The 60333-nt window shown below is 35.2% G+C and overlaps 4 protein-coding genes across 22 annotated transcripts; 2 read left to right on the forward strand and 2 right to left on the reverse strand.

The window, feature by feature from the left end:
* The first annotated feature begins 15679 nt into the window (after positions 1-15679).
* LOC132273856 (F-box protein At5g03970-like) lies at positions 15680-18517 on the forward strand. The gene is made up of 2 exons (XM_059774941.1): positions 15680-15827; positions 17246-18517. The coding sequence occupies exon 2, from the start codon at positions 17250-17252 to the stop codon at positions 18447-18449; it is 1200 nt and encodes a 399-aa protein (XP_059630924.1). The 5' UTR covers positions 15680-15827; positions 17246-17249; the 3' UTR covers positions 18450-18517.
* A 600-nt stretch (positions 18518-19117) lies between these two features.
* On the reverse strand, positions 19118-21072 carry LOC132272586 (uncharacterized). Its single transcript, XM_059773706.1, has 4 exons — positions 21061-21072; positions 20805-20971; positions 20061-20142; positions 19118-19463 (listed from the first exon to the last, which is right to left on the reverse strand). Exons 1-4 carry the CDS (start codon positions 21070-21072, stop codon positions 19302-19304), a joined length of 423 nt encoding a protein of 140 aa, XP_059629689.1. The 3' UTR covers positions 19118-19301.
* Positions 21073-21497: 425 nt separating this feature from the next.
* Positions 21498-30808, reverse strand: LOC132273857 (putative transcription elongation factor SPT5 homolog 1). Of its 3 annotated transcripts, none has more exons than XM_059774944.1 (10): positions 30761-30808; positions 30581-30630; positions 30388-30427; positions 27661-27759; positions 24303-24379; positions 22362-22508; positions 22113-22267; positions 21919-22002; positions 21718-21788; positions 21498-21637 (listed from the first exon to the last, which is right to left on the reverse strand). In XM_059774944.1, the coding sequence occupies exons 4-8, from the start codon at positions 27683-27685 to the stop codon at positions 21963-21965; spliced, it is 444 nt and encodes a 147-aa protein (XP_059630927.1). In that variant the 5' UTR covers positions 27686-27759; positions 30388-30427; positions 30581-30630; positions 30761-30808; the 3' UTR covers positions 21498-21637; positions 21718-21788; positions 21919-21962. The 3 variants fall into 3 exon arrangements, with proteins under 3 accessions (XP_059630927.1, XP_059630926.1, XP_059630925.1); XM_059774943.1 differs by having other exon boundaries at positions 30388-30437; XM_059774942.1 differs by lacking the exons at positions 27661-27759; positions 30388-30427; positions 30581-30630; positions 30761-30808 and adding an exon at positions 26513-26688.
* Positions 30809-51362: 20554 nt separating this feature from the next.
* Positions 51363-55824, forward strand: LOC132273859 (uncharacterized). 17 transcript variants are annotated; one of them, XR_009470278.1, is made up of 6 exons: positions 51363-51776; positions 52418-52489; positions 52747-52893; positions 53365-53528; positions 54973-55061; positions 55184-55824. XR_009470278.1 is itself a non-coding variant. In XM_059774946.1 (6 exons), exons 2-5 carry the CDS (start codon positions 52002-52004, stop codon positions 55054-55056), a joined length of 366 nt encoding a protein of 121 aa, XP_059630929.1. In that variant the 5' UTR covers positions 51587-51776; positions 51846-52001; the 3' UTR covers positions 55057-55061; positions 55184-55824. The 17 variants fall into 17 exon arrangements, 8 of the variants coding, with proteins under 8 accessions (XP_059630929.1, XP_059630933.1, XP_059630930.1 ...); XM_059774946.1 differs by lacking the exon at positions 52747-52893 and adding an exon at positions 51846-52017 and having other exon boundaries at positions 51587-51776; positions 52388-52489; XM_059774950.1 differs by lacking the exon at positions 52747-52893 and adding an exon at positions 51909-52017 and having other exon boundaries at positions 51587-51776; positions 52388-52489.
* Positions 55825-60333: the final 4509 nt, after the last annotated feature.

Consider the following 60333-nt stretch of genomic DNA (forward strand, 5'->3'; position numbering starts at 1 on the left):
TCTCTAGCATTCAAAGTACTAGTTATTTGCCCGACTTGGGTTTCTAGCTTAGCAATGGATTGAGAATTTGAATAAAGCAATTGAGAATTTGCCTCTAGAGTGCCTAGAGCGGTCAACACTACTCAAAAGCGGGACTCCTAGAATTTCCTTGAAATACGATGATTGATTAGGAAAATTAGAATTAGAAAATTGAATGCCATGAAATTGAAATGATGATCTAAAACCTTAGGATCCTTGGTTTTGCATTAGAGGTGGAACATACTTTCCTTGAAGACCACCTTGGGGAGGGTTTGAGCCTTCCCCTTGGCTTTTCCAAGAAAAGTTTGGATGGTTTCCCCAACTTGAATTGTAATGGGTGCCATAGGGATTATTTCCTTGGTTGACAAATGTCGCATTGACTTGCTCATGGTTCTCGCTTTGCGCATGTCCATGGGCACAATTGGAAGTAAAATCCAAAACACTTGAACAAGTCATGCATGATTCATTAGATGCATGCTGATGAACATGATTAGGAGAGGAAGACACTTGATTTGCCGAATTGTGGTTGACCAAAAATTGATCAAACCTTTGAGATAAAGATTTCATCTCGGCGGCTATGTCATTGGAGTTGTGAACTTGGTATAAGCCAACATTCTTCCTTCCACTAGGTTTCTACCATTTTTAGAAGATAAGGATCTATGTATTGAATTCTCACTCATACTTTCATACAATTGCCACACATCATTTTCATGCTTGTCAAGATAAGAACCACCCATGGATACATCAACCATACCCTTGTGATTATCCGGTAAACTTTCAAAGAAATATTGGACTAATTGCCACTTAGGTATGTCATGATGATGGCACTTTCTAAGCAAATCATTAAACCTTTCCTATGCCTCATGAAACATTTCCCCATCCCCTTGAGAAAATTCACAAATGGAAGTTCTCATAGCATTGGTTTTTGATACCGGATAGTACTTCTTCAAGAACTCTTGTTATATTTTCACCCAAGAAGCTATCGAAAAAGGCCTAAGATTGTTAAACTAATATTTTGCTTTATCTTTAAGGGTAAAAGGAAAAAGTTTAAGTCTTAAAACCTCTTTCGGTATGTCCGTGTATTTCATGGTAGAACACACTTTAAGAAACTCATCCAAATGCTTGTAAGGTTCTTCACTTGGAAGTCTATGATAGTTTGGGAGCATTTGAATAGTTTGTGGTTTAATCTCATAATGATGTGCTCTAAATGGGGGCAATTGAATGCAAGTGGTGCATTATATTCATTAGGCACATAATGGTCTCTTAAAGCAAGAGGAGGATTCACAATTGGTGGTGCTAAACGAACACCTTGATTAGATTGAACCGTGGGAGGTTGTGGAACAAAAATTGGCCGAGGCATTCCCAATGGAATTGAGCCTTGTTATTGTGGTGGGATGAATGGTCTAGGCATGCCTAATGGTACTTGGATGTTATCATGATGCACATTAGGGTGGAGAATGCCTTGTTGGTCTATTTGACTAAGGTCCTCCACATGATCGTTATTCAAATCCTCCATTGGTGAAATGGAGTGATGAGACCTACCTCTTCCCCAAGGATTATGAACAACCGATTCAAGATGCAAATTAGGAGGGACAAAAGTAGGATTCAATGACCTACGACCATGCATGCACTAGAAAAACAAATAACAAGCAAATAACTATCACTTTGCCCCCACAACAAATCAATCAACAAACATTCTCCACATATAATGATCCCATACTCCCATGCTCGAACAATATGCAAAGAAAAAGTAAATTGCCTCCACGCGGGCTCACGATCTATCTAAGAATGTAAAAACATGCCTCTACGCGGGCCAACGATTTAACTAGAGATTGAGTTAGAAAGATCTCACAAAGGGTCTTTAACCAACTTCAATATATTTTAAATTTTCAAGCTTTGCTATGTTTTGCAATTTTTTTAGATTTTAGCCCTTTTTATGCTTAGCTTAGCTCCTTACTTTTCAATTCTCCTTTACTCAACTTCCTTGCTCAATTCACCTAGCCAAATAAGAACGAACACAATAAGTAACTAAAAATAAAATAAAATAAATAAAGACACGATCAAAAGAGTACTAATTCCTATTTGTTTCCAAAACACGGCGTTGCCAACTCAATCCCCGGTAGCGGCGCCAAAATTTGACGGTAGTAGCTTGTATACGCCAAAATAATGTAGTGAATGTGCAGTTCAAGAAAAGCCTTCTGGGTCAAGTTTAAATTTATAAAAACCACTACCACTACTACTACTAACGTAGCAAGGGTGAGTAAGGATCGTCCCAAGGGATTAGAGGCAACGTGATAAGGAAACAAAGTTGGATTAGTAGGTCGAGTGATCAAAAGTGGATTGTTTGGTTGATTAAACTATAATGCAATTGGAATTAAAGCAAGTAAAAGTAACAATTTAGAAAGTAGGGAAAAAGATATAGAGGAGAGGACTTGGGGTGCTAGAGCTCACCACTAAGCTTGACTTACTAAACATTAGCAATTGTATATCAATGGGGAAATTGAATTGTAATTTGTGAGTGTGTGTGACATTAAGTGAAACTAAGCATGGATGGCAAATAAGTATATATTGTCTAGCCAATTCAAATTGAAAGCACAACCTATCAAATAAGACCAAAATCCTTTCAATGAAACCACAATTTATGCATACACAACTATCTAGAAACATACACCCTTTGTATTCATAAGTATGGAACACCAAGGAACAAGAATAGATTGTCCACCTATCTATGAATCTAAAGCAACTACACTACATCTACACTAAAGACATGGAAATTAAACTAAGTAAGCTAAAGGTGTGGCACAATCCATCAAGAAACAAGTGTGAACCATCAAATAAATTCCAGGAGTGTCCAATTAAGCACTATGTTTCGATTATCTCTAGATTAACTTCATTCATACACATAGACATGCATAAATTCCATTAAATCTAAAGAGAAGCACATGAATCATCCATTCTAGCATACATAGACATATGATTAGAAATAGATGATCAATTGAAAGCATTAATCCATACACATCAAGTAGAAACCACAAGATATCATATTATCTAAGATCAAAACATTTATTACAAGTAAATCCCCAAAAATATACAAAGCACTAGGTCTAGGAAGCAAACTTAGGGGCTACTCTAGCCCTAAGTAGATGTCTAGCCACTTATTGAAGTAGTCATCCAACCCTCAAGGGCCTTCTCCATGGTAGGAGTGACCTCCTTTTTGATGAAAACCCTAGAAGAATGGAAGAAGTCCCAAAGATGTGTAAAGCTCCCTCTAATCTTTAGCCTCCTCTCCAAGATATGAGATGTGATGATATGAATTGTATATCTCTAATAAAAGTGGCTCAAAATCCTTATATAGGAGGCTCTAGTGTCACACCCAATGGTCTGGATTCATGCACTAGGGACCTCTCAATGATTGCACCATGAGCTAACTTTTAATGAGCTGGACTCTGTTTTAATTCAGACTTGAGGAGGGTCGATCGATTGAACTGTGTTGAAATTGATCAAACATTTGTGAGATCCATCGAATGTTGCAGAGATCGATCATCCTTGGCGGCGCCTTTTTGAATAAAGACAAATCTATGAGATATTTTGGGATATTTTGGGAAAGAGACAAGAGTGGTAGGTAGGGGGTAGGAGTGGATAAGATCGAATAATTTCGATCGATCTGAGAAAGGTTGGATCGATCAAAGATGGTGAGATCTTTTGGATAAGGACAATTGCTTGGATCCATCTAAGTGAAGTGAGATCGATCAATGTGAGATCGATCGAAAATATTCCTGATCGATCGAAGATGCTATTTTTCCACACTTTGCTTCCACTTTGCTTCTTTCTTCCATCCAACTTGAGATTGCTTCTTTTAAGCTCTAATTTAGCTGAATTAACTTATTTTTGGGATAAGTGCCTGAAAAGGGCAATAATATAAAATTAGTCTAAGACGAGAATGTAAGATAGATAAAGGTCCTAGAATACTTAAGCTTAAGGGGTTTAAATGCACACTTTTCAGCGTTCATCACATTGATTATAAAGAAACCTTCTTTCCTGTACCTAAGAAGGATTCCTTTTAAAATTATCATGGCGTTTGTACCTCATTATGATTTAGAGTTGCATCAAATGGATGTGAAAACAGCTTTCTTAAATGGGAGTTTAGAAGAAGAAGTCTATATGGATCAACCTGAAGGCTTCAGATTAAAGGGTAAAGAACGCATGGTCTGTAAACTTAAGAAGTTAATATATGGACTTAAATAAGCTTCCCGACAATGATATATTAAGTTTAATGATACTATTACTTCTTTTGGTTTTAATGAAAATATTGTTGATCGGTGTATATACCTGAAGCTTAGTGGGAGTAAGTTTATATTTCTGATTCTATATGTTGATAATATTTTGCTTGCTAGTAGTGATCTTGGTTTATTGCATGAAACTAAAAATTATCTCTCTAAGAATTTCCAGATGAAAGATATGGGTGCGGCATCCTACGTGATAGGAATAGAAATATTCCGTGACAGGTCACGTGGATTGTTAAGATTGTCTTAAAAAACATATATTGAGAGAATTCTAGAGAGATTTTGTATAGAACATTGTTCAGCTAGTATTGTTCCAATACAGAAAGGGGATAAATTTAGTTTGATGCAATGCACAGAGAATGAATTAGAATATAAAGAAATGCAAAATATTTTTTATGCATCTATTGTAGGAAGCTTGATATATGCACAGGTTTGCACTCGTCCAGATATTGGTTTTGCAGTTGGAATGCTAGGCAGATACCAAAGCAATCCATGAATGTATCTCTGGAAAGCTGTAAAGAAAGTCATGATATACTTACAAGGAACAAAGAATTATATGCTCACATTTAGAAGGATTGGTGATTTAAAGGTTATTGGTTACTCAAACTCAGATTTTGCTGGATGTGTGGATAGTAGAAGATCCACTTTTGGTTATCTGTTCCTTTTAGCTGGAGGGGCAATATAATGGAAAACCGCAAAATAGTCTATTATTGCTTCATCTACTATGGAGGCTGAGTTTGTAGCATGCTTTGAGGCTAAAAATCATGGTTTGTGGTTATGAAACTTTATTTCGGGATTTGGTGTTATGGATTCAATTTATAGACCGCTGAAAATTTATTGTGATAACTTCGTAACTGTCTTCTTTACTAAAAACGATAAGCATTCTAATGGCGTTAAGCATATGGAGCTGAAATATCTTACCATTTATAACGACCCTAAAATGATACTAATTATAAAAATTAAAAAAAATTCGGCATGACCTCTGCTAAAAAAGGGCCTACAACAACTTGCTTAGATGCATAAAAAAAATATGCAATAGCCTCACTCGAGTCTTCTAGACTTATCCAACCTGTCCCAACACACAATGCAAAATATTATATTCCAGCATCCCTTTCCTCCATTCATTATGTCTTAACTTAGTTCATCCCACGGTGGGATAACCATATACCATTTAATTCAAATATCATAATTACAGTCTCAAAATACAAGGTTAAGATCAAATGTCCATGCTTTACAACATTTAGACAACTTATATAAAAGTTACAGCCTATAGATATAATTATAATAATAAGAGTTCATAAGTCTTCGTACAAAATACATTATGTTAAGTTTTACAAAAATTGTGCGACCCAGATACAAGAAAAAAAAAAAAAATTGATCATCTAATCCATACTAGGCCTATGGTGGAACGTCATCCGCCACTTCATTCCCATTTCCTGAAAAAAATTTAAATAATAGGATGAGCATAAAGCTCAGTAGGTAGTGCTTAAGGCACACATCTTGAAACCCCGTGAATCCACACCATAAATAACAATAAAAGAATAAGTGTTAACCACTAATTGACTCTAGAGGGGGGGTGAATAGAGTCAATGGCCAATTTTCGCAATTTAAGAAATTTGTTTTACAACAACTATTATGCAATAATAAATTGAAAAATTCAAGCAATATAAAGCACAAGTATAAAAGAGATAGAGATAGGAAGATGCAAACAATGAACTCGGTGATTTAGCGAGGTTCGGAAACTCCTACTCCTCGGCTCAAGATCCCCCTTGAGACTTCCCAAATTCACTAGAGCTTCTCCTTAATGGTGGAGAGCAAACCTTCAAATTTGAAGCAAGACCTTGCTTCTTTTCCTTGCTAGGAGAACACCCTTCTCCTAGGCTTCTTTTGGGTCACACCAACCCTTACAAGATTGTAGCAAAGTTTGTAAATGAAATACAAGAATCTCTCTCAATAGATATACAAGTGCAAGCTCACAACTAGAGAATATCAGAATATTAATGAAGCTCAAGTTCTAGGATGAGAGAATATAGTGATGGTTGAAAGTGAAAGCTCAGAGAAGAATTTAAAATAGCTTATTGAATGCTCTTGAATGCTCTCTTGAATGTATTATCCAGTTATATATTACTTCAGTAAAATGAGCCTTCTTTATATAGACAACCGAGGCTTAATATGTCTGTTAGAAGTAGTTGGAAGTCTTAAATGCAGAAAAGTGCCGTTGAAGATTCAAATAATCTAGAAGAGCCGGCTCTACAAAAAATTAGAGGAGGCTCCAATAAATGGGAGGCGGCTCAAATAACTGGGAGGCGGCTCCAATTCACAAAATGCATTCTACGACACACAATTTGGCTACTGGAGTGCAAAGAGCAGGCTCCTATATTTGGGAGGCAGCTCCAATCCTTGTGTAAGACTAAGAATGAAACACATTTTGTTCTGTGCACTTCCTATTATGAGAGCATGCATAAGTAAAGTTTATGGAAAGATTTTAGGCCTTCTAAAAACTGATTTTTAGAGAAAATATGCATGAACCTAAAAACTTGAGCTCAGAAGATATTCAAATATGCTTTAACATTTAAATCTAAAGCTCTCACCATCCTATCTACCATTTTTCTCTATTTCCTGACCATGATTTTTTGAGCTTGATGAAGACTTGCTTTCTTTCTTGAAATTGTTTGATTGATCTTTGAAGTTTGAGTCTTTCTTTGATTTCTTGCAATCTTTGAGGCTTCATTGAGTCCATAGCTTGAGTACTTGAATGCTTGAAATGGCTCATCTAGCTCATCATATAAGATATGAACTATATATAACTCAATGAAAATATTAGTACATAAACATCATTAATGGTTTGTAATCATCAAAACCTTTAGATAAAAATTCTTAGGCCAACAATAAGGATCATACTATGCCGGGAAAATAATTACACAATCACACCAATAACTCAAGACATGAAAGAAGATGCCATGAAATGAAATTTCATGTCGTGCTATGTCCCTCCCCATTTTTTTTTTCAAAACCATAACCGTCATCATTTCCAAACCGTTAGTGAAACCCGTCCCACGGTGACCCCATGGCGACACGAGAGGAGGATTGGCTACTGTCCTTGACCCATGGTAATCCCGTGGCGTCATTTGGGAACCAGATAGCTCAACCGCACTAAGAAGAATTTTACTAGTCCCCTCTAGGCCTCACTAACACCATGGCCCTTCGGTAACCCCTAGGCGACCGGGTTTTTCATAAAACCATATTCGAAAACTTCTTCCCGAAATCCCCGTTTCATTTTTCTCAAAACATCATTCCCATTTCTTCCCAATAAGGTGCATGGATGCATCATGCCAACAATTATCATTTTACACAAGTTCAACAAAATTATACTACATAGCATGCTTTACAAATAATTCCAATAAAACATGGCATGCTTTCATTCAACCATAATTTAACATGTTAAGCATATAAAATATGGAATTAATTTCATGTTAAGCATGCATCATCATAATTCATCAATTAACTTTTACTTTTACAATCTCACATACAACACTTAAACAATTTTTACAAGAGTTTCCACAAAATAGGCATGCTAGATCACAACACATACTAGAAAATTCACAAAAGAACAAGATTGCATGAATTAAACACGCCTACCTCAAAGGAGGAGAAAACTCCCAAATTTTGTGCCCTAATTTCAAAATCCCTAAAGTTGGCCAAACAAGAAATTTTTTACAGCCACGTGTAGATCTCGCCGTGCTCTCCGATTTGCCGCAAACGGCATCCAAAATTTTCAAGAGATGAAATTTTTTACATCCAAATATTGGATATCCAAAAGAAAGTCCACTATTTATGAAATTGTTGTCACATTTTGGGCCGTCTAAATTTCAAGTTTAGAATTTAGTAACTTCCCAATAGGTAATTGTTTAAACTCTTTATTGATAGTGGGATATAATAATTAATGAGAGTAGAATAAGTTGTTGATAATTCAATTTAACTTTTATTTCTAAGTAAATTAAATGTAAGTGTGTTGATAACAAAATTTAGATATACATTCCAACAAAAAATAAAAATAAAAAAATTAGATAGCATTTAAAAGAAGTTGTTGCACTTTAAATTTTAACAAAGTGGGCTTACTTTTCACAGACATTAAACACTTAAAATTCAAATAAGTATAAAAAATTCTCATTATTAACACTTAATATTCAACTCCTAAAATTTTTAATACTTAATTTTATTATAAGTTACCAAATAAAATTAATATTATAAGTTACCAATTAAAATAAGTAATATTATGCTAAATTACCAATTAAAATTAAATAGGTAATCGTCTTATTGAAATTCAATCTTTCAAATCATTTATAGATATCATTAAATAAATTACCAATTTAAATTAATTAAAATAAATCCTATAAGTTACTAATTAAAATAAAATAATTTATCGAAAACTCTACCCCAAATTACCTTTTATTATAAGTTTTTTAATAAAAGGAAATTTAATTAGACAAGATATATTTAAAGAAAATAAAATAATTTCGATAAAACTCTATCACATCAGATAAGGAAATATTTAAAGAGTTTCTATAAAATTCTAACACAAATTATCTATTTATCTATTTATTATGAGTTTTTAAATAAAGAAAATCTAATTAGACAAGAATTATTAATATAAAAAATATTTATTAATTGATATAGAAAATAAAATAATTTCTCTAAAAACTCTACCACAAATTATCTTTTATTATGAGCTTTTTAATAAAATAAAATCTAATTAGACAAGGATGTATTTAAAGAAAATAAAATAATTTCTTTAAAACTCTACCACAAATTACTCATTTTATTTTCAATAAAACCCTATCACATTAGACAAGGATATATTTAAAGAGTTTCTATAAAACTCTAACACAAATTACCGATTTATCTATTTATTATTTTGAGTTTTTTAATAAAAGAAAATCTAATTAGATAGAAATTATTAATATAAAAATATTTATTAATTGATATATAAAATTAAACAATTTTTCTAAAACTCTACCACAAATTAAATAATTTCTCTAAAATTCTACCACAAATTATCTTTTATTATGAGCTTTTTAATAAAAGGAAATCTAATTAGACAAGGATGCATTGAAAGAAAATAAAATAATTTCTTTAAAACTCTACCACAAATTACTCATTTTATTTTTAATAAAACTCTATCATATTAAACAAGGATATATTTAAAGAGTTTCTAAAAAACTCTAACACAAATTACCGATTTATCTATTTATTATTTTGAGTTTTTTAATAAAAGAAAATCTAATTAGACAATAATTATTAATATATAAAATAAATAATTTTTCTAAAACTCTATCACAAATTAACTTTTATTATGAGTTTTTTAATAAAAGAAAATCTAATTAGACAATGATATATTTAAAGAAAATAAAATAATTTCTATAAAACTCTACCACAAATTAAAATTTTTTTTTTTCAATAAAACTCTATCACATTAGATAAATATATATTTAAAAAGTTTCTATAAAACTCTAACACAAATACCTATTTACCTATTTATTATGAGTTTTTTTTTTCATAAAGAGAAATCTAATCATACAAGTATTATTAATATAATAAATATTTATTAATTGATATAAAAAAGAGGTTTTAAAATAGTTTCTATAATACTTTAACATAAATTACCTATTTATTTATTTATTATGAGTTTTTTAATATAAGGAAATCTAATTAGACAAGAATTATTAATATAGAAAATATATTTATTAAATGATTTAAAAACAGTTTCTGTATAAAACTCTAACACAAATTACTTATTTATCTATTTATTATGAGTTTTAATAAAAGAAAATCTAATTAGACAAGAATTATTAATATAAAAAATAAAATAATTTTTCTAAAACCCTACCACAAATTATCTTTTATTATGAGTTTTATTAATAAAAGGTAATCTAATTATACAAGAATTATTAATATAAAAAAATATTTATTAATTGATATAAAAAGAGTTTTTAAAATATTTTCTATAAAATCTAACACATATTACCTATTTATCTATTTAATATTTGTTTTTTTAATAAAAGAAAATATAATTAAACAAGAATATATTTAAAGAAAATAAAATGATTTCTATAAAATCTACAACAAATTAGCGGTTTTATTTTCTATAAAACTCTATCACATTATATATTTATTATGTGTTTTTTAATAAAATAAAATCTAATTAGACAAAAATACATTTATTTATTTATTATGAATATATTTACAGAAAATAAAATAATTTCTATAAAACTCTACCACAAATTACCAATTTTATTTTCTTTAAAACTCTATCACATATAACCTGTATTTATTTATTTATTATGAGTTTTTTAATAAAAGGAAATCTAATTATACAAGGATAATTATATACTTAAAGAAAATAAAATAATTTCTATAAAACTTTACCACAAATTACCTATTTTATTTTCTATAAAACTCTATGACAAATTATTTTATAAAACTCTACCACAAATTACCTTATTTATATTCTATAAAACTCTATCATATTAGACAATGATATATTTAAAGAAAATATATAATAATATAAGAATACATATAAATAAAATATAAAAGTGTAAAGAGTTTCAACATTTTAGTATTTATTTTTTAATATAAAAAGAGAACTCTATCACATATAATCTCATTTATTTATTTATTATGAGTTTTTAATAAAAGAAAATTTAATTAGATGGATATATTTAAATAAAATAAAATAATTTCTATAAAATAATTAAAAAATATATGAAAAGAAAAATTCGATAAGTTACAAAACATTCATCATTTGCATCGCACGTGCCTTTTCCTAGTATTAATAAATATACATATCAATAAATATATACAGATAGATACTACTAGAAAATGCAAGCACCTAAGTTTGCATAGTGTGACTTAGCAAAGGTTTAGCCACATATAGATACCCTCAACATTTATGACTCCCAACATATGATAGAGATAAAGAAGGTTTGGGGGCGCAGAACAATCCTGGTGACTCCTTCCAAAGTCATGTATAGCAGCCACTAAACTTGTGGACGCAACTTCTTTTTTATTTTTTTTCTTCTTTTCTTTGGTGAATTTGTGGACACAAGTTCATGTACAAGTAACTAACAGAAGCTTTCTTAATTTCTGTTTGAATTTAGTTGTTTTTGTTCCTTTCATGGTGACCTATGATCTAGGTCAAGCGAAGGAGATAAAGAACTCTACACTCCTCTGATGTTAGAACTTAGAAGTAAGCCTAATAGACCAATAAATATCACCCTAAAACCAAATGAATTTACTTAATTAATTAATTATTGCAACCTACCATTGTTATTAACCCTATGGTTCATGAAAAAGAAATTCAATACTCCCTAATTTAATTACTACTATATCGTAGGGAAGAATTGAACAAGAAGTGGTGATATATATGAAGGGGTGGAGAGAAGAAAGAGTGGTGGTGTTAAGGAAGAACAAAAAGAAATTGAAAGAATTGATAAATAGGGAGATCAATGGAGGTTGGATGGGAGAGATAAAAGGACATGAGAATATGAGATTGAGAGAGAGAAGATGGAATCTTTCGGTTATTATTATTATTATTTGTTGGGATTTTGGCATAATTTTATTGGTCAAATGATACAATTGTGGTGGTCAATTGTATGGCGGTGTGGATGGCTTAATGCTCATGCTAAGGGTTTGATGAGAAAATAAGCAAACTTTAAGAAAGTAATTGATAAGGAATGAATTGTTTTGTACCAGCGACAAGTAAGATATCTAAAGACGGTAGTTTTGGGCTATAAATTAGGCATAACACGTAGCAAAAGAGGTAGATCCCGGTTTGATCCTATGGGGAGATCATACAGTGATCCAAGGTAGATCCTAGTGAGATTCTTCAGAGATCCCAAAGAGATATTTTGATCAAGAGAGGGTAGAGCCAGAATAAGTTATATTGATTTTTTGTGTGAAGTAATCCTTTTGTGTGTATAATTTTCAAGAGAGATATTTGAAGTTTGTCTTTAGATGGGTTTTCTTCTTTATGAGAGTTTTTTCTTGAGGGCGTTGGGTAAAACGTTTGATTATGAGAAGAGAGATTATCGTCTAGAAGAACCAAAACATTCTTCAATTTGTATTATTCTTCTATATAGTGATACAGATCATCAAACCTACGTTCTTCAATTTGTAATCTTCTTCTATATAGTGATACAGATCATCATCGCCTATGAACGTAAACTATGTATAAATCTTGTCTTGTGGTGTGTTATTTTTCATCTTTATTCATATCTTTCTGTTATTAGGATTTGTCGTCATTGTGTGTATATTTGTTTGGGTCGCTGTTGCCCAACAGATTAGTATCAAAAATTCACTTGTACCCAACAAGTGCTATCAGAGCTTCCGATGTGCCCAACATTATTATTACTATTCTAATGCGTTTTGTGGGAAAGGTTTCAATAGTTTTAGGTGCTTGATCACATGCAAGATTATATTCTACAAAATTTTGGTGAAAAATAGAAGTATACAGCATGCAAAATTTGAAATCTTAGGTAAAACGTTTTAGATAACAAAATGGAGCTTAATTTACCTAATGTCAATTGAGACATTCATGGGAGAAATTGTTGTTTTCTTCTTTTTCTTCAACCTCACTTTTGCATAGATGAGTTCATTGATATCACCTAGGACAAAGAATTGAAACAAAAGCATAACAACAAATAAGGAATAAAGCAATCACACAATAGAGACTAGATTTATGTGATTCACACAACATTAGATGAGAACAAAGAAGAGATTCATTATATCAATGTATATTACGACACTAAAAATTTCCAACACCAGACCTTGTACATAAACTCTTGATCGAGTTCTTCGTGAGACTCCATCTGGCCATTAGCGTTCACTCTGCCCCCACTGTAACTCACCTTTTAGTGAAAATAAGGTATTAGATAGACATGGAAAGAGCCATCGGTTGAAGTTTTTAGGTTGGCATTTTTACTTGACCGTTTGGTAGGAAGGGAGAAAATTGGATGAAAGGTAGAGAATAAGAGATAAATAAGACATTTTACATAACCACCCACCCACCCTCCCTCGGGGTTAATTAAAGACTTATTTTGTTGGTTAAGACAGAAGGTGAGAAAATAATAATTATAAAGAAAGTCTTATAATTTAAAATTTTTAATAATAGCTTTGCATTTTTTTTCTTTACATCTTCCCACCAAATTTGGAGGGATGAAAATTTGTGAAAAGGAGAAAGGATAACTCATTAGCCCTCTTTTATTTTCTCTCCTTATCTATCTACCAAACGAAAAAAATTTATTTCTTCTTTCTTACCAGATGTAACATTAATTTTGACATAGACAAAAAAAGAAAAAAATAATTTGAATTTCACTTATTGTAATACTCCCTCTCTTCCAAAATACTCACTTTGAGTCATAATTTCCAAATCAGACAACTATTTTGAGACAGGAGAAGTATGTATAAGGAAATATGAATATTGGATGGACCTACATTAATTAGTTCCATTTCCTTTTGAAAAAATGAAAAAAAGATCAAACACACAATAAGAAAACATTAATTTTACTTAATTCATCCAAAAATCAGGACTAAATCCAAATGTTGTAGGAATTTTATTATAATGATAAAAACAGTAACGCATATAGAGAATTCATAATAAATATATACCCCCGCGCCATTTTAAATCTTAATATATAATATCTTTCTAACTCCACATTATCCGTCACAAATTTGGTAACCAAATTGCTGAAAGGGATTGTTTTAATTACGTTTTGGATCATCTTGGATCATCACCAAGAAGTAATTGAAATACAGGAAAGGGATTGTGCATTCATGATCTTATCATGACAATGACAGTGTCTTAAACCCGTTCTCTAATGATATATGCATAATATGGTACCGTAGAAATATATATATCTATATATATATATATATATATCATATGTTGGTATATATATATATTTCCGGAAATTATGTCACTAGGAAATTCTTTTCCTACCACTATTAGGATTTTTAAATAGCTTATAGATATTTAAAAGGGATAATTTCACTTACCTCCCCTGAGGTTAGGCCTAATTACAGCCAATACCCTTAACGTTTCAAATATTACACCCACCACCCTTCAATGTGGCCGGCGTTAGATTCCGGTAGAAATTCAAGTGAAAGTACTAATATACCCTCTATTATTATAAAATATTATCAAATTATTTTAACAAATGACCATTTGTACCCTTGAGCTTAGATTTTTTTTTTTTTTTTTCCTAGGAAACAAAAACAAAACAATCAAACAACCTCATGCTACCTTTATGGAACAGATGATCAATCAAAGAATAAGGGATGGTTTCTGGGTTTAGAGTTGGATCTTCTGGATGCATGTGGGTTCAATTGGCCAAAGTGAGCTGAATAATCCCATAGGTAAAGTAGTTTTGGAAGGAAGACATATGGATAGAAAGAAAGAAGCAAGCAAGGACTGGGGTTTCGAGAACAAAGCACAGAAAAAAAAATTACGAAGCAAACCAGGCCACTGGATCTCTCCTTTCACTTGTTTCTCTTTCCCTTTCTCTTTCCCACCTCTCTGGCGAAGAACATATGGTCCAACCCGCTGGCCCTCTCTTCGCCGTCCTCGGTTTCCTCTTCTTCCCCTTCACCTGGTCCGCACCCGGAGGCCCTCATCACCGCCAAGATCGCCACCGCCTAACCCCAGCAACGACGGCCTGGAAATTCCTCTCCGTCTTTGAGAAATCTTCCCCGTCTTCAGTGACCCAAGTAGAGACCCAAATTGGGTTTCTTCGTTTCCTTTTTTTTTTTTGTTATCAGAAACTCCTATATATGGCCTTCCCTTTGACAAAATGTTTAATATGGTAATTACCTAAAAAAAAAAAGTTTAATATGGGTTTTCTTGAAATTTATTGTTTACTTTTTGGTATTTGTTAATAAAATAGACAAACATATGACATTAGAGAGATCTTGGATATAGAATTTTAGAGAGAAATTCTATATATAGACATGGTAGTTCAGAGAGACTCATACAGAGGAGATGATTTAGTATATCTCTATATATATATATATATATATAGACATAATAGGTCTTTTTGTCGGTATATTGAGGGCATTTAAGAGTTTTAAATGAAAAGTGAGGGTGTAAATGTCTTTGCAACCTTTTTAAGGACAAATATGATATTTCACATTGAGAAGAGGCTGACATCATCAAAAGACGGCGTTGACTACTAACGGGAGGGGCAGACTGTTATGACGGAGCTAATCTGGAGGGAGGTCGGTGTAATATTTGAAACGTTAAGGGTACTGCTTGTAATTAGGCCTAACTTGAGGGGAGGTAAGTGAAATTATCCCTATTTAAAATGGCCGCATAAAGAAATTCCAAAGTATTTTTTTTCTCTCAAAAAGCCGACGCCGCGGCCGCCTCCTCGTCTCTACCCATTGAACACCAAATCAATCCAGAAGCCAATCCACAGTTCTCTCTTAATCCAGAAGCCAACACAGTTCTCAGATCGGCTTCTTCAACATCAGGTAATTAATCTTAATTTCGATCTGTTTGGGGATCCAATTTCACTATTATTTCATGTTTTCCTTCGTTTTAAATTCTTATCATTCTGTATTGGGTTTTGGTTTAAATTCCATTTGTTAATGAATCGTGCCGATTGGGTATGCAGTTTATGGGTAAAAATATTTTCTTTTTTCCTTCTTCAAGAATAGAGTTCTATTGTGCTTTGGTTGTGGTGAAAGTTCAGAATTTTGAGTTTAGAATGAAACTTTTTTAGTTTTTCCATTTGTTTTTTTTTTTCTTAGTTTTTCTTTTTGTTACAATTATTATTATTGCTTTGTTCAGGTAATTAATCATAATTTCGATCTGTTTGGGTGAAAGATCCAATTTCACGCTTATCTGATTATTTTTATTTATTTATTTATTTTCGTTTTAAATTTGGATGATTTTGTTTTGGGTTTTGTGGTTTAAATTCAATTTGTTGATGAATCGTGCCGATTGGTTCTGCAATTTATGGATAAAAATATTTTATTTTTTCCATCTTCTCGAAGCTAAAATTAAGGATAAATAATTAAGAATAGAGTTTTGTTGTGTTTTGGTTAAGGTGAAAGTTCAGAATTTTGAGTTTAGAAAGAAACTTTCTTAGTTTTCCAATTTGTTACTGTATATTTATATTTTTATTCAGAATGTCACATTATCTTTCTTCTTGTGTGTGTTGGCAATTTATGGGTAAAAATTTGTTCTTTTTGATTTTTTTTTTTTTTTCTCTTTCTTTTTTGTTTTGTGTTGGGGTTGAGCTGATGCTTGTGCAAATCAGAGTCGGTTGGTTTTTTATGATTCTGGTAAAAGTTCAGAATTTTCAGTTTTGTTAGTAATGAAACTTTTTTACTTGTTATATTTGTTGCAATTACTTCATTTTATTTTTATTCAGAATTTTTATGTCAGTCACATTATCTTTTATTTTGTTTCTTCTTCTTTGTTTATTAATCTCCTTTTGTTGATGAATCCTGCTGATTAGGTATACAATTAATGGGTAAAAATGTGTTCTTTTTGAGGTTTTATTTTTTCTTTCTTATCTGTCAGAGTAGAGTAGAGTAGAGTTGTTTTTTGGTTTTGGTTTTGGTAAAACTTTTTTAGTTTTTCTATTTGTTACAATTACTTTCTTTTGTTATTTTTATTCAGAATTTTTATGTAGACACATTATCTTTCTTTTTGGGTGTTTGATTTTAATTTATTTTTCTTTGTTTATTAATCTCCTTTTGTTGATGAATACCAATATTTTTTTTTTTTTAGTTTTTCTACCTCTTGTCAGAAGTACTTTATGTTGTTTTTATACAGAATTTTTCTGTCTGTCACATTATCTCTCTTTTTGTGTGTTTGATTTAATTTCTATTTCATAAATTGTTTATTGATCTCCTTTTGTATCTCTCTCCTTAATTTCCAGGATAATGAAGAGGTGCCGCAGAAGGTTTAGCAGTGTGGAAGCTGTGTCACACTGCGATGAACTTGTAAATGAGATTTTGATTCGATTGCCTCTGGATGCCGTCTGCAAGTTTAAGTGTGTATCGAAGAAATGGAACAGTTTGATCTCTCATCCTCTTTTCTGCAGCAATTACCTTTCTCAAAGAAAGAATTCTCTTCTCCCATTGTTGGGATTCTTTCGGGTTTCTTGTTCTGCAGAAATTAAATTTAAATTTTCATTCCTACAAAATTGTAAGGAAAAGAAATTTACAAGTTTGGATTTGTGTGAAGACTATTTACTAGGAAGTGTTTCTCCTGAAGGCCTAATACTATGGCGTTCAAAAGGCAACATGGTCTTGAAATTCTACGTCTGTAATCCGGTTACAAACCAATGGTTAACTCTTCCTGAACCAAGACATGCTCCATCCTCACAGGCTTTCTCTTGTGAGGAATGTAGCAGCAAAGATGGTGATGGTGTAGTGCATTTCAAAGTAACTCTAGCTATTATAGAAAAGAGAGTGGGAGCCACATATGACGGATTACATTTAGAAACTTTCTCTTCTCGGACAGGCGAATGGAGCGAATCATTTATCACTTCTCCATCTGAATTTTCAGATGATCTTGACGAGTCCTGCGAATGTCATTCAGTAGGTGGGATCTTGTACTGGAAAGTCAGTAGTGGTTATTTGGCTGCTTATGATCCCAACATGGGGGAAAATCGTCTCTGGCTGATAGAGTTGCCTCCTCCTTGTCTCAAAAAGAGAAGGGGATTCTCTGTGGAATATGTCTTGGGACAGGCGTCGTCACGGGATGGTTGTCTTCTTCGGTTTGCCATAAACGTAAAAGAAAAATCGATGATCAAAGTGTTGGAGCTCAAGAAGAAGCTTTCTAGTTATAGCTTATCTCACATCATACCAAGTAGTGAATGGGTGTTGAAGGAAGAAGTGAGTCTGAAGAAGTTGGGCATCGGTAATTGTTGTCGCTTGATGGTTTTTCATCCTCGCGATGCGAAACTTGTGTATCTTAAGCAGGGAAGACTGGTGTTTTGCTATGATTTTGAGACTAGAAGATTGGAAGCAGTTGAGTATCATGGAACTGCCTTGCCAAACGAAGGCCTAATTCCATACTTCCAACCACCTTGGCGCCCTTCTTTGCCTTGTATAACTTGGACTTTACCTTCTATGTAACATTGTACAACTTTATTTGTTGAGATTTCAATTTTTATTTACCTTACTACATAAGCTAGCTTTTTGAAGTGCATTGGACTTGACATAATGTAATGCATTCTATGTATAGTCTTTGTAACCTTGTACACCTTTATTTGTTTCAGATTTCAATTTATATTACCTTACTATAACCTAGCCTTTTGAAGTGCATTGGTCTTGACATAATGTAATACATTCTTTGTAAACTTGTACAAGTTTCATATAGATGACATAAAAGTCTAACAAGATGAGTAATGCAATATGATCTCCACAACTGAGTAATGCTTAGTAATTTATTCAGAGTGATTATTGCTGTGATACTGAGAATCAAAAGAAAAGGAGAACAATTACATTATGATAAATCAAGTCTGTCAAACTAGGCTTTTTTAGAAGCAAATTCCTCCTTTCCAAAGCCTCAATAACTCTTCGCCGTGGTTTAAGCCTATTTTCAACACTGGTAGATGAGTGATGAACAAATAGGCCTATAGATAATATATTAGATGTAATCATATATGGTATTTTATAGTATATAAACTTATGTGGTAAGTAAAGGGATAAACTTGTAATCTAACAGTCCCTCAAACTCAATGTGAAAATTCAGAATTGTTGTTGGATTACAGTGTTTAAACCTGATCAGATACCAAGAAGAATTTCAGGGTTTAATATTTTTGTAATGATCTTATTCTTCTCCCAATAGAAGTATATATACTTATTTACAATTGTGGAGAACAAATATCAACTACGCTAATTATGAGAAACAAAAATACGACATTATTCTATATTGTATTGTGTTAATGAAGATTACATGCTGCCAAACATGGCCTTATGGCACTGTTACAGAGTTGCTACCAAATTCCAAAAAGTAAAAAAGAGTTTTGGCAAAAAAAAAAAAAAAAACACTGATCGGGCTCGGGCTCGGGCTCGGGCTCGGGCGGCTATGTATAGTAGTATCATCAGCTTTACCAACCGTAACCCAATTCCAAAGCCATTAGGTACCTGTAATCACCACCAATCATCCACTTTCAGCAATTGTGTGTGTAATTAAACCAACTAGGGGGGAAGGAAAAGGTGGGGTGGTAATGCCGGAAGGGGCATAGGGCCTAACTGAAGAAAAAGGAGAAAGCAATTCGTTATCAACTGAAACCTTGTTACAAGCCGGACTGCTAGACCATTTCATTTCAGTAATAGAAAAAGTGACAGACGCGATAAGGGTCTTCCCTAGGTTAAGGGATAGGCCGGAGGAACTTAGGCACATGCCTTTCTTTTAGAATGGCATTCTCTCCATCACAACCTGTCCTTAAGGATGTGGTAAATTACAATACAAATCGGGAGTCATTCATTCAAAAAATGGAGACGGGCAGACAGGCAAAGAGAGCCAATACAATCTCCAAACCAAGAACACGCGTCCCTCCTTAGGGCACCTCACTGCCTCTTCACATACCAAACTTTCTTAAGATTCACCTACAGATGGATCAAACTAAGCTCTTCCTACTGTAGCTTCCTCTACAGATTATGAAATATAATGCCTGACTATAACTACAAGAAGACGAGTAAACTAAGATTTGAAATCATTAAATTCTAAAAATAAGCAACCTGAGGGAGGCCCGCCTCCAGACAAAACCCTTGGAGATTCAGCAGCACGATGTTGAGTAGTTGAAGCCCCTGAATCCCCACCCTGCAGAAGTGGTGACACAAGGGTCAGCTTGTATAAAAATTTGTAGAATCACTGTAGCAAATACAAAATATTACAAAATATGAAGCACATACACATGATCCACGAACAAATTCACAGGGCTGAGACCCAGCACATACAATACCAGCATTTTCATGATGGTACCGATTGTTTATGAACAAAATTCCTTTGTAAATATGTTCAACTGAACCTTGTTGGCCCTGTATATGACAGAAATAGCGTTGAAGACTACTATCGAATACCTAATATTAATAGACACAACAAAGATATGAGGTTCTCACCTTGCAAGGACCATCAAGAATCCTAACAACATTGTTCACAAAATTTTTTTTTCTTGGAATTATCAAATGCTGTTTTGCTTTTGAGTTTGCACTTGATCTCAGTTAATCTGGTACGCACAATTACTTGTGTTTCTTTCAGACCCTTAAGAACCTTTTAAAAAAAAAAAAATTATAAAACATTTCAGCAAGAAAAATATAATTATATTTGAATTTGGAATTAAATCAGTCATCCCAATCTCTTCTGTTCCCAGTTCTATAATAACACCGAAGCCTTTCCTTTTACTGCAAAAAATTCACGCAGTTAACTTGACTGCAAAGAAAGGAAAGGAAAGGAAAGGAAAGGAAATGCCATAATGTACTTACTCCAACTGAACCAGATCTTTAAGCTTATACTCGTACACATCAGATGCTACCTCATACTCCTCCGTATCCGCACCCGCACCCGTACCAGATGCTACCTCATACTCCTCCGCACCCACACCACATGCTACCTCAGTGCTTTCCACAACATTCTCTGGAGAAACAAGCATCTAAACACAAATGGGAGTTATAATTGTCCGGGAAAACACAACAATGAATCATCAACAATTTTAAAACCACAGAGCATAATACCACTCACTTCCTCTTTCATTGTATCTGACAAGATAATCACATCAGCATCGGATTTTATTACCCAGTAGCACCTTGTGTAGCACCGGAGACCACCTTCACATGCAATCCGGGCATAAAATATTTGATAGCATCTTTAACATTTATAGGAACAGGTCCCTGCAAAAAATGAATAAATAGAAAGTTATTAATTATGAATACCGTATCTAAATGATGGTTTAAAAACAGAAAGAACATCTATTTTGTGTCATACCGGATTGAGTATCATCGACAATTTAACATGGATTAAGTCTTCCTCGACTCTCTCAACCTCCCCAATTGAATTCATCGCATCACCCTCGACAACAATAACCATATCACCTTTCATAAATTGACCTTTCTTCGTCGACACATCTCCATCTGCACTCTCAACAGGTTGCTGGAATTTCTGAAGCTCGTCAAAAGTCGGTCGAATGTTCTGACTGCTAATTGAATTAGTAGCCACAGTTTTGTATAAGAAACCGTCCTTGAACATCATGCCCTTTATATGTTCAAAACAGTCGCCAGTTATTGGATCTTGCTTGCGCTCCACACGGATATGCATTTCTCTGAAGATAAAGCATTAAGGAATATATTAACATTGAGTGTATCAGTTATGTTGCTAGAGTTGTATTAGAGGAAATGCTACCTAGCTTCGTCAACATTTAGAAGACATGAAGGAGGAAGAACTGCCTTCTTCTTTTGACCTGGTCCACATTTCTAAAACAATAATAAAAGAAATCAAATTCCATTTTCATGTTAAATTCATATTAACATGAAAGAGATAATTTGTGAACCATAAGAGAATTAAGTCTAGAGTTGAAAGCATTAACATTTAAAAGAGACATACCACTTTGCTTGCCACAACCTGTAAATCTATCCTTGGAATTAGTTTCACTGTAACACTTTGGCGTTCATTATCCACATCCACAACCTAAAAAATTAAAAGCCTGACGATTAGAGAGACATAAATAATGAAATAAGCTGAAAAAAGTGACATCAGTGACATTATGAGGGCGATGAAGAAAGGAAGAAGCTACACACTTTTGCAAGGTCCCCTTGTATATCCCGCTCTTCATTCTGACCCAAGCATCCTGGGAAAAACCAGCCTTAACTTTCACAGAAATGGTTTCTGCCATCTCTTCAATTGGAACAGGTTTTATATGTTTTGGATATATTTCTGATATGCCCCTACATGCCTAAAGCAAAATCAAATTTATTATTCATATATGCAGAAAAATATTATTGTAAAGCTCCCCACAAATATATGATTCCTTCCTAATGCATACATACCTCCTCCACATCAGCTAATTTGTCAGCTTCAATGTATATATAATTTTGAAGATGATCAAGAGCTGTCACTGAACAAATCTTCATTTCTGCTCCTTTGGAAAGGAACTTACGCATCATACAAACAGCAAGCTTTCGCTCGCAACCATTCTAGCACAAAAGAATGGACTTAATAAATAAATTACCATTAAATCAAGTAGGCTATTTGAAACCTGCCATTCCAGCTGATGAGGATACTGAAATTTATTGTTTATGAATATCATCTAGTATGATTCATGCTTGTGGGAAAAGGGAGAAACTAGATGCAGAACTAAATTTTATTGTCATGCTATTATATCATTTTTGTTTAAACTAAAAGGTAAAATCATAAAACCCCACTTTTGTTTCCAAAAAGAGTCATAAAACCCCCCCTCTTGTTTCCATAAACAGTCATAAAAATCCTTGAACTAAAGAAACTATCATATTACCCCTTTTAGTTTTAAAAAATCTATCGTATCACCCCATTCCGTTAGTTTGCCGTCTTAAACTAATAGAAGACAAACACATGTTTGTCACATGCTACGTTATTAAGTATAATATGACCAAATTGCCCTTGTAATTATGTGATGACCAAATTGCCTTTTCAGGATGTAAATTTGCACTGTTGGACCATTATTAGTCCAGCTGATGTAACCCCTCTTCCCTCGAAGGGAGGTGAGGGGTTCCAATACGGGCATTTGTGGGTGAGTATTTACCTAACCAAAAACAAGCAAAAAGATGCAAAATGAGAAAATGGCAAGGGATATGACTGGACCCGTTGTCTTTTTCATTCTATTTTAATTATGTATATACTAAAATACCACATTGAGGATGACGAGATTACATAGTTCAGAGATGAATACCAAGAGAACTCTAGCGAGAAAGAGAGCTTAATATAAACAAAACTGAAATTAAAGTTAAGAAATGTGCAATAGAGAAAGTAATGAAGATCCAGTGTTGACAGATACCAATAAGTGAATGGTTTCATCGCCTAAGAAAGTTCACGAAGTGTTAGCAGCTTGCTTATTTGTTTGCATTTTGCTCGTAGATACTTTTAATGAAATTCCATCATGCAAGTCAACTTAAAGGTCACTGTTGAGAAGCTAGGCACCATAGTTTTCATACAATAATTAGAAATTTTATTTTTTATTATTATTTTTTTTTTTTGCAGTTGTTGCGTTGATCCAGTAGCACTCGAGGGTGTTAAGAGAATTTCCTGAATGGTTTTGTTAAATTGAAAAGCAATTTGTCATTCTAACTGCTGAGGGTTTTGAGAGTTCTGGTTTATATCTCAATTCATGGGTCTGGTTTGGTGCAACAACAATGACGAATAAGGAAAAAAAAAATGGAAGCTAGACGCAGCATGCTAACAATGACTAATAAGGAAAAAGGGGGAAACAAAATGCAGAACCAAAGGGTAAATTTTGAACTTTTTTTTCTTAATTTGAAGTTTCTTCTAATATGTATGCGTACTTGACTACACGGATTTTACTCTTCCCCGCATATGTCATTAATGGTTGCTGTTTTTTTTTTTATGGCTTGCTTAAATTTTCTGCCTCTTGCGCTCATGATAAAATGTGTTGTTGTAACTCACATTTGTTCCACTATATTTTCCTATTTGTTGGTACTTTTTGACTAGGGTTGTCAAATCTACCGGCCCCGTTCCGCCCCTAATGGGACGGGTATGAGATGTTAAAAAATATTATAGGGGCGGGTTTGGGTGAGAAAAGGTGAACCAGAATCAGGTTAGGGACGGGGTCAGGTTTAGCATCAAAAAACCCAGCCCAGCCCCAAATATATATATTACAGTATATACAATACACATATACTTTAGTAACTTTATTTAATAGCATGCATTTATTGACTTCTAAACTTCTCCACAACATGCATCATACATTTTGAGATCATACAAGAGTGTCATAATACCTTACACTTAACCAACCACAACTTTGGATCCTTAATGGATGGCAAAAGCTGCTGCATGCTTGTTTCGTCATCACATTCTGCATTTTAGGCATCCAATTTAATCCATCAGAAGCATGTGGAACAAACTTTACAAATTAACTATGCTAAGCTGAAAAAATAACTGTTGATCTTGTGCAAATGTTTTCTCAATAATTTTATTGTTAAATTAAAGATTTTTTTCTACATAATTTTTCTAATCAGAGTTTCAATGAGGCATATTCCTAATGAGGTGAAAACCCTAGGGACTGTCGTAAGGTGTAGGGTGCAAATACAGTGTTGACAATAGTTGTTTCCATGAACAGTTTAAGTGTTATAGCATGACCCCATGTAGTGCCGAAAGAAAAAGTAAAGGTTGGAGAAGCATAAGTAACACAGAATGCCAAAGTCGTGACAGAATACAAGAACTTTATATACTCAAGATACAAAACATAAATCTGCCCATCCAAAATTTAAACCCATAAACTCAGGATACAAAACATGCATGACTCAGCAAAACAACTTTCTAGCAAAATTCAACAATTCGCATCAACATATACCCTTAATTTATCAAACAAAAACAAATACATGGAAATGCCATGAAATGGTGATGATGATAAGGATAGAATAGTGTTACGATGGAGATCCCAAGCTCTTCTTCTTCTTCCTTCCTCTATCTCTACCCTTGGTTGGACCTCCCTTGCTCCCCCTCTGTCCTTTTTTTGTTTTCCCTTAGCTAATGTTGTGTGCAAGGGTTGGGTAGAAATGCGTCCTCTCTTATTGCAAATGAGAGGCACATGGATTTCCATTAAGCAAATGCTATCTAATTGCATCTCTCCCCCTACCAACTAAATAAATAACACAAAAGTCCATATGTGACCCCACTAGCATATTGGTTATACAAGGCACCCAATATAAAGGGACATAGAATTATATAGATAAAAGCAAATCTAGATTCATAAAGCATAAAATTAAAGAACAAAGCATATACATGAAGGACAAAATATATATCACATACAAATAGAGCAATTAAATGAAATGCATGGCATTTCACCCGTTAAAATCTGGGGTTGGTGAAGCAGAAGTCATAACACAGAATGTTACAAGTCGTAACAACAGAATACAAGTACTTTATATCGCCAATTCATCTAAAAATATGTATGAAGTGCTGACATAAAAGAAGATAATAAGATTGACAGATAGTGTTCCCTACATTACCTAGAGTTTTCTCTTATTTAGATGCAAATTTTTGGTTGGCAATTTATATCAAAGAGCCAAACTTGAGAAAGGAATAGGAGGCAGTGACTAGTAAATAAATTCTTTTGTTATCCCTTAAATCCAACTAATTAAAAGTCATTCAATATATATATATATATATACACATATATATAACATCAACAACTAAACATACTCCAAACTTCTATTAAATATTAAAGTATATGTTTGCACCACAAAAGTTTAGATCCTAATGGCACAACACCAAATAACAAAAGAAAGTAATATTGGTATTGAAACCAACCTCAAGAGAAACTTTCAAATTAATTGTAACAAAAATATTGATTGCACAACCTAAAATTGAAAATATGTGGATATCTGCTCACAGGCCTTCTTACCAAAAAGCCATCACTTTTAATTGTGTGAAAAAGCGTATACAAACAACAACTGCATTAAGAATTAAGTAAAGAAAGTAAAGGCATGGATGGAGATAGTATATCAAATTCATTTAATGTTTCCACTAAATTTTTAATTGTGTGAAGAAGCATATACTAACAACTGCATTAAGAATTTATTATCGAACCGTATACAAGTCCAATCAAATACTTACAAGTCCAATCAAATACTTACATAGAATTGATAGAGAGAAGAAAAATACATTCAAAAAAAAATCAAATCACGAATTCAATAATATCATAACAAATCACTCAAGAATACTTGATGAACTAGTGGCCTTACGTTCGTCTATTGTTCCAGACAGAAAGTGAAACACAATGGAGAGAGAGAGGAGAGAGCAAGAGGGCTAGCGATGGCGAAGAGAGGTTAATGTTTTCACTAAATGTTTTAATTGTGCGGAGAAGTCAACGACTGCAGTAAGAATCTGTTATTGAACTGTATAAAAGTCCAATTGAATACTTACATAGAATTGAATAAATCAAATCAAGAATTCAATAATATCATAACAAATCACTCAAGAATACCTGATGAACTAGTGGCCTTACAATCGTCCATCATTCCTAACAGAGAGTGAAACACAATGGAAAGAGAGAGTAGAGAGAGAGGAGAGAGCGAGCGATGGCGAAGACTGAAGAGAGAGTAATGTTTTCACTAAATGTTTAATTGTGTGAAGAAGTCAACAACAACTGCTTTAAAGTAACTCAAATTATAAGAGAGTTGATAGAGAGGGAAAAAAAAAAAAGAAAAAGAAGCACATACAGTGTGTGTGTGTGTGTGTGTGTGTGTGTGGTGATGGAACCAAGTCACCGTGAACATGTGTTTCTTTCTCGAAGTACTTTTTGTTAAATGTAAGGAAGAGGTATGTTATGTCACATCGCTCTTTCTTTATTTCAGAATTACAATGTTGATGCCTTGAATATTCCACATTTTTCTGCCAAGTAATACAAAGGGCAAAAACCAAATGCAGCATTACTTCCCCATCCCCCACTTTAACCAAAAACCAAATGCAGCATCAAAAGCCCAAGCCCCGGTTATTAGGAGATAGAATGCACAGGGGAATTGGAGCACGTACCAAGAAATTCCATGCAACATATACTAAAATCAATGTAAGTTCGGTTTCTCACCGCTACTACTACTTCCAACAAGTACCCAACCATAACAATAAGTAGAATGCTCAAGTATTGGAATTTTATAATTTGAAAGCGTAACACAAGATAAGTTAATAAGAAGCCACAATCAAACATACTATTTAAAACCTATGGTAATCTACCATGAATTAAGCACTTGTAGGAACTTCCAAGAAGTATACAATGAGCAGCCAAAGTGACTACTTCTGCACATTAACCATGTAATAATCTATGGTAATCTTTATAGGAATTGTAGGAACTACCCTAAAACAATTTCAAGAAGTATACAATGAGCACAATATCAGTGGTTTGCGGAAATCTGTTATCGATACCCATGCAATAGAATAGTTACACAGAATTGAATATTCAAGGCAATTGAAGAACCTCAAGAAACTAAACATCACAACAGCCAAAATAGGAGATGGATGAATCTGTTATGGACTCAAGAAACGTGCAATGTAAGTATACTTAAAGAGAATTCAAAACATATAGGGATTTTCAGAAAAAAATTACATCCAAAAAAACAAGTCCATAATCGAGAATACCTGAAGAAGTAGATGCCTTGTCCATTGATCCAATACAATGGAGCGATCGAGTAGAGAGAGAGAAAGCGGGAGCGATCGAGTAGAGAGAGAGAAAGCGTACTGTAGAGATCCCAAAAAAAAAGGAAAGAATTGCTTATAAAAATTTTTTAAATAACTTGATTAGTCTTCTAAATATATATACTCTAGTACTTAATAATAATACATGGAAGAAAAGTAACAAATTAATGACAAAATCCATGATTTTGTTAAAGTCTTAACTCTTAAGGTCTTCTCACTGCCAAGGGAAGCAACTCAATCCGGACCTCAATTTCCTTTACAATCTAAACGGTAAAGTGAAATTTGATTCAAACACCATTCATCTTAACAGTTAGTTTAATGTTGAGGGAGAATTTATTCGCACGTCTATCATCACAGAAATAACAGTTTAACTTTTTAGGGAAAATTACATATACATGGAGTCAAAGTTTCATATTTACTTAGAGGCTGAGTCAAAATTCCATATTTCTCTAAAATGGATTGCTGAGGTGGCACATGATTTTTTACCGTTTAGAAATTGTGGTGCCTAAAATACCCTTCCGCGAAGGTACTACTTTTTTGAACTGAAGGTACTACTTTTTGGTGTCCAGGTACCATATTTTTTAAACACCCGCGAAGGTACTACTTTTTCTTCGAAGGTACTACTTTTTTGAACTGAAGGTACTACTTTTTTGTTAGGGAAGGGCATTTTAGGCACCATAATTTTTTAAACACTAAAAAATCATGTGCCACCTCAGCAATCCATTTTAGAGAAATATAGAATTTTGACTCAGTTTCTAAGTAAATATGAAACTTTAACTCCATTTATATGTAATTTACCCAACTTTTTAAGCCCATCACCATCATATTGTTCGTGTTATGTCATTTTGGATTGAAACAATCTTTACTTAGAAAATCTTGAATCATTTCTAAAATTTTCATTATACTTTTTTCTCAAAGGAGTTTGGTTAGGCACAGGTCTCATAGTTCCTTCAGAGAGACGATACTTTGTAATCAATTAATATTAAGAATCAAATTGATGAAAAAACGATATTATATTAAAAAATCATTTTACACAAATTAAGGCCTAGAATAACCCAATTGAACACTGAAACTTAGCATAGTAAATAGACTGATAATTAAACAAACAAAAACCAAATATTAATTGATAAAACAAAATAAAAAAACTACAAAGAAAGTAATGTTCAAAGAATAGAGACAGCCAAGGCCGGCCCTGAGATTCCAAATATTTTGAGAGGCCCTAGGCAAACTTTCAAATGTGAGACCCTTGAGTTTCACACGTGCAAAAAAGAATTATAAAAGTGTGAAATTTTAACACAATGTTTTCAAATTCTATAGCTAATATAATTGCGCCCCCGTGCATTGTGCATAAAATAACTAACTAATAACTATAAATTTATCGCCACCAACAAATAATTGTGCGCCTATACAATGTGCATAAGACAACTAACTAATAAGTATAAATCTATCACCACCAATAAATAATTGTACGTCTGTGCAGTGTGCTTAAGACAACTAACTAATAATTATAAATTTTTATCACCACCAATAAATAATTGTGCGCAAATTGTGCACATGTGCAGTGTTGCATAAGATAGCTAACTAATAACAATAAATTTATATATTAAAGAGTACGAAATTTTCACAGGCACAAAATAAAAAATGAAGAGAACAGTTTACTAGAGAACAAAAAACTACAGCTTCTTTTACATTCATTGTTTATATAGCTATTAAAATTTGATGATTACAGATGACAAAAATATGTGGAGATGAGAGTGACTATATATATATATATATATATATATATATATATATAGAAGGCAGAACTTGTGGTACTGAAAAAGTAGTGGGACTTTTAGGTTATATGTGGCATCCACTATCATATATAGTTTTGTCTTTCACTCTTTATATTAACTACACTATCCTTTGTGTGTTTTTTTGGGAGCCAATTACCTGCAGTGATTGATTGATCATTGCTACAGAAGACCTGTGCAAATTGATAGAAAAAATCATTAACTTTTGTTTTGTTAAAGCCTGCTCTTGATTTCCATGTGTTTGTACATTCTGATGACAAGTGCTTTGACAGTATTATTAACCAAAATTCTAGCTGAGCCAACTTCAAATAACATCAATAATGGTGGTATGTATCTTCATATAAAAATAAAAATAAAAAAAACCCTTAATTTGGCACTTTTAAGTATGAGCATAATTTAGAGATCGAAAAAGTTAATTATTACCTCAACCCACTTGTAGAAGGGATCCTTAATTTTCGTGGGATTGAATGTGAAAACGCAAAAAAATATGAGGAAAATGGTATGGTTGCTGCTGTTGTGAGATTGGAGTGGACTTAGGGGAGAGGAAAAAAAAAAGGACTTACCATAGATAATGGACTCGATAGCCATGAAAGACACGTGGAGAAAGGCACACATTTATTAAAATACTAAGAGAACCATAATATATTCATTCAGCTTTTGATAGCCATCACACACAGTGACACACACATACACACACACAAAAAAAAAACCCTAGCTACTTTTCACTATTGGAACAAAGGTAAAGGCCCGAATCAAACGAACCAAAGTTAGAACAAATCAAATGATGAGATGAACGAAAGAAAGAAACATATATAAAAGATCGATTCATGCAAAAGGAGAGAGGAGAGAGAGAGAGAGAGAGAGAGGATGAACATACATTGTCTCCTGAGAAGGCTGCGCTACTTTTCAAACCCTCGCTATGTTTCACTATTGGAACAAAGGTAAAGGCCGAATCAAACGAACCAAAGTTAGAACAAATCAAATGATGAGATGAACGAAAGAAAGAAACATATATAAAAGATCGATTCATGCAAAAGGAGAGAAGAGAGAGAGAGAGGGGATGAACATACATTGTCTCCTGAGGAAGTTGCGCTACTTTTCAAACCCTCGCTACTTTTCACTATTAGAACAAAGATAAAAGCCGAATCAGACGAACCAAAGTTAGAACAAATCAAATGATGAAATGAACGAAAGAAGGAAAGATCGATTCATGCAAAAGGAGAGAGAAGAGAGAGAGAGGATGAACATACCTTGTCCACCTGAGGCGATAGCGGAGGCTGCGCCCTGTGGAGTGCCGGGCTCAAATCCCCTGCTGTGAGTTACCATGCAGTCCCCTACTGTGAGCTGATGAAAGGCCTTAGTTTGGCCACGTGTGCTTCAGTTTGTAATATGTCTGTGGGCTCCACTAAAATGGTGCAAAACGCATTATTCCGTTAAATCTGTCTTCCGTTAAACATCCATCTCTCGGCATCTCTGAAAAAGCCCAAAAGAGCTGGCTCTACAAATTAATTGAGCCGTATCCAAAAAATTGGGTTGAGCCGTCTCCACATTTCTTCTTGAGCCGGCTGTCCATTATTTTTTTTTTCTTTTATTTTTATTTTTTTTTTGCTTGGTAAGGAGCCGGCTCTAAAAATTCTGATCACAAGAACTCTGATCACATTCACCATCAAAATAAGCTATTGACACAGTTCTATAAAACTAATTTCACACCTCTGTAAAACTAATTTGACACCTAAATTTAACATTTTTTAATTCTTTCATTTGTTATCTGTTAGTGTAAATTATGATATTTTTCTACTTGAAATTGACATTGGTTAAGCATTTTAGCATATTTGAAATGTTGGATAATTGTAGGATTTTTTTCTACAATCTTCAATAACCATTCTAGTAAATGTAAAATCTTACATAATTGTTTTTTTTAACTGAGTTGGCTTCATTAGGTACCAATTTGTTATCCAAATATTTTTTCTTCTCATGTATGCGGCAATTACACATTTCATAGGTTATTATGTGACATTTATGAGAAAAAATACATTGTGAAGTTTAATAAGTAGGGACACTGATTACCTTCACCATCAAAATAAGCTATTTACACAGTTCTACTAAACTAATTTCACACCTATGCAAAACTAATATCACACCTAAATTTAACATTTTTTAATTCTTTCATTTGTCATCCGTTAGTGTAAATTATGATTTTTTTTTTACTTGAAATTGACATTGGTTAAGCATTCTAGCGTATTTGAAATCTAGCGTAATTGTAAGATTTTCTTCAATAATCTTCAATAACCATTCTAGTGAATGTAAAATCTTCCGTAATTGTTTTTTTTTTTTTAACTGAGTTGGCTTCATTACGTACCAGTGTGTTATCCAAATATTTTGTCTTCTCATATATGCGGCAATTACACATTTCACAAGTTATTATGTCACATTTCTAAGAAAAAATACATTGTGAAGTTTAATAAGTAGGGACACTGATCACCTTCACCATCAAAATAAGCTATTCACACAGTTCTACAAAACTAATTTCACACCTCTGCAAAACTAATTTCACACCTAAATTTAACATTTTTTAATTCTTTCATTTGTCATCCGTTAGTGTAAATTATAATATTTATTTACTTGAAATTGACATTGGTTAAACATTATAGTGTATTTGAAATATTAGATAATTGTAGGATTTTCTTCTATAATCTTCAATAACCATTCTAGTGAATGAAAAATCTTCCATAATTATTATTTTTTAACTGAGTTGGCTTCATTAGGTACCAATGTGTTATCCAAATATTTTGTCTTCTCATGTATGCGGCAATTATGCATTTCACAGGTTATTATGTGATATTTATGAGGAAAAAAACATTGTGAAGTTTAATAAGTAAGGACACTGATCACCTTCACCATCAAAATAAGTTATTTACACAGTTTTGTAAAACTAATTTCACACCTCTGCAAAACTAATTTCACACCTAAATTTAACATTTTTTAATTCTTTCATTTGTCATCTGTTAGTGTAAATTATGATTTTTTTTTTACTTGAAATTGACATTGGTTAAGCATTCTAGCGTATTTAAAATCTTCGATAATTGTAGGATTTTCTTCTATAATCTTCAATAACCATTCTAGTGAATGTAAAATCTTGCATAATTGTTTTTTTTTTAACTGAGTTGGCTTCATTAGGTACCAAAGTGTTAGCCAAATATTTTGTCTTCTCATGTATGCGGCAATTCCACATTTCACAGGTTATTATGTCACATTTCTGAGAAAAAATACATTGTGAAGTTTAACAAGTAGGGACACTGATCATCTTCACCATCAAAATAAACTATTTACACAGCTCTGCAAAACTAATTTCACACCTAAATTTAACATTTTTTAATTCTTTCATTTGTCATCCGTTAGTGTAAATTATGATTTTTTTTTTTTTTTGAAATTGACATTAGTTAAGTATTCTAGCGTATTTGAAATCTTGGTTAATTGTAGGATTTTCTTCTATAATCTTCAATAACCATTGTAGTGAATGTAAAATCTTCCATAATTGTTTTTTTTTTTAACTGAGTTGGCTTCATTAGATACCAATGTGTTATCCAAATATTTTGTCTTCTCATGTATGCGACAATTACACATTTCACAGGTTATTATGTCACATTTATGAGAAAAAATACATTGTGAAGTTTAATAAGTAGGGACACTGATCACCTTCACCATTAAAATAAGTTATTCACACAGTTCTGTAAAACTAATTTCACACCTCTGCAAAACTAATTTTACACCTAAATTTAACATTTTTTAATTCTTTCATTTGTCATCCGTTAGTGTAAATTATGATTCTTTTTACTTGAAATTGACATTGGTTAAGCATTCTAGCATATTTGAAATCTTGGATAATTATAGGATTTTCTTCTATAATCTTCAATAACCATTCTAGTGAATGTAAAATCTTCCGTAATTGTTTTTTTTTTTTAACTGAGTTGGCTTCATTACGTACCAGTGTGTTATCCAAATATTTTGTCTTCTCATGTATGCGGCAATTACACATTTCACAGGTTATTATGTCACATTTATGAAAAAAAATACATTGTGAAGTTTAATAAGTAGGGACACTGATCACCTTCACCATCAAAATAAGCTATTCACACAGTTCTGTAAAACTAATTTCACACCTCTGCAAAACTAATTTCACACCTAAATTTAACATTTTTTAATTCTTTCATTTGTCATCCGTTAGTGTAAATTATGATTTTTTTTACTTGAAATTGATATTAGTTAAGCATTCTAGCGTATTTGAAATCTTGGTTAATTGTAGGATTTTCTTCTATAATCTTCAATAACCATTCTAGTGAATGTAAAATCTTCCATAATTGTTTTTTTTTTTAACTGAGTTGGCTTCATTAGATACCAATGTGTTATCCAAATATTTTGTCTTCTCATGTATGCGGCAATTACACATTTTACATGTTATTATGTCATATTTATGAGAAAAAATACATTGTGAAGTTTAATAAGTAGGGATACTGATCACCTTCACCATCAAAATAAGCTATTCACACAGTTCTAAAACTAATTTCACACCTTTGCCAAACTAATTTCACACCTAAATTTAACAGCTCTTGGGATTTAATGGAGCCGGCTCTTGAAGTTCAATGGAGCCGGCTCTTTGAGTTGGCAGCCGGCTCATAATAAATATGGAGCCGGCTCTCAGAATTTTTAGAGCCGGCTCCTTGCCAAGCAAAAAATAAAAATAAAAATAAAAGAAAAAAAAAATAATGGACAGCCGGCTCAAGAAGAAATGTGGAGATGGCTCAACCCAATTTTTTGGAGACGGCTCAATTAATTTGTAGAGCCGGCTCTTTTGGGCTTTTTTAGAGATGCCGAGAGATGGATGTTTAACGGAAGGCAGATTTAACGGAATAATGCGTTTTGCACCATTTTAGTGGACCCCACAGACATATTACAAACTGAAGCACACGTGGCCAAACTAAGGCCTTTCATCAACTCACAGCAGGGGACTGCATGGTAACTCACAGCAGGGGATTTGAGCCCGTGGAGTGCCGAAGCAGATTGTGTCGTCTGAAACTTGCTCCAGCTTATTTTTATTATTATTATTTTTTTTCATCCCCTATGGGCCTCAAAATTTGAGGCCTTCTAAAATCTGAGGCCCAAGGTGACCGCCTTGGTCGCTTTGGGCCAGGGCGAGCCCTGGAGACAGCATATCCAGGTGAGAACGAAAGAAGTAAATATAGATGAGTATAAACCATTCAAACACCAACTCACAAATATGGAAGACTTTTGTGTTCAATCTTCCAAAAAAAAAATTAAAGAAAAATTAGGGTTTTAAAAGAAAATCAATTAAGTTTTAAAAGAACTACAAAATGGAACAATATTTACAAACAATCAATGGATTTCCAAAATGAAATTCCATTTCTATGTTTGGAACCAATTGAATTTAAAGTTGGATTTAAAAGAGAATTTGAAATAAAAATAATATTATACCATTTTTGCCCTTGTTTAAATGATAAATAAAATATTTATTTTATTGTCGACAAACAAAGAGAAGGACCATGATATAACTGAAATATAAAATTTACTTATTTAACAGATCACGTAAAAAAAGAGCAATTATTTTTTAATTAAAAAACTAACTTATTAAACATCACCAACATACTTAAAAAAAATCACTAAAAAGTAAAATAACATTGAACAGTTATATGAGAGAGTAGTATGGAGATAGTTAAATAACGTTGGAGATAGAGATATGGTAATATATATTTAATAGGATAAGGTTAGATGAGAAAAAGACAGTTGGAGATTAAGTAGTAGATATTGTACAAGGTTAATTAAGATAATATGGTATTTATCTTTCAAATCCCGTCAAATCCTATCGTTTTAGTCAGGATTTGAAACATATCAAAAACAGTATTTGAAATCCCATAACTTTAAAATCCCGTTCACAATCCGATTATTTCAAACACAGTAAATCCTATTTCTAAATCCAAATCCCATCAAATCCAGCATTCCAAACACAGCGTAAAGGTATTAGGGCTCATTACCGAGCCATTTGTCTTTAAGTACTCATTACCAAACCATTTGACTTTTGGTCAACTAAAAAAAAACCGAGATTTTCAGAGAAATTTGAGACACAGGAAATTATATTGAAATTTTATACTGAATTTTGAGACACAATAAATTATATTGGAATTTTATACTGAATTTTTTACGTGTAAAATATACTATTTTTTTTTTTTTTTTTTTATCTCTGTTTGGCTCTAAATTTTTTGCAAGGGATAGAATTGTCAAATCTATCTTAAGCGATGGTAGGAAAGTTAGGATTACGACTTTTCTTCCAGGAGGCATTAAATAGGACTTTGATACCAGATAATGGAATAGATGAAGTATTTATCAATCTCAGAAATTTATAAAATAAGAGATGGAGGGAACAAAAGCCAAGCGTCCAACCTCTTATTCATAAATATAATTCTAGTACAAGGTTTACAGGTGATGCAATTGTAGTCAAACTATAATACTACTCCTATGAAAATACCAAGAAAGTAAAATACTCAAAAAAGAAAGAAAAATACAAAGAAAGTAGAAAATACTATATGATGAAAAATGCATTGCGTGGTCAGGGACCTTTTGCAGTGTCTTCTCCAGCATCTTTTATAAACGTCCTAAAGCAGTTGAAAGTAGTTAATCTGTAGTTGGAACCTCCACTTAGTTTAAATTCAAAACTCCACTATTTGAATTTGATTCTAAATGAACTTCTTCTGTCCTTATCTTTTCTTCTCGAAACCACATGGATAATTCTCAAACAATTCATGCAACAATCAGTACACGTACTTATAAGGTTTGTCATCAAATCCTGAAATATATATATATATATATATATATATATATATATATATATATATATATATATAGAACAAACTAAGCCACTCTACTAATGACATGTGGCCAAATAATAAAATTTATTTTTATGGTACAAACAATGTCCCCATGAAGATGCAAGAAATTCATTTTCACTTTCTCTCTCTAGAATTCTTACACTTCAACAGAATGAAAAATCCCCCCTTACTCTCTAATGACTTTTCCTATTTATAGATAGTTACAAACACTAATGGACTGCTAGATCTGGGCCTTTTCTTCTGTGGGCTTTGGTTTTCTTTGATGGACTATTCACGTTCGGCCCATTCTGCGGTGTTTTCCTATGGGCTGGACTCAGCTGTTTGGACCGGATGCCATGTTCACGGGTCTTATCCGGCCCATATCGCTTCTGGCATCCTCAACTACCCCCATAATTACTCCCTAATTAATAAGGGGGTAATTATCGAAGGCTTCCAATCATGATGTTAACGGCTCAAGAAGATCTCATGGCGGAATAGACGGTCGGATCTAGAATCGATGTTTCGAGATTCGATAAACTTCTTGCCTTCCTGACGCTTCGGCCTTCAGGTCCACTCTGTCTTTATAAGGTTCTCGAATGTCACTTCATGCCTTTTTACCGTCTCCATCTTTCTCCATCATCAGTCAAATCCCTCACTTGTCTTTTTAGAATCGAGCTAAATTTCATCAGGTGAACTTCTACGAGAGCCATTCTTCCAACGATCTCGCAGTGCTCTTTGTTACTTTCTACCCCGGAGGTTAGTCCCGTTCACTTTTATTTTCGATAGACTTCTTTTATTCTTTTAGATCCTTCATTCATTCTCACCATGGTTGTAGATCTAGATGTTTTTCGTATGAGACTTAGACTTCCTGACGATATCCAAATTAGGGTTTGCCCTAGAGATGTAAATATTATGACTGGTGCCGGCCTTCTTCCCGGCGAGGTTTTATTTACTAACCTTCAACTGTATATCGTTAGGTTCCCTCTGCATCCCTTCTTTAACTATGTTTTCAATAGATTGGGGATCTCCCCTCTGCAGGTAAACCCAAATTTCTTTAGAATCCTATCCGTTCTACTACTACTGATTCACGACAGAGGTCTGGATCTTGATATCATAGATCTCCTTCTCTGTTACAACGTCAGTAAGATCTAAACTGAGGAGCCATTCTACCACTTCTACCCGATTGACAAGATGTCCATATGTACGGGCACAATCAAATCTGAAAAGGGTTGGAGGAACAACATTGTGGGGGTTAGTGGGGCCTGGTCTTCGCCGGCTGTAGAGGATTACCCAATCCCGAGTGCCTTTGGCGTGTGCTCTGTCTCTTCGTATAAGAAATTTAAAACTCATAAAAACGATTGTCCCTGCGAAATTTGCGTTCCTCACTTTTATACTTTCTTATGCCGCTCTTTAGGCATTCCTTGTGATGACTTAAGCTACAGTGTTTGCAGGGATAGGAGTAATTACTTGAAGAAGTACGTTCTGAACGACATCCCTTCTTGCTCAGACCTCCTTACTTCAGACAACCTTCTAGCACTTTCAGCCCTCGGCTATACAATGAGCCAACTTCAGATTCCTACATTTGACAAGAGGAAAAATCCTCCCCCAGCCACCATAGCTGCTGGAGCAACCTCTTCTCCCGCATCAGCCTCTTCTTCCGCCACCACCTCTGACACCACCCCGAGCGTAGTAGCTGTCGGCCCTACCGTTAGCACTCCTGCTACCAATCCAAACACATCTCCACAGATTAATACTACCTCAGCTGCTACTAGGGGTGTTTGGGAAAAAGAGCGAGGCAAAAGGCCTCATCCTGATGGTGGAGTCAACCTCGAAGATGAATCACTTACAAGGAGGACCCAAATCTCTGGGCCGAGCACTCTCTTGCATCGTCCTGCCAGAACTCCTGCCCCCTCTGGGCCTGTCGTAGCTGCTGACTCTGCTTCTGCTTCTGCCTCTACTCTGCCTCCATGGACTCCTCGATTCGTCCGAACGGATGGGACATTCGTGAAACCGAACGAGACCATGTTTAAGGATGGTCACACCTCCATGGCATATTATAGGAGCATGTGGACTCCCAAGGACATCGAGGTAGCCAAGGGTCTGTCTCAGAAGGAGGTGTTCAGCCGCTTTCCCCTATCTGCCATGGAGGTGACTTTTACTTTTCAATTCATTAATATTCACATTAGATTTACTCTTGACTTCTTCTGACCATGCGGTCGGTTTAACCAGTATTCACGCATATCTCTACAGACTTTGTTCGGTATGATGGCCATTCAGAAACAGGTGGAAATGGGGAATGCGAAGGCCCGTAAATTCTCTGACAGCCTTGATGTGGCCAGTAAGGAAAATAATATCCTTGCCACCAAGAACACCGAACTATTGGTTAAGCTTGAAAGAGCTGAAAAAGAGAGGGACGCTCTGAAGAAGGAAACCGACTCTCTTCAGGATGAAAAAGATGCCCTTCAGCTTGAGAAAAGTGTCTGGCAGACCGAGCGCGATTCAATCAGGGATGAAAAGGCAGAGCTCCAGTGTCTTCTGGCTGGTGAGCAGTCTGCTAGGATGGCTTTCAAGAAAAGAGCTCTGGGCGAGCGTGATGCCCTGATTAGCACCATTAGCAAAGTGAATGGTGGTATGCTGGCTCTTCATGCTCGGTTTTCAAGAGTTGGAGCTCTTAGGTATGCTCAGGGGTTCCGAGATGGTTTCTCCGATCGAGTTCCTGCCGAAGGTCAGACTGGTTCAACTCCGGATGAAATTGATAAGGATCTAGGGATTGACCCTCCAGGAGTCTATGTTGACCCAGACTCCACCCCTGCTGAGCACATATTTGATGAGTGTCAGGAGATTGTTTCCTCCAAGATCACTCCAGCTCACTCTACCGTTCAGCCTTTAGTCGCTCTTCCTCCATCAGCTATGGTTTCTCCCATAGTCTCTGTTGAGGTTGGGCCCTAGCAGAACGACTCCGTTATCCATCTCGATTCTCCACCTCGTGAAGGTGATGAGGTTAATGGAAACGAGGAGACGGGTCAGCTCAACCAGGAAGCTGATGGTACTGAGGCAACTAGCTAGGGCTCTTTAGATATCTTGATCTCATATTCTTTTGTGGTTATGTCATCTGTATACTTCACTTTTTTGTAACCTCCAAGCATATTATGAATGAGATGACAAGAATTTTTGGGCTAAGCTCTATTCAAACCCTCTTTCAATACTTTCATATTGATTTTGTCTGTACTTAAGTGCTTGGCGCTAGGCTGGAATGCCACTTGCCACTTGGCTTTTCATTTTTTTTAGCAAGCGTCTAGCGTTCGGCTCATAATGCCAGCTGCCACTTATCTTGCTTAAGTGCCTGGCGCTCGGCTCGAATGCCACTTGCCACTTGGCTTTTCATTTTTTATTAGCAAGCGTCTGGTGTCCGACTCATAGTGCCAGCTGCCACTTATCTTGCTTAAGTGCCTGGCGCTCGGCTAGAATGCCACTTGCCACTTGGCTTTTCATTTTTTTTTTTTAGCAAGCGTCTGGCGTTTGGCTCATAGTGCCAGCTGCCACTTATCTTGCTTAAGTGCCTGGCGCTCGGCTAGAATGCCACTTGCCACTTGGCTTTTCATTTTTTTTTTTTTTTTTTTTAACAAGCGTCTGGCGTTTGGCTCATAGTGCCAGCTGCCACTTATCTTGCTTAAGTGTCTGGCGCTCGGCTAGAATGCCACTTGGCTTTTCATTTCATTTTTTTTTTTTTTGCTTAATCAATCTCTTGAAAAGGAATACCATTTTTATAAATCTCAGGCATTCGTACATTCGTATGCATTCAATTGAAAATGAACAACATCCGATAAAACTGAAACTCAACTTTTATTGATAATACCTTTTCAAAGACGTAGCATTCCAGGGCTTGTTAACCAATCTTCCGGCTATGGTCTCTAATGTATATGCCCCCTTTCCAATGACTTCTGCAATTCTGTATGGACCTTCCCATGGTGGCATCATCTTTTTGACTATCCCCACCTTTCTTTTGATCGCCAGGGACAAAATCCCTATGTTTCACTCTTTTGTTGTGACTATTCACCAGTGTTTGCTAGTAGGATGCGAGCCTTATTGCTGCGGCGTCCCTCTTTTCCTCTATCATATCGAGGTTCAATCTTAACATACTGTCGTTCTGACTTTGACTTTATGTTAAGCTTCTGATAGTTGGAACCAAGTGTTCAACCGGTATAACTGCCTCGGTACCATACGCCATTGTAAATGGGCTCTCCCCAGTCGGCCGCCTCGGGGTGGTTCTGTAAGCCCATAGGACGTTCGGGAGTTTGTCCAACCACTTCCCTTTATGGTCTTCCAGCTTCTTCTTAATGCAGGCGAAAATTGTTCTGTTTGTAATTTTTGCTTGTTCATTGGCCTGGGGGTGACTTACTGCTGCCAACTTTTGATTAATTCCATACTCCTTTAACAGCTCTCTTACTTGTTTGCTGTTGAGGTTAGTCCTATTATCCATAACTATTGACCTCGGAACGCCAAAACGGCAGATAATATGGCTCTAGATAAAACGTCTCACATGAGCCTGAGTCACGCTCGGATATGGTTCTGCTTCCACCCACTCAGTAAAGTAATCTGTGGCCAGCAGCACATACTTGTTCTGAGCTCTTGCAGTTGGCAGAGGACCAACCACATCCATCCCCCATTGCGCGAAAGGCCATGGTGAGGCCATAATGTGTAATTCCTCAGGTGATTAGTGGATCAATGGTCCATACCGTTGGCATTTATCGCACCTTTGAGAGAACTCCTCCGCATCTCTTGACATGTTCGGCCAGAAATACCCTTGTGTCATTACTTTGTGCGCTAACAATCTTCCCCCAGAATGATTTCCACATACGCCTTCATGAATAGCTCGCAACACCTGCTGAGCCTCTGTGGGGGTGACACACTTCAAGTATGGCCCAGAAAAGGATCTTCTGTACAGCTGGTTGTGCACTATGGCATATTTTGCAGCATTCTTTTTTATTTCCCTAGCTTCATCCCTTTGCGCAGGCAGAACGCCTTCTCGAATATAAGTGATGATAGGGTCAATCCAACTCGGCTTATACGGTATGACATTGACTTACCAAGGTTCAGAGCCTGAAGGTTCTTCAAAAATAGATGGCTGGCTCTGTATTCCTATTAGAATCACCCTCGCCAATGTCTCGCCAGAGCTCGAAGCACTACATGCTAACCGATCTGCATCTGCGTTATGTTCTCTCGGCAATTGAATGAATTCAATCTTCGCAAAGTCCTTGGCTTTATGTAGAACGGCAGAACGATATGCCTCCATCGTGTCATCCTTGGTTGCGTACTCACCATTTACCTGCTGAACAATCAACTGTGAGTCACTATAAACAGTCAAACTTCTGACCTGCAGCTTTCTGGCCAACTTTAACCCATTCAGCAACGCCTCGTATTCCGCTTCATTATTAGTGGCCCGGAACTCAAGTCTGAGCGCTTGACTCAAGGAGGTGCCCTCTGGGGTTTGCAGCTTAATCCCAATGCCTGCCTCATCTGATTAGAGGAGCCATCCACATAAAGTTTCCAAGAGCAACATCTAAGGTCTTCTTCCGTATCTTCTGAGTCACATTCTAGCAGGAAATCAGCTACCGCTTGTCCTTTGACAGCTGTTCTCGGCTCATACGTTATGTCAAATGAACTTAACTCTATGGCCCATTTTGTCATTCTGCCCGAGAGTTCTGGCTTGTGCATGAGCACTCTAATTGGAAAAGTCATTAGGATAACTATGGGATGGGATTCGAAATAATGCCTCAACTTTCTTTTTGCGTTTACGAGTGAGAGTATCACCCGTTCGGCCTTCGAGTACCTTCGTTCAGCCTCGGTCATTGTCTTACTGACATAAAACACCGGGTGTTACACCCCTTCCTTGCAACGAATCAGAACGGCACTTGTCGCAAGACTAGATACTCCAAGATATAGATATAACTTTTCTTCTGGATCCGGGGCTGACAGGATTGGTGGATTATGCATATATTCCTTCAAATGAGTTAGTGCTTGTCGTTGTTCATCCCCCCAGACCTGTCTTCCATGACTCCGGATCTTGTCAAAGAATGGCTTGCAGCGGTCTGACAACTTAGAAATGAATCGACTTAATGCAGCTATTCATCCCGTGAGGGCTTGCACTTCTTTGATTGTCTTTGGCTCGGCATTCTTAGTCAAAGCTTCTGCTTGGGCAGGGCTAGCTTCGATGCCTCTACGATTAACCACGTGTCCTAGGAATTGACCGGAACTCATGCCGAACGAGCACTTGGTTGGATTGAGCCTCATCCCATATTGCCTCAGCACATCAAATACGTCTTGCAGATGTTTTAGATGATCATCATTCTTCCTACTCTTCACCACCATATCATCAATATAGGCTTCCACAGTCTTTCCTATTTGATCCTTGAAAATTTTGCTAACAAGCCTTTGATAAGTTACTCCAGCGTTTTTCAGTCCGAAAGGCATATTGTAGCAGTAGGTCCCTTGCTCGGTAACAAAAGAAGTTTTTTCTTCATCTGCCGGGTCCATGGGGATCTGATTATAACCTGAATAAGCGTCCAGAAAGGTTAAACGCTCATACCCGGTGGTAGCATCCACCATTTGATCAATCTTAGGCAGCGGGAAGCTATCCTTTGGACAGGCTTTGTTTAAATTAGTCAAGTTAATGCATACCCGCCATTTCCTATTCTTCTTCTGCACGACAACAACGTTTGACAACCAATCGGGATAGCGCACTTCTCTTATGAATCCCGCATCAAGCAGCCTATCAACCTCCTCGGCTATGATCTGGTTACGTTCTAGAGCAAACCTTCGTTGCTTTTGCTTTACTGGTTTGAAATTGGGATTGACGTTCAAGGAATTATAGGATACGGAAGGATTAATTCCGGCATGTCTAGGTGACTCCATGCAAATACATCGACATTGTGAGACAAAAAGTCAACTAGCTCCCACTTCTCTTCCTTGGTGAGTCTTATTCCTACTCTTGTAGTTTGCTCTGGCTTGGACCAGTCGATCTGCACATCAAGAAGGGGCTCTTCAGTCAAGTCCACAGGCTCCTCCTCCCTATTCTGCTTGGGTGGAGGTTCCTGTAGTTGCTATTTTGGGCTCGCCGAACGGATGAGTGTCTTCCCTTTCCCAGCATATTTCAGTGTGACGGAATAACACTCCTTGGCTGCAACCTAATCCCCATGAATGTCGATCACTTTATTTCCATCGGGTCCAAGGCATCTCATGACTTGATGCAGAGTTGAGGGTACACCTTGGACTCTGTGAATCCAACCCCTACCCATCAGGAGATTATACGAGGGGTGAATCTCTACAACTACAAAAGTTTCCATTAGAGCTCGCTCTGCAGCTTGAACTTCCACTTCCACCATACCCATGGGCTCCACCCTCTTGCCATCAAATCCTAACAGGGGATTTCCAGTGGGCTTGAGCTTCTTCGGCTTGATCTCAAGCTGATCAAATGTGTCTCTCGGCATGACATTCGCACTGCTTCCGGGATCGACCAGAACTCTTCGCACCAGGCAGTCCGCCACTGTCAAGCTGACCACCAACGGGTCTTCATGGGGGATTTGAACACGCAGCAAGTTCGTCCTGTCGAACTTGATCAGTATTGATGCGAGCTGTTGGTGCAGAGTGTTCACACTGCCGACCCTTTTCTTCATCTGCGCCTGCCGAAGGCGCGTTTGGAGTAGCTCATCTGAGTCTTCGCTAGGTTTGGGCCGACCATGAATAACATTGATTATACGAACTGGCTGTGAGTTGTGGGAGCTCAGCTTTTGACTCCTCTTCACTTGTTCCACTGGTCGGTTCTGCTCTACCGCCGAGCCTTGGACATAACTCGCGAACTCCCCTCTAGCTATCAACATCTCCACTTGCCTCCTCAAGTTCCTGTATTCGTTAGTCTGATGACCAAAATCGGAATGGAAAGCACAATGCTTAGTATGATCCCTCTGTTTGAGGGGTTGCCTAATTGGCAGTGGTGGATGAAACTTATCTTTATTTTCCTGATATAGCCTTGCCAGAGTGACCTTCAGTAGAGTGATCAGCTCTTCTTCCCTAGGCCTCTTCTTTGCTTTCCAGGAGGTCTGACGTTACGGCTGAGCCTGCTTCTGCCTGATTTTTGCCTTGGATTTTTCCTCGGTCAACATGACAGACGCGTCCGAGCGTTGACCGCCTCTTCTTCCTCCAGCCGTACAAAGCCATCGGCTCTTTCATTGAGTTCGTCCATAATCGTCGGCGTATTTACTACCAGACTGGTATGGAACGGAGTACCACGTGTCATGGCCAACTTGAAGGCTTGAACCGCTGTAGAAGGGTGGCATTCAATCACCATGCTCTTAGTGAGGTTAAACCTGGTGAGAAAAGCCTGGAGACGCTCGTCTTTGTGCTGTTTCATCGTGAATAGGCTTGAAATATCCTTCGGCGGACGCTTATTTCCATAGTACTGGCTTATGAATCGATCGCACAGGTTCCAGAAACTATCAATCGAGCCCCTCGGCAAGTTCTTGAACCAATTAAGCGTTGGTCCAGCTAGACTTGTAGAGAAACATTTGCATATTAATGAGTCGTTCTCCGTATTCAGAGCCATTTTCAACTGGATATGGTACACATGATCGATCGGATCGGTTGTTCCGTTAAACAGAATGAAGACTGGCATGGAAAACTTCCTTGGATGCGGAGCATTCAAGATCTCATCAGTAAATGGTGAATCAACCGTCCGAGCCGCTGATCGGAGGGCTTCATTCTCTCTCTGGAGCCCGGCGGTAGCTCTATGAGCTATAGATCTGCTCTCTGAACCGTGATAAGCGAGCGTAGCCATGGAGGGCCGATAAGACGGATCGAATGACCGTTCTTCCATGAACTCTCTTTGCCAAGGCGATACAACTCTGCGCCGATCAACCTCTATTACTTCCTCTTGGTTGAACCTTTCCTGACGCGGATCGAAAGTCATGGCTTCGTTCTGTCTGATCTTTCTTGCTGTGGATCAATGTGAGTCGATCCTTTATGATCCTCGACTCGACGAACATTTGGCGGCAAATCGTCTAACCTCCTTTCATCACGGTGGAGAGTTGACTGATTATTCTCTTCTTGCTCGCCTTGATGTGCGATATTAGACTGAATACCTCCTTCACCTGCCGGAAGTGGACGCAGAATTGCCGGCATTTCTTGATGCTGCATTCCAGCTTTCAATTCTGCATTCTCTCTTCTGAGAGCTTCGATTATGTTCATCAACTCCTCAAGCTTCGTTTGCTCGACAGTCTCCATCGGATTGGAGCTTTCACCTATCATTATTCCTGAACGGAGTAAAGGCATTAATCTCAAGTTCTTGATTAGATCTGAACTTCGTGAGTGCGAATTTCTTCAGTTCTGGACTCGAATTCCCTTTATTATGCTTACGGTTGACTAGATCTGAATTCTCCTAATTCTAAATCCATCAGATCCGGCCGCAATCGAACAAATCGTTGTTGCGTAGATCTGAATCCATCTCCGTCAAAGCAACAAGAACCAAAATTCCTTCAGAATAGGTCACAATCTCTCAGATCTGGATTCAACTCCCAAAGATCGAGTCTCGTCTTCACGAATTGGTCTGAATCAACGCGATATTGATCAAAGACAGATCAATCTTCAATGCTTCCCACAGACGGCGCCAATTGAAGATGCAAGAAATTCATTTTCACTTTAACAGAATGAAAAATCCCCCCTTACTCTCTAATGACTTTTCCTATTTATAAGATAGTTACAAACATTAATGGACTGCTAGATCTGAGCCTTTTCTTCTGTGGGCTTTGGCTTTCTTTGATGGACTATTCACGTTCGGCCCATTCTGCGGTGTTTCCCTATGGGCTGGACTCAGCTGTTCGAACCGGATGCCATGTTCGTGGGTCATATCCGGCCCATATCGCTTCTGGCATCCTCACCCCAGCTCTTTAAAAATGAGATTGAATTAAATTTTTGAAGAGCTGAAACTTATAGATTGCAATTTAAATCTGCCATTAAGAATTGACTGCTCTGAATTAGCCACGGAAAATCGATTGCTCCTTATTCGGCCTTTCACATTCTTACACTCCTTTGACCGTTTTTCTGATTAGCACCTTATTATCGTCAGACATTTTCTTTTTCTTTTTTTAATTTTTTTTTATTAGCAATCTTTCAGCCATATCTTGACTACGACATATTCACCATACAATCGTTTTGAGCGCTTAATCGATTGAGGTGCTCATATAGGAAGCTTAAATAAATTATAAGTTAATTCCTATGATTTAATGACATGGTATTATGTTATATGCTCTTATGATATGATTATAATCAATTACATATCTGTATTTTATAATCTTGATATGATATATATATGTGTGTGTGTGTGTGTGTGTTACGATTTGCTTGAGGACCAATGTTAGGATTTGGTTCTATGTATGTCATGGTTAGGATATGGCTTTGTTTTGGATTATGGGGATGGGTTGGCTAATAAGTTCAGTCTTATCTCTTCGTGTCAAGTCACGGAACCATGTAGATGACATGTCATTGAAAGACTACGGCGGATAGTTTATTTTATTGTTATGGATATGATTTATATAGATATGGATATATGCCACAATATGAGCTTGAGATATCAGAATTAGTGGTTAGGACGGAGGCGTATATTGCCAATTGAGATGGGTAGCTAAATTAGAGACGTGTGTGCCCTGGTAAAATGAGGACTCGTGACCAGCTTTGTCTGCGATTTGCATTAGATACCTACTACACGGTTGAGGCTGCCTTAATTTAGTGAGTCTTTAGTATGTATATTTATATACTTATCGACTATGTAGCTATGGCATGAGTTAACTTTAGATGTGTAGTTTTCATGTCTCTATTTGGGTCGTCGTAGAAAGAACTCGTTTGTGGGCTTGACCCATTATTTATTCTTCAGGTCCACAGGGGCATCAGATGTAGATGTTGTTCGTGCAGAGTAAAAACCAGTTATCATCACTATTCCAATCATTTATATAGGATTCTAGTTTATGTTTTAAGTATTCAAATGTAGATAGTTATTTATCTTATTTTAAGATTTTTAGGGGTCCACATGTTATGGATTTTCGAGTTGTATTTTTTGGAGAATTATTGTAACAGATTAATTTTATTATTTAATGAAATTTACTTTAAGGATTTAATTATTATTTTAGTATTCCTTTCGACATTTTATTTATTCATCATTTATCCTTCTGTATTCTGTGTTTGATTATTGCTAATTGTTTCTAATATCCCCGTGCTTTTTGGGTGTGGGCCTGGCCAACCTATACATGGAAATTCGAGGGTATCACAAGATATATATTTTGTAATTGGCTAATTTTGATATCAAAACAAGTCCGATCGAGTTATATCTTCAAGTTTCAAATTCAAGATTGAGATCGGTTGCGGAATTAAAGAGTTATTCATGTTTGATAGATTAAGATTTACAAAAAAGGTATGAACAAAATTTTAAGAAGTTAAGTTAAAAAGTTGAGTTAAAAGGTTATGACACTTTAATACATGATATGTCTTTTAAAATTTTCAAATCCAAAATTTTTCTAAGTATTTTCTCTCTTATGTTCAAGACTGGCCATTGGGAACTGTTCATCCAAGACTCTGAACCGGTTCCAAGTTCATACTTCGAATCCATATTCATCACTGGCCATCTCGAACCAGTTCCAACATCCTGAACCAGTTCAAGAACCTTCTGTAGATTAGGTAACTTGTTTCCTGTTCTCTCTAAACTTCCTACTTGGTATGAATTTCTTTCCAAAAGACCTATGCACGGATTTTACTTTTTTTTCTATGCATATTTAGGTTTTTGAAAGTCTATATAAACCTTATTTCTCATCTAAGTTGATATTGTTTTTGCATTAAAATTTCAAATTTCTTAAAAGCCTTTGAGAGATGTTTTGCAAAAAATCAAATCTGATTTTACTATTTTTATTTTGAACACACACATAAACATAAGAATGATTTTAGAGTGTTGTTCAATTCCTGATCATGTTCAAATTCTATTGAATATTGCATCTACAACGATCAAAGAAAGCAGACCTATTTCTTCTACATCAAATTCAGATCTTGAAGAAAATGGGTGAAACAATCACACTTTGGAAGGGTCAAAGCATTCAAGAAGTGTTGTTTGATCTATATATCAGCAATCCTTCTACAGAGATCAAGGGTATTGAAGGTGGTTCTTAGTAGGACAAGGAGATCGTTCCACGTAAGCCATGAAATCTGAAATCAGTATCCAAGTGGAGATCCAAGCAACACAAAGGATTCTCTGTGCAACAAAGATTAAGAAAAGGAAGGCCGACCTCGATATCTGACGAACTCGAGCTCGACTATGTTCTATAATTAAAGTGGTGGTTGCCTGCCTTAAAGGCTAATTAATGCTCCTATTTATAGTACTTACTCCCTCGGACAATGTCTCTCAGTCTCTTGGGTGAATCTGCCTCTATCCAAGGGTCTAAGGACCTTTCTTCTAGACAGATTGGACGTTGACGGGTGGGTCGCGGCGCTTTGTCCCCCGGTCCAAAGAGGTAATGGCGCTCCTTAATTAATACAGATCTTGTCAAACGTCTTTCATAATTAATGCACCATTTATCATTCTCAGCTCGAGCTTGGATACCAATTGTCCTTTCCCCCTTGTATTGGCCTCGGGCTGAGGCGATGCCTTGGATCTCAACCACCTGTCCACATGTTCTCAGATTCCCAAGTCCGGAATGGGAATGAGCCTCCCATACCTTCTTGATCTCGCGAGACTATACCCTAACTAATTCCCGTAGTCCCTTTAATAAAAAAAAGAAGGAGATTACAGAATAAAAGGCTTGAGATCGTTCCAGCAGGGAATGATCTCGGTAGAGATAGGGAGGAGAGGCCCATCCGATTGGAGCGGGGCGCATCCTTAAGGGAGGAAGGGAAGCGACCCCTTCCTCGGCCAACGAGTTCAGTCATGGGATGAGTAGCTCGAGAATACTTAGTCCCTTCAGCAGGCACGCCAAGTTTGCGTTGGTCAGGTGTGCTTACTTTCAGAGGTGGCACCATTTAGGCAGCCATAGTGGCGCGACCATCAACATTTTGCTCCTCTGCTCGAGGTCGCCAAAAGAGGAGCTCGAGCAAATTATTGATTCTTCCCAACTCTTTCTTTTGTTTATTATTGAAAGGTCACACCACTACAGCATTGAAGAGTCAAGTCGCTTCAAGAAATCACATCGCCTTGACTTCTTAAGTCCACGTGTCACTCTTCTATTGGTGCGCGTGATTATGGCGCTTCGAATTCCGAGTTACGTCTCTTTATTTGTCAGGGGCGTGACTTTTGGAATGTCAATCCCACTATTTAAGTTACATTTATCATTTCCCTCAAAGCATAACACTATTTGCTTTTCACTCCCCCTCACTCTTATTCATTTGGCAATTGTTTCATTCGAAGCCAACCCTAAATCATAGTAATGCGCGACGATATTCCCGAGGTTCCTCCTTTGACCGAGTGGCGAGTTGCCCCCTACTTTGGCCCGAGTGACACCTTCTGGGTTAACAGTGATGCTTTGAGCGAGGTGGACGAGGTTCCGGGGGGGACATTTCTACTTGAAGGCGAGCCTTATGCGCCCGCGGGAGTTCCCATTCCACCTAGCTCGATTCTGCGACTCAGGATAGAACGTGGCGATTTCCCTTATCCAGTCTTGTTTTCATGAGTCAGACTGGTCATGGACGCTGTAATACCCCTAATTTTAAAAGGATAGTTTAGGTATTTATTTATTTGTTTTAATTGTATTTTTAATTACTTAATTGATTATTTGACTAATTGCTTATGTGTTTAATTGAATTAGGTATTACTTGATTATTTGATTATGTGACTACGGGTTATTTGTATTTGTCTATGTGTTAATTGTTTAATTAGATTATGTGCTCAAATGGTGTTTTGATTAATTATAAATTAAATATTTTCTTTTATTTTATTATTTTCTTTTATTTTTCTTTTATGGTTTTGGTTAGTAGTAATGGGCCAACCAATTAGGTTCCATGGACTACTTAGATAGGAGGTTGGATGTGTATGGATTATTACCCATGGGTAAGTGTGTATGTATATATATAGATATATGTTATATACATATATAAAAGGAAAAATAATTTATTAATTTCTTTTATGGTAACTTAGGTAGTAATATTTAATCTGATGTATATGTTTTATATTTAAATAATAAAAATATACATAGATTTGATAAGTGTTATGTTTTAAGTTACTTTATAATATTATGGTAACTTAAGTATTATTGGATAATCCATTAATAAATAATGGGATGTATATAATTTATTTATTTAATAAAGATATACATAAATTATATACGTAACATATTTTACTTACCTTTTTTAATATATATAAAATGGAAAGTAATTTATTAATTACTTTTATGGTAACTTTGGCAGTAATATTTAATCTGATGTATATGTTTTATATTTAAATAATAAAAATATACATAGATTTGATACGTGTTATGTTTTAGGTTACCTTATAATATTATGGTAACTTAAGTATTATTAGATAATCTACTAATAAATAATGGGATGCATATAATTTATTTATTTAATAAGGATATACATAAATTATATTCATATCATGTTTTAGATTACCTTATAATATTAAGGTAACTTAAATATTATTAGATAATCTGCTAATAAATAATGGGATATATATAATTTCTTTATTTAATAAGGATATACATATATTTAATTAAACATATAAAATTTAGTGACGCACTAAAACCTGTCCCTAAAGATCTTATTATTAGGGACGGGCAAATTTTACCGTCCCTAATAACAGCTTTTAGGGACGGTCAATCTAATATGTCACCAAACCTCTAAAACCCGTCCCTAAAGATCTTATTATTAAGGACGGACAAATTTTACCGTCCCTAATAACAACCTTTAGGGACAGTCAATTTGATATGTCACCAAACCTCATAAACCCGTCCCTAAAAATGTTTCTTTTTGGCACAGTCTATCTAAGACCGTCCCTAATTCCACAAAAAAAAAAAAAAAAATAGCGCCAAACTTAGCGCTTCAATTTTCTTTTGTTTGGCGATATTGTACGCGAGCAAAAATGAAACATATAAAATTATTTTATTTTACAAAATAGGGAAGCCCATCAAACTACGTCGTTTTAATCTAAAAAAATTTAGTAAACCCTATATCATTTGCAAACCTCTTACACCGTCACAAACCTCTTCAGTTCTTTGATCTCAAAAGTTGCAGACGTCTTCCACCGGCATGAAATTTGAAGACCTTACCTCTTAATCAAACATTCTTTGGGCTTGATTTTCACCCAATTCAATAGCTCCTGTTCAAAACGTCTTCAATCTTCAGCGAATCACAAGATCATGATCCTGAGGTACAACGTTTTTATTTTTTTAAAAATTTAGGGATTATTCAAATTTAAGCCTCTTTCTTCGATTTTCAGAGAACCTCCATGTTCGATTTGACGTTCATATAACCCACTTGGGTTTCATGATCCTCACCCTAGTTTTTTCTAGGGTTTCAAAATTGCAAAAGGCCTAACAATTGAAGGGGTAAATTACAAATTTGGAAAAGGTTTGTCGTACGAGTCTGAATCGCTATGGAAAATCATACAGGTGTTTTGAACTTTCTATCTTTATTAATTTATCCCTTATATACATATAAATATATATGTATATATATCCTTTATGTACATATACACTACAAGAAAATTAATATTTTATAACCTTTAATTGACGACATGCATAAAAAAACAAGTCGTCTATGTGCTAATTCACAAGTTATTTTTCAAGCAAGTCATTAAAAGCTAAAAATTGTTGTTATATTGATGGCTTGCACTTAATTTTCCGTTCAAGTTTCTTTTTAAGGTCTAGATCTAGGGAAAGCTTGAACTCAATTCCAATATTTGATTGTTGCTTAGGAGTTGCTCCTACTTAAGAAGATGAGAAGAAAATTGCCCCTTTCTGACTTTCCTTTTTCTTCAAGAATCTTGTACTTTGCTTTCTTTTGTTATAGCTTGTGGAGAGTGCGTTAATATGAAAGTGGACAGAGGATCAACGTCAGCGCCTGTTTCTCGGCTTCCACTAGGTAAGTCTATATATTCTGTAAATTTTAATTTCTTACTTATGTTTCTTTAATTATATCTACCTCTTGGTTTAGTTTTTCTATTAGTCTTTGATTTTAATTTCTATCTCCTTAGGCTTGCTATTATCCATTGCAGCTATTAAATTTTAATTTCTTGCTTATTTGGAAACTTAACTAGATTCTGATTGTGATTTTCTATTTGGTCTTTAATGTAGTCTAAAATATCACCTATTTTTTTGATGGAATTTCTTTTCTAACAGAGTAACAAAAAACAAAAGTCTGAAAGGAAGGTATCTATAGAAACAGACTGATAAGAATGATAATGACAGATAAGTCACATAATTCTAATGCCTCTTTGTTCTTGCGTAGAAGTCTTTATATTGACTTAATGGCATTCAACTTTAGAGGTATTTCTTTCTCCTTTGTCTTTAATATCTTCGATCTTTAAGCATTTCTTGTTTAAGTGTTGTGTGATGTATTGAAACTTTATTAATGTTATTTGATTTGTGTTATATATTGAGTTATACCAAAACTGAAATTTAATTTATTTTATTACTATTCTTTGATTGATATAGAAATGTAGGAGTTTTTTTATTTTTTTTAAAAAAAAAATAGCAGAAAAGAACAAAATTTGATTTCTGGCCGTCGAAAATAAAAATTTAGAATTAAAAGAAATAGAAATGAAAGAAAGATTCATGGGTTATGGAAGAAAATGTAAATATGAGAAGTAGGTGGGTTAAATTTAGTTATATTTTGTTATAACTTGTACTTTGCTTTCTTTTGTTATAGCTCTTTTATGCTTATTTATGTGAATTATTTTGAAACATTAATTGGAAGGATGTAAACATACTGGGGTTTATTTATTTTTGTTGATTTAGGTCAATCAGATGTGTTTGATAATGGGTCATCCAGAGATAATTCTGAGGATTCAATGTTTGATATTGAGAACCCTAAAAGGTCTGAGCTATCAATTCAACATCCAAGATCAAATGTGCATCAAGAAAATGACTCTCATGGGCTTTTAATCGAGCAACCCTTCAAGGTGAATCTTGCTAGCTGTCCTAATTAGTTTTCAAATTATTGTGTTCTCATCCTTATTAACAAGTAAATGAAATTTTCAAGCTCATTAATTCAACATTAATTTGTTTCCATTTGATTTAATTTGTTGCTATGGGAAAAATAGGGAAAATAATTTTTTTTTTTTTTTTGGGAATGAGAGTAAAATTCTAAGCCCATAAGTGGTCTGATAATATGTTTGATTTGTTTTCATTCTTCTTGTGATTGTATGTATATCATACTAGTTATAGAGAAATCTATTTGTAGTGAAATAGCTTTTCTTGGACGATTATTGGTGTTAATTTCCAATTACTAAGAAGAATAGGAAAGAATGTTCCTAGTTGTGAGTTGGTTTTTGAGAACACAACAGAAAATAGATTATGGGATACATATCTTTTATCATAAATTCTAGCTTTTGTGCTATTTATTGTGAATATTTTTCTCCTTGAGCTCTTTTTTATTTGTTTAATTGTTTTAATTTCCCAAAACATATATGTCGTAATTTCTTCTTATTTTAGCATTAATTATGGCTTCAAAATCTTGTTAGCAAGTATATATGCATCTATTAAAGAGAGATAAAAATGTCATAAGTGAACTTGATTGTCTTAGACTCTTTAGGGAAAAAAAAACTTGATTATGTCTTATTTGTGTGAATTGTGAATCATGTCTCCATTAATATATATATATGTACATACACACACACATATTAGAGTAGTTGATCTATCTGTTCATGACATTTCAGCACTAAAACTCCATGATCAAGTAATAGTATCTATTCAGTCTGGTTGAAAAGGAAACATAATACTAACACTCAAATTAATCGCACTCTAGTCCTGCCATTCCATGACACATTGAAGAATCCCACTTGAGAAATGCAACATCTAAAAATGGAGATCTCTTTTTCCTTGGATTTTGTGGGCTTAGATAAGGCTATTAAAAAGGGCCCACAAATAGGAAACTTAGTGTCAAAGCTAAACCCTGTGATGAACCCTTTTGTGGAAACCTTGGTACTAAAATTATGTGTCTTATGAAATTTCCGTGGTATCGTGTTTTATGTAATGGGGTAATGGGCTATCACATTGGTAGAGTAGTAGCTTCAACTTTATTTCAATCAGCACTAAATGTAAAGGGAGAGAATTATTTATACAAGCAAAGAAGAGAGTAAAAAGATAGCTTTCTTTCTCAATTTGCTTTTTTCTTATTTTGCCTAGCCTTCCATTGATAGCAAATATTATCTCAATGCACTGGTTGGTAGTAGGGAGGCTTAGGCTTGGTTCCATGGTCATGCCAATAAACTGAGGGATTTTCAAAAGAGAACTTTAAAAGAACTATAGCTTACAATGTTTTTTTTTTGTTGAAATTCAAATATTCAGACATGGTCCCAATCATTCATTGGTTTGTGTCTTTTCTTTTTGCTTTTACTTTGTTAGCCTATTCTTTATTTGGAAAAAGATGTGCCAAACCTTGACCACGAAGAATATCCATTTCCAGCAAAGGGCTTGAGCATGACTTAGGACAGGTTATGCACCTAATTTATTTATTTATTTATTTTGTTTATACTCATGTCAAATACTTGTAATTTTTTTTTAATACAGAAAATTAAAAAATTACCAGGTTAAGAGATCAGGTTTTTTGTTTCAGGGTTAGAAACTTCCTGATATGATGTTTGCTACAAGGTGTAGCATATCTGATGCATGCACTTCTATAGCTAAACAGCTGGAGAATGTTTACTCATCGGTTTCGGTAAGTTTATTTCCTCACAACTAGTCCGTCCTTAATTATCATGTTAAGGCTAATACTTAATAAAGCAGTTCTAGTAAATGATGAAATTATTTATGCAACAACACCACCTCGATATTCACATGTCATAAGGAAAATGATGTTTGTTGATAGTTAGTGTTTGATGTTATGTGTTGCTCTAATGTACTGGAGATAGGTAGCTCAGCTCAGTTTATCCTTTGTGATATGATTCCGGTCCAGAATATAGTAGGTCCTCCGCTAAGCATGGGAAGCACCTTTGGTTTGGAAGAGAAATTGGATACAATTCAGAAGCTACTTGAGTAGCAACAGCAACTGCAGCAACAACATTTTCATGACTGCATTCAGTTTAAAATGATGTTTTAATTTTTGAGGATGTTTGAAACCATTTGATGTTAAAGCAGCTAGTAGATACTTTTTAGTTCTTGTTTACAAAATTAGAGAATTTGTAACTTCTTCGTGAGATTAAGAGCTCGTTTGTTGGCACTGTATTGTGGTGACAATATATTTTTTTCTTTCTAAAATGATATTGTGGATGTTTGTACTTTTTAGTTACAATGTTTTGATATATAAGGTGGATGTCATTTAGTAGTTTTTCTATAACACAAATCCAACAGAGGAAAATAATAATAATAATAATAATCAAGTATCATAGACAGTATAAATGGTCACAAATTTAATAATAATAATAATAATAAATCTTATTAGGGACAGTACAAATTGTGCCCAATAAGTATTGTATTAGGGACAGACAATAAACTGTCTCTAATATATTAATTATTAGGGACAGTAAATACCGTCCCTAATAAATCAAAAGGGGACGGTCTTATTTGGTACAGTAAGTCTGTCCCTAATAAGTCAAAGGGGGACAGTCTTATTTGGGACAGTAAGTCCGTCCCTAAAGGTTGATTTTTTTTAGGGACGGATAATTTTTACCGTCCCTAAAAAGCTTTTGTGACGCAACTATTAGGGACGGTCAAATTCGATCATTAGGGACGGTATTAGGGCTTTTAGGGACAGAATGGACTGTCCCTAAAAACCAAATTTCTTGTAGTGTATAATAAGGATATGCATAAATTATATACGTATCATGTTTTAGGTTACCTTATAATATTATGGTAACTTAAATATTATTAGATAATCGGCTAATAAATAATGGGATATATATAATTTATTTATTTAATAAGGATATACATAAATTATATACGTAACATATTTTACGTTACATTTTTATATTTTAATTTTAATTTTTCTTTATTATGTTGACTTGGAATGAAATTAGGATTAGTGTTAATTTTCTTTAGCCTATATATACATAAGTATAAGCCTGTAGGAGGATTCAAAAATATAGTACGTGATTTTATATTAGAGAGAGAGAGTTAGAGAGAGAAGGAGGAAGAGGAAAAAAAGGAGGAGAAAACCCTTTAGAGAAGAAGATCAATGAAGAAGAAGTTTAACTTTCGATCCGAAAGTTTAAGGCAAGTTTTTCTTCTATCTCTTTCCCTTTGATTCGTGTTTCTGTACATGCCTAGGAAATTCTAGGATTTATTAAACACATAAAATTAAATAATTATGCATGTTTAATTGGATTAGAGCATAGGTTTTATGAAATTGGTTCATATCTGTTCTTGTGTTATGAATTGATAAATGCATGATTTTGATTTGATTTCCGATGTGAATTTTTATATGTTTAAATTATGTATTTTTCATATCTGTGGAATGATAGAACGTAGAAACATGCCTAGGATTCCTGAACATTAAATAGGAACTAGGTTTGGATTTAAATAAATTTAAATAGACTCAATCATAATGATGCTTGCTATTTGAATGTTTTAAACAAACGAATGGATTTAAACTTTTAGAATGTTTTAGTAATTGAGATTAAATATGTAGGATGAATTGGATACGGAGAATGCTTATTTGACGATATAATAAAATATCATCATGTATAAGATTCAGTTTGTGTAGGACATATGATATAGGAAGCTTAAATAAATAATAAGTCATTCCTATTTTGTGATAACTTGATATCATATTATCATAGTTATTTCTGGATTGTTTGATGTATTTCCTTAATCGTTACATCAATTGTTGGATTATGTGGTTTAATGCACCGGTATGGGACGATGGCATTCTAGGGACGGATTAACTTATCAGCTAAGTCCTACCTATTTTATATAAGGGAATGGATTAACTAAAATGTTAAGTCCTACTTATATTCAAGTCAGGTCAGCTGAACAAGTTGAATGACTTATGGATGATTAATTTATTATATAAGGGAATGGATTAACTAAAATGTTAAGTCCTACTTATATTTAAGTCAGGTCAGCTGAACAAGTTGAATGACTTATAGAGGATTAATTTATACTGGATAGGATGGTTACTAAATTATATATATATAAGTATGGTGCCATGATATGAGCTTAAGTCTCAGGATCAGTGGTTAGGGCGCGTATATCGCCAGGGATGTGTAGCTAGATATAGTGTAGTTGTGTACCCTGGTAGGTCTAGGTACTCATGCCCACTATATGTGCGTTTTGCATGTTGCCTACTATTCAGATTGAGACAACCCTATAGTCTAGTGAGGTTCCTTTAGTGTGTATATATATATATATACGGATTACTAGTTACTGTTTGGATTGACTAGGATATATACGTGTATCGGATCTCTGCTTGGACTGTAGTAGAGTAGAATTTGTTTGTGGGCCTGACCCACCATTATTTTTCAGGTTTTCGTCAGGAGTAGAGGTTGTTCGTGCTGAGCGGGGATCAGTCTATTTCATTTTTCCGATGCTACATAGGAGTTCCTTTATGATTCAGTTTCCTGATTTAAGCAGTTATTGCTGTCATTTGTTTAGTTGGATTTTTTAGGGATCCACACAGTATGGATTCCCGAGTTGTATTTTGGAGGATCAGTTGTATCAGAAGAGTTTATTAATTAATGGAAATATATTCTGAGGTTTATTATTAGATTATCATTTTAGTTTCTTGCCAGCATTTTATTTATTCTTCTTTATTCTTTTGTACTCTGTGTTCGTTTATTGCCGATTTGTTTTTGATATTCCCGGGCGTTCGGGCGTGGGCCTGGCCAACCTGTCGGAAATCCGGGGGTATCACAGACGCGGATGGGAGTCATGGACAGATGCAATTTTGTCTGATGCCGAGTTTTCTAAAATTTTATAAACTTCGAGGATCACAGATGCCATTCGCAACACTCAGGAATTAACCATACCACGAGATATCAACGACCTTGCACTTCTCTTGTCTCGGTGAAGCCGAGACACCCACACCTTTGTTACCTCTTGGGGGGAGTTTACCCCCACTCTGGAAGATGTTGTGCAGCTAATGTGTTTGAATGTATTTGGTGAGCATGACCTTAGCTCTTGGTCTATTCCCGAGGATGAGATCAAGTTCGCAGCTTGGTTACGCAGTGGAATTACCTCGGCGAGAAAAATCGCTTCTCGCTACCAAGAAGATGGGCTCCATGAGGAGTTTCCAGAGATTGGCAAAAAAAGTACTTTCGTATCGCTCCTCCGGTACTACTTTCGAGACTTCCCCCCTCAGGGCCAAGAAGAAGATGAGTCTTTCAGTGGCCCTAAATACAAGGATTTGGCTCGACTTGCTGCTTTTCTTTTATCATGGTTATCCAAATTCATCTTTCCAGGTCCTCCCGATAATGGACCTTGCCCCCGATCTCATCCCTTTGGCGTCAACTTGTCTTGCGGTAAGAGCCTTCTTTTGGCCGCATTGTTCTTGGGCTCTCTTTATCACGAGCTCGACTTAGCACACACTCGCATGGAGCGTTCCGTGGGTCGTATGAGTATGGTCTCTCCTGTCAACTGATCGGTTGATCAACTATACATCAACCTTCGTAATAGCACGAATCATTATAAAATAGGGCTATTGGTCGGGTAAGTCGAACCACTGGGACTGCGCTAGTCTTAAGGCAACCTAAGTATCTAGAGTTATTTAAGAATGATAAGGTGTAATATGGAGTTGTTGATTGGTTTGTCACTAAGCTAGTAATTGAAGTGTGCATAAAACAAGAATGCTAGTAAATGTAAAGGAAGGAGATCTAGGTAGAGAGGGCTAGGGAAGTGAATCCACTACCTATCCATAAGCATGTTAATACATGATTTACTTGGGGAATAATATATACACATAACCATGAAATGCAACAACATAAAATTGCTACATTACCTTCAAGAATTTTTATGAAATCAATAGGCAAGAATAACTTATCAAAGTATTGCATGTTTTGGTTACCTAAACTAGGTTTCAACCTTAGACATACTCACTAAGCATAGAGTTATCAAGCCCTTAATCACATAGTAGAAGCGCATGACATTAGGAATCAAGAATAATCTATCAAAAGAGAACCCTAAGCTATAGACTATCAAATTTCCCAAGCATCATGCCAATAAAAACATTTCCATAAACTCATCTTCATTGTCACTATGAAAATGGAAGCAAAATAATCATAAGAGGAAACAATCTTAAGACAAGATCTTAACCTCAAAATGATCATTAATAGACATTGAAGCTCTTCACATCAAATAAAGCTCTAGTTCATGGAAAGGTCATATATATACATTACATCCCCAAATGTAAATCAAAAACAAGACATGCTTACAAGAAGGAGTTTCATCACCTCCCTAGAAGGGAGTTAGTTACCCATTGCCAAGCTAGAAGAATGAAGAAGCTCCATCTTCATGGCCATTTTCGTGCAACCTCCTTGGAGCTTCAAGAACACCTTTCTTGCTCTCTTCTCTCTCCTCTAATCTTGTAGAAATGTAGGATTAATATCTTGTGTGTGGCCTTGCTTCCCTTTATTAGATATCTTATCCACTCCAAGAGGCTACCAACTAACATCTCCAACCACTTCATTAAAGAGGAAAACAAAATGAAGAAACCAAGGTGCAAGTGGGCTGAAATGAGCCATTTCCGAAGGGCATTCTGCCCAAAATTCGAGCACTCTAAGCAAGGCCTCGAGCACTCGAATTTAGTGTAAAAAGCTCCATGCTTCACTTGCT

Source organism: Cornus florida, unplaced genomic scaffold (assembly GCF_030987335.1).
Source record: "Cornus florida cultivar Cherokee Brave unplaced genomic scaffold, ASM3098733v1 CherokeeBrave_3.0.0_Hap2_Chr09, whole genome shotgun sequence".
In the NCBI taxonomy this organism is placed as follows: Eukaryota; Viridiplantae; Streptophyta; class Magnoliopsida; order Cornales; family Cornaceae; genus Cornus; species Cornus florida.

Coding starts and splice junctions, on each gene's coding strand:
- LOC132273856 (XM_059774941.1), top strand. CDS start 17,250: ATGAAGAGGTGCCGCAGAAGGTTTAGCAGTGTGGAAGCTGTGTCACAC.
- LOC132272586 (XM_059773706.1), bottom strand. Junction 20,143..20,804: donor AAAGATCTGGTTCAGTTGGA/GTAAGTACATTA, acceptor CCACTTCTGCAG/GGTGGGGATTCAGGGGCTTC. Junction 19,464..20,060: donor TGGAGGCGGGCCTCCCTCAG/GTTGCTTATTTT, acceptor TGGTGATTACAG/GTACCTAATGGCTTTGGAAT.
- LOC132273857 (XM_059774942.1), bottom strand. CDS start 26,546: ATGATGGACGATTGTAAGGCCACTAGTTCATCAG. Junction 24,380..26,512: donor TAAGGCCACTAGTTCATCAG/GTATTCTTGAGT, acceptor CCTAAAATGCAG/AATGTGATGACGAAACAAGC. Junction 22,003..22,112: donor TACAAGGGGACCTTGCAAAA/GTGTGTAGCTTC, acceptor TTAATTTTTTAG/GTTGTGGATGTGGATAATGA.
- LOC132273859 (XM_059774946.1), top strand. Junction 52,490..53,364: donor TGTTTCTCGGCTTCCACTAG/GTAAGTCTATAT, acceptor TTGTTGATTTAG/GTCAATCAGATGTGTTTGAT. Junction 53,529..54,972: donor TAATCGAGCAACCCTTCAAG/GTGAATCTTGCT, acceptor TTACTTTGTTAG/CCTATTCTTTATTTGGAAAA.